The sequence below is a fragment of the Coffea arabica genome, chromosome 4c (genome assembly GCF_036785885.1).
Source record: "Coffea arabica cultivar ET-39 chromosome 4c, Coffea Arabica ET-39 HiFi, whole genome shotgun sequence".
Classification (NCBI taxonomy): Eukaryota; Viridiplantae; Streptophyta; class Magnoliopsida; order Gentianales; family Rubiaceae; genus Coffea; species Coffea arabica.
In genome coordinates this window covers 10842055-10914143 of record NC_092316.1, presented here as the reverse complement: position 1 = coordinate 10914143, position 72089 = coordinate 10842055, and the positions used below count along the sequence as shown (strand labels likewise).

General features: G+C 37.0%; 4 protein-coding genes across 4 annotated transcripts; 3 read left to right on the top strand and 1 right to left on the bottom strand.

Moving 5' to 3' along the window:
• The first annotated feature begins 15728 nt into the window (after positions 1-15728).
• Positions 15729-17766, top strand: LOC113738946 (arabinosyltransferase XEG113-like). The gene has a single exon (XM_027266209.2). The coding sequence runs from the start codon at positions 15729-15731 to the stop codon at positions 17667-17669; it is 1941 nt and encodes a 646-aa protein (XP_027122010.1). The 3' UTR covers positions 17670-17766.
• An 18958-nt stretch (positions 17767-36724) lies between these two features.
• Positions 36725-38593, top strand: LOC113738944 (arabinosyltransferase XEG113-like). The gene has a single exon (XM_072044803.1). The coding sequence runs from the start codon at positions 36725-36727 to the stop codon at positions 38591-38593; it is 1869 nt and encodes a 622-aa protein (XP_071900904.1).
• A 3847-nt stretch (positions 38594-42440) lies between these two features.
• On the top strand, positions 42441-47926 carry LOC113738943 (arabinosyltransferase XEG113-like). Its single transcript, XM_027266208.2, has 3 exons — positions 42441-42451; positions 42544-42636; positions 46063-47926. The coding sequence occupies exons 1-3, from the start codon at positions 42441-42443 to the stop codon at positions 47924-47926; spliced, it is 1968 nt and encodes a 655-aa protein (XP_027122009.1).
• A 20123-nt stretch (positions 47927-68049) lies between these two features.
• On the bottom strand, positions 68050-69679 carry LOC113738942 (F-box/LRR-repeat protein At3g48880-like). The gene is made up of 2 exons (XM_027266207.1): positions 69264-69679; positions 68050-68581 (listed from the first exon to the last, which is right to left on the bottom strand). The coding sequence occupies exons 1-2, from the start codon at positions 69677-69679 to the stop codon at positions 68050-68052; spliced, it is 948 nt and encodes a 315-aa protein (XP_027122008.1).
• Between the last annotated feature and the right edge of the window lie 2410 nt (positions 69680-72089).

Sequence of the window (72089 nt, the reverse complement as noted above, 5' to 3'; positions counted from 1 at the left end):
AACGATGTTAGAAAATTACATAATAGCCGAAGTTATAACTTGATTAAAAATTCAAGTATGATACAATTTGAGGTTCTCGGCGTGCCAAGACCTCGGCACTAATGAGCCATCTCGGTAACTCAATTTACAATACCCCTTAAGGTCAGATTCCACAACTCGGTAAGGGCCTTCCCATTTCGGGCATAGTTTCCCTTGTGGTTCAGCTCGGCTGACTGAGTTTTTTCTCAGAACCAAGTTTCCAGGTTGGAATCTACGGTGTCTGACGCGGGCATTGTAATAGTGTGCCAGTGTATTCTTGTAGGAAGCTATCCGGGCTGAGGCGAGGTCCCTTCGCTCATCGACAAGGTCAAGATTCAGCTGTCTCTCTTCGTCGTTAACCTCGGTTACATAGGCTGCTAGCCGAGGACTGGGTGTAAGGATTTCGGCAGGGATGACAGCCTCGGCTCCGCATGTCAACGAGAAGGGGGTCTCTTGCGTGGCTGACCTCGGCGTAGTCCGATAAGACCACAGGACACTGGGGAGTTCTTCGACCCAAGATGTTCCAGCTCGGTGTAGTCGGGTCTTGAGGCCATGCAAGAGAGTCCGGTTGAAGTTTTCTGCCTGGCCATTGGCCTGAGGGTGGCCTACCGAAGTGAAGTGTTGTTTGATGTCGAAATTCTTGCACCAAGTCTTGAATGGGTTCTCGGCAAACTGTCTCTCATTGTCCGAGATGATTGTCTGAGGTATGCCGAAGCGGCAGATAATGCATTTCCAAAAGAATTTTTGAATGGGCAGCCCTGAGATGGTCCGCAGAGGCTCGGCCTCGACCCATTTGGTGAAGTAGTCCACAGCAGTCACCAGGAAGGTATAGCTCCCGACCGCTTTAGGGAAAGGACCTATGATATCTGTCCCCCATTGCTCAAACGGCCAAGGTGAACTGATGGGGACCATGAAGTTTGAGGGCTGGTGATGCTCGGGTGCGTGGACTTGGCAGGAAGGACAGCCGAAAACGAGGTCCTGGGCGTCTTGCCTGACTGAGAGCCAGAAATATCCAAGAAGCAAAGCGTTCTTGGCTAGCATTCTGTGCCCGACGTGAGCTCCACACAAGCCTTCGTGGATCTCGTGGAGGACGTGGCGTCCTATCTCAGGAGTGACACACCTCAGCCATGGGCCGAGGTAGGAGCGTTTGTACAGCTCTCCATCGCGGAGAGCGTACCGAGCCGCCTTGCGTTGTATTTTCCTCGCCTCGGCTCGGTCTTCGGGAAGTGTTCCATGACCCAAGAAGAGGATGAACGGGGTCATCCACGTTTCCTCAGAGTGCACGGGGCAGGTCACCTTTTCCACGTATCCTGGTTCACTCAAGACCTCCACTAAGACTGTTTTGTTGAGGTCAGAGAATGATGTGGAAGCCAGCCGGGATAAGGCGTCGGCTCGCTTATTCTGGGACCGGGGTATTCTTTGGATTTCGAAAGACTCGAAGTACGCGGTGAGTTGGTGAACTTTGGAGAGGTACCGTTGCATGGTCTCATCCTTGGTCTCGTATTCACCAAGAACTTGGCGTACAACGAGTTGGGAGTCACTGCGGAAGTGGATTTGCTGGGCGCCGAGCTTGCGGGCCAGCTGGAGTCCAGCAATTAAGGCCTCGTACTCGGCTTCATTATTGGTGGCTGGGAAGCCAAAGCGGAGGGCGTAAGAGCACACTTCGCCCTGAGATCCTTCCAGTAGCAGTCCAACTCCGCTGCCATCCCCATTAGAGGACCCGTCTACGTACAGCGTCCACGAGGATGAGGTGGACACTTCGGCTACAGCGGAGGTGGACTCAGAACCTTCGGTAAAGGTGAGCTCGGCAAGAAAATCAGCTAGAGCTTGAGCTTTTATGGCGGTGCGTGGCTCATAGGACAGATCATACTCCCCCAATTCGACAGCCCACTTTGTGAGGCATCCGGAAGCCTCGGGACGCACCAATATCTGTCGAATAGGCTGGTCTGTCCTGACGGAGATGGGATGAGCTAGGAAATAGGGCTTCAGCCGCCGAGCTGCGTGGACAAGTCCCAATACCAGTTTTTCCACCTGAGTGTATCGAGTCTCCGGCCCGCGGAGAGCTCGACTGACGTAGTAGACTGGCACTTGGGTGTCCTCATCCCGGATGAGAACAGCACTGACAGCCTCGTCGGCTGCAGAGAGGTAGGGATAGAGCTTCTCCTCGGGCCGAGGTGAAGCGATAATTGGTAGGTGATGTAGGTACTGCTTTAACTTGTCGAATGCGGCCTGGCACTCTTCATTCCAGGTAAACTGATCAGCCTTTTTTAGCACCTTAAAGAAGGGCAGAGCTTTCTCGGCGGACTGGGACAAGAAGCGATTCAACGCGGCCAGGCGTCCATTCAGCCTTTGGACTTCTCGGACGTTCCGAGGTGGAGACATGTCCTGAATGGCCTTGACCTTGTCGGGGTTGGCCTCGATTCCCCGGTGGGAAACCAGATACCCCAAGAATTTTTTCGAGGTGACGCTGAAGACGCACTTCTTGGGATTCAGCTTCATCCTCGAGTCTCGCAGGACACTAAAGACCTCCCTCACGTCTGACAGAAAGGATGAAGTGGTGAGACTTTTGACGAGGATGTCATCCACATAGGCTTCCACATTGCGGCCGATCTGATCCTTGAAGAGTCGGTTGATTAGCCTTTGGTAGGTCGCCCCGGCGTTCTTTAGCCCAAAGGGCATGGTAGTGTAACAATATGTACCTCGGTCGGTGTAGAACGCCGTTTTCTCTTGGTCCTATTCACTCATTCCTATTTGATGATACCATTTGAAGGCATCTAGGAAGCAGAGGATTTCATACCCCATCGCCGAGTCGACGAGGGGGTCTATCCTCGGCAGAAGATAGCAATTTTTGGGGCAGGCCTTGTTGAGGTCGGTGAAATCTACACACATCCTCCATCCGCCGGTGTCCTTTTTGACCATGACTGGGTTGGACAGTCAGATGGGATATTGGATCTCGTGAATCATCTTGGCCGGCAAGAGCTTGTCGACCTCGTCCGATATGGCCTTGCTGCATTCGGGGCCGAAGTGCTTTCGTTTCTGCCGCACAGGTCGGGCCTGTGGGTTAACGTTGAGTTGGTGAGTCATGAGCTCAGGTGGCACTCCGACCACTTCATCGGCGGACCACGCGAAAATGTCTCGGTGGTCCTTGATCAGGGAAATCATTTCTTCTTTCAGGGGTGAGGGGAGTCCGGCCCCTACTTGGACCACTTGGTCAGGTTTGGATTCATGCAAGACCACTTGTTCCACCTCATCCCCCGGCTCAAGCCTGTTGGGCTCTCCTGCCTTCTTAGGGTCGATGCAGTCTATGGAGAGGACAGCCGGCCTCTTTTCTTCTGACCTCGGCGAGGGCCGATGTGCGACTGCTGCTTGAATGGTGGCGAGGTAGCACTCCCGGGCAGCGCCCACGTCGCTGCTCACCTCGGCCACCCCTGCGGGTGTTGGAAATTTGAAGCTCAGGTGGTAGGTGGAGTATACGGCTCTCAAGGCGTTGAGCGTGGGTCGGCCTATCAGCATGTTGTAAGGAGAGTCCGCTTTGACCACCGCAAAACTGGCTGGCACGGTTCGGCAGCGGGGATGGCGCCCGATAGTCACCATCAAGGACGTCATACCCTCCGGGTGGACGACGTGTCCCCCGAAACCGACGAGGGGAGTTCTGACCGGAGTGAGTTGCTCCCGGGTCAACTTCAAACTCTCGAAAGTTCGGTAGTACAGGACGTCTACCGAGCTTCCAGGATCAACATAGACTTTCTTGACTATATAATTATTTGTAAGGAGCTCGATCACGAGGGTCTCGTGATTACTGGAGGCGGCGGGTACAAGGTCGCCGAGACCGTAGGTGATCACTTCGGATAACCGGGAGCTCGGCTCGGCCACTTCCATGCCGGCCTGGCGGTATGTCCGTTTCCGCGAGTTCTGGCCATCTCCTCCCGTAGGGCCACCCGAGATGGTGTTGATCACCCCGGCAATATTCGGGCCGTAGCCTGGTGATCCGTCGCGCGGAGGCCTCCGATCGCCCTTTTGGTCGTCAGGACCTCGGCATTGAAGTTTGGTATCCCGCCTGTCTTCTCGGCGGGGTCCCCGGATCTCCCGGTGGGAGACGCTTCGGTTGAAGCCTCCATCTTTGCGGACAAATTGTTTCAAGTGTCCTTGTCGAATCAGGTTTTCTATTTCTCGCTTCAGATTGTTGCAATCTTCGATCTCGTGCCCAACATCTCGGTGGTAGGCACAATAGAGGTTGGAGTTCCTCCTATCCCTCTTCCCCGGAATCTCAGGAGGTGTTCGGCCGAGGTGGTTTTGCCTCATCACCGCCAAAACATGAGACCGGCTAGAATTGAGTGGGGTCAACTCGGCGTCCGAGGTGGACGACGTCCCTTTCACGATCCGATCTAAGACACTCCGGCGGTCTCGGAGTTGGGTTGAAGTGCCACTTGGACCTGGTTCACTTCGGCCGATATCTTTCCTCCGGGGATCTTGCCCCGTACGAGATACTTGGGCTTCTCGCTTCATGCGGTTTACATCCTCACTTCGGATTCCCTGGTCTACTCTTTCCCAAAGTTCCCGAAGTGTACGAGGGTAATCCCGATGGATTTCGGTGTTAAAGATCCCTGCCACTAACCCGTTGGTGAAAGCAGCAATAGTTACCTGCTCGTTCTGGTCGGGTATCTGCACATTCTTCTCGTTGAACCTCTGGGCATACGAGCGAAGTGACTCGCCCTGACCCTGTTGCAGGTTCAAAAGGTATGCTGAAGTCTTTGTTATTGGTCGAGACGACACAAAGCGGTGGATGAACCGGTCTATCAGCTCATCTAGGGAGGAAATGCTCCCCGATTCTAAACTCCAGAATCACTTTCGGGCAGTCACATGTAAGAAGATGGGGAAAGCCCGACAAATCACGGCGTCAGGGACGCAGTAGAGGCGGAAAGCGGAGATGAAGGCGCGGAGGTAATTTTCGGGGTCACCTCGGCCGTCATAAGTGTGCAAATTTGGAAGCTTGAAGTTCGGGGGCACCATCTCCCCATTAATGTCATCAGTGAAGGGCGGAGCCCTCATGTATTCAGAAGCTAGGCCCCCGGGGCACCGAGGTGGGTCCTCAGCACGTTTCCCTAGCAGTTCTCGGGAAAACGCCCGGGAGATGGAGGCAATTTTAGAGGTCGCCTTGGAGGAGGCACGCCTGGAGGTACTCCGAGAGAGACGCCCCTCATCAGAGTCCTCTCTTGAGGGCACTTCAGGAGACTTCATCGGCCTTCTCTTGGAAGATTCGGCCTTTACTTTCCCCTGCCTCTTGAGGTACCTTCCTAGCTCCTCAAAAATGTTAGGGTTGTCCGTCACGAACTCGGCCATCTTGGCGATGGCGTCCTCGTTGTTGGGCTGGGTCCTTTGGGACCCTTGTTCTTCAGGAATGCGGTCTTGCTGGGCTCCCGAGGTCTGCCCAGCCCCTGTTGAGGGAACTCTTCCGCTTCTAGAGCGCGTGGATCTCATTTTAGTAATAGTAATCTCGTTCCCACAGACGGCGCCAATTGAAGAAGTGATTTTTGGTTGGTAGCTGAGCCGACCTAAATCAGCCCTCTATGAGGTAGTAGGATAGGTCCGAAGTGAACCTTCTGAGCTGAGGTGAGTGGCGGGGCTTCTTCCATGGGATCACTCCGACGATCAAGTTAGTATGAGAACGAGAAATAGAGTGTAGTATAGGCAAATGAATAGTATGCTTACTTGTTGGAGGTATGCGAGGGGTATTTATAGGTGAAGAGGGAATGTTAGGACGGAGGACTCATGCTAGTGGGACCCGCATCCTGGCATTACGGCTCTGTTTCCTGTCAGGAGATCTGACTCTGACACTGTAGCCGCCTGAGTATGATGACGGAGAGTATTGCGTAGGTGCCATTAAGTGCCTCCAGTACTTTTCAGATAAACCACTGGTCCTGGGTGATGTCAGGAGGTTTGACATCATCAGCGTGCAGCTGAGGTGGGGGTGCCGAGGTCGCCTACACGGTAGGCTAGGGATCCGGCCGAACTCAGGGGTTATGCTCAAGACACGGATGAGCTCTGATGAGGGACGAGATGGGTTCACCTCGGACATGCGGGATGACGGCCGAGGTGAGCACCCTCATAGTACATAAGCATTTATATTCAAAGAAAGATACATCAAGCAAGCATTGAAGATAGAACTAATATATTTACCTGTAGATAATCTAGTCTAAAAGACTCGAAACTAAACTCATAATTGAGCATGCGCAGAAATTCTTGGATTTCTTGCAGTATGAGATTGTTCTTCCAAGATTTAGAGCAATCTTGAGTTTTTCAAATGCAATGCTACATTAATATAGAAATAAAACACAACTCAAAAAAAATCTTATTATTAAAATATATCAAAAACAACTCATAAATATATACAAAAAAATTAAAAAAAATTTATAACATTTTCCACATATCACCACCACTGCCACCCGCTACTGCCACCACCCTCTCCCTCCTCTTTTCTCCTCCCCTTCCCTCTTCATTCTCCTCCCTCTCTCTCTTCCTCCTCCCCTTCTCCCTCCCTCACCCACAACCACAATTGAGGTCAGATCGAGGCGGGGAGGAAGGGATAGGGAGTGGTGGGAAAGGGAAGGAGATGAGGAAAAAAGAGGGGAAGAAGGACAAAGAGGGAGGGGGAGGAGAAAGGAGGAGAAAGGAGGAGAGAGGGGTTGGTAATAGTGGTGGGTGAGAGTGTGGGTGGGGGTAGGGGTGTGGGTGGTCGTATTAAATGTTTTAAAAAATACTCTAAAAATATTTTAATTTTAAAAGGTACTCTAAAATATATTTCAAAAATATCACAAAAAATTTATAGTAAATATTTTTCATAAACACTAATACAGTAAAATATTTAAAAAATACCCCTCAAAAATAACTAATCCAAACAGAGCCTAACTTGTCACATACTTTGCAGGTTAAATTATTAATCCAAGATGATGAAGATGATGATGATGATAATAATAATAATAATAATAAACCAAAATATAAAATCATTGAGATACAATTTTTTTTTTTGGTGCAATCTTGATCGTCCGAAAGCATTATAACTCTTGTGCTTTTTAAGTTTCTTTAATCAATTCTTTTAGTTTAGAGAACCCAATACCTCAATTTTGTCGATTTTTAACCACTCAAGTATAACTCGTTGGCCTTATTCGCATGTACCTCAACGTGGAAAGTTGGCCTTAAATGTCGAGAAGATTTAGTAAGACATGTTCTTGCATTAAAACAAGGACTATTCTTTCTTCGGTTTGGATAACGGGGAGCATTCATTACGAAGCATTTGAGATGTTCATTTTTTTAAGGAGTGTTCAAATGCAATGGGGAACAAGAGGTGCAACAATTGTGATTGTATTTACTCACACAATAAATTACGTATAATTTAAGTATAGTAATGAGTATTCAATGTGTATCTATTCAAAAAATCCTTTCATTGTTCGTCTTGTTTCAACTTCATATTACTATGATTGTGATTATACGTACTCAGATGATACGTTAGGTGACGGGTATTTTACATACGTGCAAGCTAAAAAATACCGAATTACACCCGTTCACTGCAAGTATACAGATCAACTAGTAGTTTAGGGTATATATCGGGTCGATCCCACAGGGAAGAGTGAACAATTACCGGTCTTACTAAAGCTTCTCTATTATTTAGACTATCAATGAATGATAACAAATTTATTCTACTGAAATTATACAAAATAACAAATAAATGCTCCTTAGGTTGTGGTATCCCTAACTACTCATGCAAGTGCTATATTTGGATCATTGAATACTACATCTAGGCTAATTATGGTGTAATTTCCTTAACCATGTGAAACCTACTTTCGTAGTGAATCAATTATACTTATAACTAATCCATACCTATTCTCATGGTTATGAAATTAGCTACAAGTTCATTTTTTCAGTGAAATTACATGAAATGAATCACTAAAAACCACATAGGTGCACCTCTACTTTCGTGATTGTACTCCCTATGTTTAGCACTTCTTGAACTAATGTTAAATCTCAATTTTCATTGTAGAAATAACACCTTAGATAATCACAATTAATGGTACCAGATTAATCATGATTTAAAGAGCTAAAGTGCTAAATAACTTGCTCAAATCATAGCAGTTAAATAGCCAAATGATAAACACTAACAATCATAGAAAGTTCAATCAAACCCAAGGCATAAACTTTAGAAACACATAATAGACATAAATTCCAGAACTTGCATAATAACCATAGTTAAGAATCCAATACAAAAGATAAAGAATTGGAGTAGAGATAACCCATGTCACTTGAGCTTCAACTTCTCCTTCTTCATCTCCATCTTCATCCTAATCTAGCTATTATACAAGAATGGATTAACTACACTTACTACACTATCCTACACTAAGGAAATGAAAGAACTACATTTCTGCACTTCAAGTTCTCTCCCCCGTATCCTCTTTGAATTATCTTTCCATAGTATCAAGAATCATCCCATTTGGACTTTTGTAGGCTGAGATATGGTCAAAATACCATCCTCTGGTCAAACCCCTGTTTCAATTTCCGACCACAGAATGCAACTTCTGTATTTCGACTTTTTGTCTATGAAAACAGCAGAATTGGATTTCGATGTCTTCATACCAATTGTAGACCTCTTTCTTACCTTTAAAATGGTATAAAGATCACCTCAATCCGATAAGTATAACTCTAGATATAGCCAAAATACCGAAGAATGTCAAAACTGTCTTGACTTGCATTTTCTCACTTGAACATTTTTCACTTCATTTCTCTTTTCTACCACTTGAATTCATCACCAATTATCTACTTTTCGCCTCATTTGACATCTTTTGGTGATTGGATCATTAACCTGCAAGAAAATGAAGTTTTTACCATTAAAATAAATAGAAATGCAATATTATCCACTTTTACCAAAAATATATAATTTTACCAAAAACTTCTTTATTTTAATTATAAAACTAAATAATCAACTGAAAATTAACTAATAAAATGCTCTTAAAAATACGTAAAATAAACTCTTATCATTAGGTATAATTTAAATGTGCGAACAAGTATTCAATGGGTATTTATTAAAAACATTCCTCTTTCATTGTTCGTCATTTCTCAACTTCATATTACTTTTTCAAAGTCGCCTCTCTAAGCTTATACATATCAAATTAAGCTACAATATTGGTTCCTTTGCTGTTTGACGATGGGTCTGATTCAAATTTTCTTTATTTCTATCCTCTTTTTTGTGCTGAAGATGTACTAACTTATGGAAACTTAGCTTATGTTTTAGTGGTCATTCTTCCATGAAAACTGCCATGTTTGAAACTTAAAAGTACTCTATTATATAGCTTTGATCATATTCCTCTTCAAAACCCTTGCACATGAGTAGGCAAAATTTACACATTTTACTTCTATTGTTGTGAAAATTTAACTTTTTGTCAACCACAGATATATAACAATCTCAATTTGTTAGTGATAAGAGTTTATTTTACGTATTTTTAGTGTGTTTTATTAGTTAATTTTGGTTTGATTATTTAGTTTTATAACTAAAATAACTAAGGTTTTGGTAAAAAAACTACATTTTATGTTAAAATGGCTAAACATTGCATTTTATGGATTTTTATGGTAAAAAACTTCATATTTTGTAGGTTTAATAATTCAATCATCAAATGAAGTGCATTGGGAAGATATTTGGATGATTGAAGATGGATTAAAGTGGTGAAATTAAAATATGAAGTGTAAAAGGAAGAAATGCAATTTGAGGACAAAAAAAATCAAGAAAAGTCAACTTTGACAACTCAGACACATTTTCGTATTTTGACTATATCAGGAGCTACAATGATCGGATCAAGGTAATCTTGGTACCATTTTGAAGCTAAGAGATATATCTACATTTGGTATGAAGACATCAAAATCCAATTCAGCCGTTTTCTTGGTCAAAAGGTCGAAACACAGAAACTTATCTGGATGGTCGAAAGCTGAAGCCCAGAATTGACCAGTCTATGGTATTTTGACCATATCTCCGTCCACCGACCTCCAAATTAGATGATTCTTGAAGCATTGGAACGCTAATTCAAAGGGATACAACTTTTGTGTTTTACACAAAAGCCAGTTCGGCCTTCATCATGGAGACAAATGCAGTTGAAGTGAGGTCAAAAGTGAAAACGTGTATGGCAGCCGAATTTCTGTAATTTGCTCAGCCATTTTTCTCATCTTCACACTACTTTCCAGCTAGAGTTGGAGAGAAAACGTAGGCTGCACATGCTTCAGAAGACATAAGGAAGAGATATAGCCAAGGTTCCAAGTCAAAAGCCATTATTTTTGACTCCCTTAACAAATTCAGATTTGGAGAATCATAGCAGGAATTTTGGACCAGTGGAAAGGCACCTCATATCAGTTTTATATAGAGAGCAATCAGAAAGAGAGGATACGGGAGAGAGCTTGAAGTGCAGAAATGTAGTTCTTCCACTGACAGGTATCGTGCCTGTGCAATAATAAATACCTGCTTAAGAAAAATAAATTTTCTGTGTATAATAGTAAGCATGGTCGAATCCACAGGGACTGGAAAAAAAATTTGATTCTTTTTAAATTCGAGACACGGGGGATTTTTATCAGATAAAACTAAAAATAAATAATTAAACAATTTAACTAAAAATAATTAACAAAAAATAATTAATTAATTAATACAATTGTAAATAGCAATTAAATAAATGATAAATAAATTCTAGCCAAGGATACAACTACGCAGACACAGTCCATTCATCCGATCATTGATACAAAGAAGGTTCACTTAATTTTATTAACAGGTTAGTTATAGTCGCCGATAAGCTCTAACGACCAGCTTTTCCTTAATTTATTGATAACCAAGGTACGACCGTTGATTACCCCTAACCAGGAAATACTCCTAGGTACGACCGCAGGAATTAATTTCCTAATTGCATTAAAAACTAGAAAAACCTAACCCAAATTAATAACACGCTACGAGGGTTATTTAAATCAGATTGCATGTCCCCCTAGTATGTGAAAATACTAGTTGTCACTAATATTAACCAACTAAACAATTACGGATTTAATTGATTAATTTGACAAGAGATTAATAAGTCAAATTGCACATCGGGCCCTTGATATCCAATTAACAAAATAATCCCATGGAAATTAAAATAGAAAACATGCAAATATTAACAAATTAAGGAACACGTAAAATTAATTAGATCTCACAGATATTTGGGACTGCGTCTTCGCGTTGATCCTTGACTAGAGGAGAAGATTAGCCACGCCTCATAAGAAAATTCCCACGCAATTTAATTGAATTCAAAGACATAAATAACTCTTGCTAGTAACTGAAAATGAAAATTTGATTCTCCGTAATCTAATGCAACAAAACTAGTTTCCTGGAAGAAACTAGTTGAATGAAAGAGACCGAAGAAACATAAAACAAACTTCTGAAGAAAACTTCACACCCAAAATCCAACAAACCAATCAACTACCTATTCTACCTCCGGAGCTTCTTTAGAGAGAAAACTCCAAAACTAGTCTAATATCTTGTGAAGCTCGTCCGATTTCTTCATACATAAAAAACCAGCCAAAATGGAGACATCACCCCACGTCCTTCAAAGAGGTCATCATTTCTCTACACAATCATTTCCATTCCACTCAAAACAAAAGCAATTGTCGGTTTTCTTTTTGACCAAGTGCACACGTTCACCAACAAGAAAGCAAAACCACAAATGTGCAAAGAAAGCACACTTTAGACAATACAACTTATTTGCGGTCCCCACCAACTTTGACATGTTGTCTAGCCAAATTGAATTCCCAAATGCAATTCCATTCTTCTACGTTGGTTTGCACCAAAATTGTGCAAAGTTCCACAATAATCTTCTCAAGAGGTTTCTGCTCCCATTTCTGAAATTATATCCAAATACCAAATATAAATATATATTGACAATTAAAACAAATTAAAGCAATATTTGGCAAGGATAAAAAGGAAAATTAACAATAAAATTACTAACAATTAACACCCTATCATCCACTTCCTTTGTGTAGGATAGTTAGCTAGTGTAGTTCTTCCATTCTTGTATAATAGCTATATTAGGATGAAGATGGAGATGAAGAAGGAGGAGTTGAAGCTCAAGTGACATGGGTTATCTCTACTCCAATTCTTTATCTTTTGTATTGGATTCTTAACTATGGTTATTATGCAAGTTCTGGAATTTATTTTTATTATGTTTAGTTAAAGTTTATGCCTAAGAGTTATGGTTGAACTTGCTATATTTTGTTTGTGAGATTTACTTGGCTATTTGATGATATTATTTTGAGTACATTATTTATCACTTTTGGTTATCTAATCATGATTAACTGGCCATTAATTATGATAATCATAAGGTGTTAAGTTTGCAATGAAAATTGGAATTTAACACTAGTTCAAAGAAGTGATAAGCCTAGGGAGTACACTCACGAAAGTAGAGGTGCACCTATGTGGCTTAAGTGACTTGTTTCATGTAATTTCATAGAAGAAATGAACTTGTAGTTAATTTCATAACCACGAGAGTAGGTATGGCTTAATTACAAGTATAGTTGATTCACTACGAAAGTTGGTTTCACATACATTAGGAAATTACGCCATAACTAATCAAGATAATAGCATTCACTCAACCGGTAATCTCATTTGCAAGAGTAGTAAGGAATTCCATATCTCTAGGAGTTTTCTAGTGTTATTTTCATAAATTTTATATTTGTGGTAGTCTAAATAATAAAGAAGTTTGAAAACATCGGTAATTGCATTCTTCCCTGTGGGATCGACCCTTAATACCCTATACTCGCTCACGATTCGTATACTTGCGATAAATCGCGTGTGGGGTATTTAGGAATTTATAAATGTAAAACTTGACTGGGATGAGTTTAATATTATATGTATACCCCGCGCACGTCAGTTAGGATCCAAACGCGGAATAAATAACATTGAGATATCAAATGCATAACAATTTAATAACAAATAAGCCACAAGCATGAAAGATAAACGACACACAATATTTAACGTGGTTCGACTCCACCATTGAGCCTACGTCCACGGAGAGAAACCTGTTCTTTATTATAAGAGGAAAACCCTATACAAGAATACAATTTGAACCCAAACCCAACCCTTGTATACCATCTCTCATCTCTCAAGAACATTCTCTCACACCCCATGTATACGGCTACATGATGCCCCTTATGTCTCCTTGTGTGTCTATTGTGCAGTATGCTAATCCACCTATTTATAGAGAACATTACTGCCAAAAAATCAAATAACAATTGGAAACCAATACTATTTCCTAAACTCATATGGAGTAGAAAATAGTATCTAATTCTAACTAAATAGGGCTTTACTTAACTACTACTTCAAGTAACTAAATCTAATTAGAAAACTAGTTACTTCCCACGCTAAATAGGAATCTTGACTAAAAGAAATTGAGCCAATTTCCTAACACAATTAAACGCTTAGGCAAATAATGATTGGTCCAGCCCCAATCCCTTGGAAAACGTAGAGCAAGGCAAACAATTTCTTTGTGGCCCTGAAGCTAATGCAGTACGAGGCGCAGTTTTGCAGCAATATTCTTTACCATGTTTCAACTTCAAATAAATGCATGCTTTTGTTGGCTATCACCATCATAATTCCAAACTTCCTTTCCCTAAACCATTGCCTAAAGACCATAAATTGTAAAAATTTAGTTGATATGGGTAGACCAATGAGCTTAGTAAAATGTTCGATGGGGCTGAAAAAGAACTTCAAAAGTAGGGTAGCGAAAAAGCTATCCTGATAGTGATAGATGCTTTCCTCCCATTTTCATCGTGAATAGAATAGCATATTTTGTACAAGTTTAATGGGTAAATTGATACAGTAAGAAAGTTCAGTGGGCAAACTAAAATTTTATTTACCCGTTCTAGTATTATTATCGGAAATGTTTATTTTTTTAAATTGTATGCTGGATATTGGATAGCTTCGGCAATGCTGGATTTGTGGCATAGAGGACTTCAAAGCTTGGACAAAAATTAGCATAGTTTGTCTTTCAATATTCTTAAGGAAACAAGACTAAATCCAACTAAATTAATTACGAATTTTTTTTTTTATGTTTAACTTATATCTTATTAGGAGAATTGAGTTAGGTGGTAAGATACCAGGAATTGTAAGAAGGCTTGTGCACATATTGATGTACGTATTCAGAGATCCCATTTTGTATTATGGCTTGGGCAGGGATTGATGTATTCAGAGATCCCATTTTGTATTATCCCATTTTATATAACTCATTGCTTTAAGATTTAATTGCTGATATGCTAAAGTGCAAATCTTTCATGGCAAGATGAATATATGTAGTATTTCTTCAGTAAGCATAAACATCAAAACCTTAATATTATGCTGTATCGTACTATTGGTTCGTAATCCATGGGGTTAGATCCATAATCTTAGTTCAAATTTTCTTATGCAAAGCTCTAATTATGTCTTATCATAAGAAAAAAAAAATAGCATCGTCTAATTTATTCCATTGAATGACCTTCTCACATGGTTAGACAAAATTTACACATTTTATTTTTCTGGCTGGATCCATGTAAGTTTCTATCAAGCACGAATAAATAACAAACTCAATTAATTTATTACGCGCATAATTGGTCCAGCCCCAACTTGTGAGAAAATGTAGAGCATGGCAAAGCTTATGTTGTGGCCCTGAAACTACTTCAGCACGAGGCGCAGTAAAATTTTAGAATTGTAGCATAGCACAATCTATATATAGAACGAAAACAATAGCCATGATGAATCTTTTAAGTGTACGCTTACATTTCCAAAGGTGACTGTTCCATCAATCTATAAAATTGAGTTTCATTCAACTAAATTCAAATTCTTTATGGGTTTTCTCGGGGATGTATCAAAATTTGGAGATGGCTTGGAATAGCCAATTGAAATATGCAGCAAGTTGCAAGTCAATTTCTTTGCAAATCTATGTCAACTGTGTTGTGTCAATCTAAGGCCCTTAGACCATAGCCCAAGCCTCATGAAGAGTTAAATGCAATACTAAATAGCACAATCTAGAAAAGAAAAATCTCATATAGCCATAATAACTTATGACTCTTTCAAATGTACTTGTTCTTTTCTGTTTTTTTTTTTGAAAATTTGTTCTAACATCTCTTGCATTTCACTAAATAAATATTTGCATCCTTAATTTGTAAAATGTTAACTTTACGTCTCTTAAAAATTCAAGTTAACAAACTTTAGTCCCTATTTAAAGTTTTCAACTATTTTTTTCATTTGAAATCACCACATGATTGATATGCAGACATTCTTTATTTTAAAAAAAAAGTCAAATCTCACTTTTTTAGTAATAAAAATAATATGAATTAGGTCAGATCCAACTTTTTTAGTAAAAAAAATGAATATAGCTCCGGCAAATCATAACCTTTTAGGGATAAAAATAAATATGGATCAAATCATTTGTTTAATTTCAAATGGGATCTAACCATTTTGCCTGTAAAAAAAAGACCATATGTGAGTCACGTAATACATTTAGTGTAAAAAGTGGTCAAAAACTTAAATTTGGAACAAATTTTACCGACTTTATTTTGTAAGGAACGTAAAGTTACTATTTTAAAAGTGAAGGATGCAAAAATTCATTTGTCACAATGTGAGAGATGTTTTGAATGATTTTACACTTTTTCTTGGTAACTTTCTATATAACTAGATGTTTGCTTAAATGGATATTTCGATTGCCATTCAATTAAGCTCAAATCCCCTTTTGGGTTTGCTTAGAAATCTATTCAAAGATATGGAAAATTGTAAGCCAACTTTCTGGCCGATCTATGCAATTGTGCTCATGGCAGCAGCCTTGTATTGCTTCTACATTTTCTCTGATGTATATAGATCCTCTTCCTCCTCTTTTTCCCTCTTGCCAAGTACTCCAGCCAAAATCATGGCATCCAATTCCTCTCATACAACTAATACTGGAAATTCTTCACTAGCTCCCATTTTCAGGCTACAGAACAAATTAGCCAAACATATTTGGGAGGTCCCTCCTGCTGGTTCCAAGATGCCACATCTTAAGGCTTTCAAACTGAGCAAGAAATTGGTGCAGCAAAGAGTGAAGGATAACATCATAATAGTTACTTATGCTAACTACGCTTTCATGGATTTCGTCCTAAATTGGGTAAAGCACTTGACAGAATTGGGCATTGACAACCTTCTTGTTGGTGCCCTGGACACAAAACTGCTGGAGGCTCTTTATTGGAAAGGAGTACCAGTTTTTTATATGGGTAGACAAATGAGCACAATAGATGTTGGCTGGGGCTCACCAGACTTTCAGAAGATGCAAAGGGAGAAAGCTATTTTGATAGATGCTTTCCTCCCTTTTGGTTTTGAGCTGTTATTATGTGATTCAGATACGGTTTGGTTGAAGAATCCCCTACCATATCTAGCACGTTTTCCTGATGCAGACATCCTGACATCCACTGATCAACTTATACCAACAGTCGTGGATGACAGTTTGGAGTTCTGTGAGCAAATTCATGTTCACTACAATATAGGTTTATTTCATTGGAGGCCATCAAATTCCTCAAAAAAATTGGCAAAAGAATGGAAAGAGCTGATTCTAGCCGATCAAAATATATGGGATCAAGTTGTTTTCAATGACATTATCCGCCGACAGTTAGGACCATTTGTTGATCAAGATAGTAAAGTCATTTATGCTTATGATGGAGAGCTCAAGTTGGGTTGTCTCCCATCAAGTATTTTTTGTACCGGGCATACATTTTTTGTCCAAAACATGTATCAACATCTTGGACTCGAGCCATATGCTGCGCATACAACACATCAATCTTGTGGTACCGAGGGAAAGTATCATAGGTTTCGAGAAGCAAAACTTTTATATGATCCACCAAGTTACTATGACGTCCCTGAAGGCTTCTTGACATTTAAACCTTCAATACCGAAGAATTTGCTACTAGATGGAGAGCATAACATTGAATCACACTTTGCCCTTGTTAATTACCAAATAAAACAAATTAGAACTGCATTTGCCATTGCGTCGTTGCTCAATCGTACATTGGTAATGCCTCGTATATGGTGCAGGATGGATACTATTTGGTTACATCGTCCTGGAGACATGGTAGGCAGTATTATGAGACAACCTTTTGTCTGTCCTCTGGATTCTGTATTTCTGGTTGATGTGATGGTTAGAGGATTACCAGAGGAGGAATTCGGACCATCGATAAGGATTAAAGAGTATTCTATACTTGACAATCCATCCATGCCCCGGAAGGTGAAAGATTCATGGCTTGATGTAGATCTCTGTCACGAGGGATCACAAGGTTGTCAAGTTTCATCATATGCTACAATAAATCAAACTGGAGTCCTCAAATTTCCAAAAAATAGCTCTCAAGAAACGTACTGGACTGTATTCTCACTATTCAAAGATGTCAAAGTCCTTCAATTTTCATCCATGGAAGATGCCTTCATTGGTTTCACTGACAAGCTCAGGGAAGAAAAGTTCAGGAAGCGTATGAAGGCATACATAGGTAGATGGTGTTGTGTGGAAGATCACTCTCCAGGCCACATATACTACGACATCTATTGGGATGAAAAACCTGGTTGGAAACCTGAACCGCCTCGAACTCCAGAAGACGACCATCCACCTGCGTGAAGCTTATTGTCAACCTAAAGTGGCAGAGATGATAATTTTGTTAGTTGCACTAATGAAGTGAAGTAATTTCGGCAGTCACTCTGTAATTGGAAACAGAAGTTCATAATGTTTTAGGCAAGCGCCACGGATATCTAAGTTCCAAAAGTAGTGAAACTTGGTTAAGAAGTGAACCCCACAAACTTCTGTTCCAACTCTATGTTATGCTAAATTTGAATCTTTCTTAGTTTGGATCAGGGCAGAGAACTAATCAACATTATCTTTTGGTAATTTGTTGAATTATTTTATTCAAACTCATTTATTCTTTCTGTTTTATTTCTTTGCCGGAAAAAAAAAACATCTAACATTCTTTCGGCTAAATTAATTAAAGTACCACCCATACAAATATTTTCTGATATACTAAGTAAATGGACTTTAAAGCAAGTCAAATGACTACCAAAATTATACATCTCATAAAAAAGTATTTATCTAGTAGATGGAGTAAAAGCAAATTTCCTTTTGTCTAATTTTCTCTATCGCCATGTGAACTAATAATGGTTATACTCAACAAGTTTTCAAAAAATGAGTTCATCAACAAAAAATGTACAATTTATAAATTGGATTAATTTTGTATATGTTGTTGGTTTTGGATGAGTGATAATTATGTAAAATTTAAATTTGAAATCCAACTTTTACATATGTATAGATCCAATAGTGAAAAAATATATACTATCAGTATATATAAGATTTATTCTTATAAATTTGTATCCATTTACACTATTTTCCGTGTACTAATAATTAGTGTGGACTATTTTATGATTTATATTAGTTAATAATGGTGACTTTTTGATCGTACATTTTTCATATCAAGGAATTTTGGTGTAACTATAGTACTACGATTAGTGAAAATTTTTTTGCAATTGTAAAAGATTGACTAAATTACAACTTCTATACTTAACTTTAATAAGTTGACTGTAAAAAAAAAAAAACCATTCTTTATTACAGTAACAAAATATGGTCAAAATTGGATTGCAAGTTTATCATTCTATTTTAAAAATAAACTAGTTTTGTACCCATTCGTTGAATGGAAATTGTCTAAAAATAATAAATTATTTAGTGTAGTTCATAAAAATATTTGCATAAAATACAAACTTATTGTATAATCTATTATAACCTTTCTTAAATACATTGTTATTCAAAAATAGTCTTATAATGTAAATTTAAACATCTAATTCAGTGATTAATAATTTGAAAATGCAAAAAAAAAAAAAATTGACAATATGATGACATTCAAAAACTTGAAAATAGGGAAAATCAAAACTTGGCTGATCTTCTGTAAACAAAAGAATGGCCAACCTGTTACCAAAACATCAATTTTGGTACTTAATATTAATGGCTTAAAGATTAATGTGAAAAGAAAAGAAGCCGAATGAAATATTAATAAAAAATAAGAATTCAAAATCAATCAAGTCATAGGAACACAGGAACCTTCTAAATCTGTTCATGGCTAATAGAAACCAAAATGAAAACATAAGATGTATTTTGCTATTAAGTCAAAAACATAAAAAATCAAGAATAGTCTGATGTATATTGCATGACGTGAACTGCTATATGACAATTAACTTGATGTCTTGCCATTTATGTAATCAGTGACACCTTCTTGTTCTTTAGAAGTTTTCTACCAAAGTCTAAAAAAAAAATATTGAAAACTGCACAAAATTTTTTAACCCCAGAAACCTAGAAAATAAAAAAATTAATACGTTGTTAAAGACAATTAATAAATTGTCAAAGGCAATTAAAAAATCGTGTAAAAACATATAGTTTAAAGGCCACTTTTAAATCACTAACCAAAAAAGCAATATGTGTTCTACTTGAATTGAAGAGTGAATCCATAAATTGAAATAACAAATTAATTACAAAAGTCTTGCCAGAAATAAAAACGAAACTGTAACTTTTGAAGACTTAGAAAATTCAAATTCAATGACCTTTTTTTTTGGCAATTAAATTTTTTTTATTAAAAATTTTGACAGAGTTTCCCCTTATAAATGGACGAAACTCTCTGCCAACAAACTCAATCTCATAAAAATATCCATATGACAGTTATTTAATACAAATTTTTAGCTAAGCTATAGAAATTTTCTAGGAAATTTGGGAAAACCTAAAGTGTCCATGATAATCTCCCCACGAACAGTAACCGGCAAAGAACGAAGTCATCAAAAACATCCTCTTGCTTTTAATTTGCGCCAAGGTTAGCTAGATAATCAGTGGGTTTGTTCGCCTCTTTATAACAATGGATTATCTCATGGAAATAATGCTTGAAACTGAACAATTCATCCACTTCCCGTTGCAGTCTCCAAGGGCAACCATGTGTCCCTTGGAGTATTTGCACCAAGACAAGTGAGTCAGATTAAACATGCAAGTCTTGTAAGTCTCGAGCAACACAAAGCCGCACCCCAAAGAGTATGGCCTTGAGCTCCACGTGTAAACTGGTCAATAACCCAAAAAAACAGGAATAACCGACGATAAATCTCCCTTCCCCATCTCGCACAACTCCTCCACCCCCACTAACTCCTGGGTTCCCCTTTGTACAGCCATTCGAATTCAACTTATACCCTGCCTTAGGAGCCAACCATTTAATCGGTAAAATAGAAACCCTTCTTTTCAGAGCTACCAACGAAGAGTGAAGAACATCCCAAGAGATGAAAGAACATGCTATTTCCGAAAAATTACAATGTAGTAAATCACATAACTGTTGAAATACCTGATCTGCCACCTCCGTCCACCCCACCTTCCTTCCATCAAACAACCCCCTGTTTCTCGCTTTCCATAACTCCTAGCAGACGAACATAGGTAATGTATGATAAACGAACCTGAGATACACGTTGTGCCCCTTACTCAGCCACCACCGTAACACCACATGTCTCAATATGAACACCATATCCAAATCTCCTAAGACACCCTCAAATCTATTCCAGACCGCCTTAGCTAAATCTCCTGTTAAAAATATGTGATTAACCTCGTCATCTGCTGGCTCAGAACAACAATAACACTTAGACGGACCCTATACCCCAAATCTACGTAGCAAATTCATTAGGGGAAGACGCAAACATAGCAACCGTAACATAAAGAAGGAGATTTTGATAAGAAACCCTTTCAGCCACACATGCGAAACCACCCAAGAATAATTAGAAGCCTGCAAAACAAGCATGTATGCCGAAGAAACCGAGAATGAACCATTCTGCGTTAAAACCTACACCATCCTATCAGAGCTACGAGCGGATGAAGGGGGAATCTTCACAACTTGCCTAACCAACTCAGGCTCTAGAACTTGATTAAGGAGTCACATATTCCATTGCGCTTGGAAGACAAAATCTGACACAACATGCTCATGAAAAATTTCCACCTAATGACATATAGCCCCAGTTCCCATCAAATTGTCATGCCAGAAATCCATCGATCCCTCACCTATGACCCAGCAAATATGCTCTTCTGCCAACTGTTGAATCGAACATAACCTTTTTCAAGTGTAAGAAAGCGAACAGCCCTCTTCTGCCAAACAAGGGTGCAACCCTCTACTATATTTTGTTGTTAAAAATTCAGCCCATAGGGATCTCCTTTGCCGAAAGTTCCACTAAAACTTAATGGAAAAAGCATCATATACTTTCGCCAAGCTACAAACTCCAATCCCACCCTCCTGATGTAGGCGACACAACTCCCCCTAACTTAACCAATGAAATTTTTGGCCCATATCCATCGAGCTCTACAAAAAATTTGCTATCACCCTTTCTAAGGAAGCAATGACTCCCTTCGGAGGCGATGCCGCTGCTAACAGGTGGATTGGCATTGAAAACAGAACACTTTTTAATAGCACAATCTTGCCCCCAAATAAGAGAACCCAATTCTTCAATGATAGGATTCTGATTGTTACCATGTCGCAGAGTTCGGCAAAATAATGCATCCGCCTCCTTCCAATATAAAGGGGGCAGCCAAGATATTTGATTGGAAAAGATTTGTAGGAGAAGCCGGTTACCATTCCAATCATCGCACGTCGTTGCAAAGACAAGGTGGGATGCACCAAATAACAACTTTTCTGACAATTAACACGCTGCCCAAAAAATGTATAGTATCCATCGACTACTCCTTTGACCAATATTATTGAAACCTTAAGGCCGCTAGTGAAAATGACCATGTCATCTGCATAGGCCAAATGTGTGACCATAGAACAGCTTCTAGGGACTTTGAATGGTTTGAATCTTCGATGCTCCGCTAGCATATTGAGTGAACGGGACAAGACCTCTGCACCAATAACGAACAAGGTTGGCAAATTTGGGTCATCTTGTCTCAAACCCCGTGAGGACTTAAAGAAACCGGGGGGCAACCATTGACAATGACAGAAAATCAAACATGCGATATTAGTTTCCATATCATATCGATCCAAACTTGGCTAAACCCAAACTGACGAAGTACTTGTATCAAAAACAACCAAGACAGTCTATCATATGCCTTCATCATATCCAGATTGAGCATCACATTCCCTCCCCTATTAGGATTTTTAATATCATTCAACAATTCTTGCGCTAATAGAAAATTATCCACCATCTGTCAGCCTTACACAAAACCACTCTGCTGTGGTGAGATAATGTGAGAAAGAACCTTTGCCAAACGGGAAGATATAATTGACGGGTATTTTACATACGTGCAAGCTAAAAAAATACCGAATTACACCCGTTCACTACAAGTATACAGATCAACTAGTAGTTTAGGGTATATATCGGGTCGATCCCACAGGGAAGAGTGAACAATTACCGGTGTTACTAAAACTTCTCTATTATTTAGACGATCAATGAATTATAACAATTTTAACCTACTGAAATTATACAAAATAATGAATAAAAGCTTCTTAGGTTGTGGTATCCCTAACTACTCATGCAAGTGCTATATTTGGATCATTGAATACTACATCTAGACTAGTTATGGTGTAATTTCCTTAAACATGTGAAACCTACTTTCGTAGTGAATCAACTATACGTATAACTAATCCATACCTATTCTCATGGTTGTGAAATTAGTTACAAGTCAATTTCTTCAATGAAATTACATGAAATGAATCATTAAAAACCACATAGATGCACCTCTACTTTCGTGAGTGTACTCCCTATGTTTAACACTTCTTGAACTAGTGTTAAATCTCAATTTTCATTACAGAAATAACACCTTAAATAATCATAATTAATGGTACCAGATTAATCATGATTTCAAGAGCCAAAGTGCTAAATAACTTGCTCAAATACTAGCAATCAAATAGCCAAATAATAAACACTCACAATCATAGGAAGTTCAACCAAACCCGAGGCATAAACCTTAGAAACAAATAATAAATATAAATTCCAGAACTTGCATAATAACCATAGTTAAGAATCCAATACAAAAGATAAAGAATTGGAGTAGAGATAACCCATGTCACTTGAGCTTCAACTCCTCCTTCTTCATCTCCATCTTCATTCTAATCTAGCTATTATACAAGAATGGATTAACTACACTTACTACACTATCCTATACTAAGGAAATGAAAGAACTACATTTCTGCACTTCAAGTTCTCTCCCGTATGATTCTTTTTCTGATTGCTCTCTATATAAAACTGATATGAGGTGCCTTTCCACTGGTCCAAAATTTCTGATATGATTCTCCAAATCTGAATTTGTTAAGGGAGTAAAAAATAATGGCTTTTGACTTGGAACCTTGGCTATATCTCTTCCTTATGTCTTCTGAAGCATGTGCAGCCTACGTTTTCTCTCCAACTCTAGCTGGAAAGTAGTGTGAAGATGAGAAAAATGGCTGAGCAAATTACAGAAATTCGGCTACCATACACGTTTTCACTTTTGACCTCACTTCAATTGCATTTTTCTCCATGATGAAGGCCGAATTGGCTTTTGTGGAAAACACAAAAGTTGTAGCCCTTTGAATTAGCGTTCCAATGCTTCAAGAATCATCTAATTTAGAGATCGGTGGACGGAGATATGGTCAAAATACCATAGACTGGTCAATTCTGGGCTTCAGCTTTCGACCATCCAGATAAGTTTCTGTGTTTCGACATTTTGACCAAGAAAACGGCTGAATTGGACTTTGATGTCTCATACCAAATGTAGATATATCTCTTAGCTTCAAAATGGTACCAAGATCACCTTGATCCGATCATTGTAGCTCCTGATATAGTCAAAATACGAAAATGTGTCTGAGTTGTCAAAGCTGACTTTTCTTGATTTTTGTCCTCAAATTGCATTTCTTCTTTTTACACTTCATATTTTATTTTCACCACTTTAATCCATCATCAATCATCCAAATATCTTCTCAATGCACTTCATTTGATGATTGAATCATTAAACCTACAAAATATGAAGTTTTTTCCCATAAAAATCAATAGAAATGCAATGTTAGCCACTTTAACATAAAATGTAGATTTTTACCAAAACCTTAGTTATTTTAGTTATAAAGCTAAATAATCAAACCAAAATTAACTAATAAAACACACTAAAAATACGTAAAATAAACTCTTATCAATAATCTTGGAGATGACCTTATTGATAAAATTGCATAAACTTATTGGGCGATATTGAGTGAAATTTTGAGAGCATTGTATCTTGGGTAGTAAAACAATTGAAGTAGTTGAGATACTTCTTGGCAACATTGCGCCACAAAAGAAACTGACAATAGCTCTTTGAACATCTTTAGCGACCACCTCCCAAGCAGACGTGAAAAACTTCCTCGTGAAACCATCCAGACCCGCAACACTCTCCTCGTCCATTGAAAAAATTACTTCCTTTACTTCTTGCATGGATGGAACCTCAGTCAACATTTCATTATCCTACTCAGTGATCAACTTTGGAATAATGTCTAGCATATTATTTGAGGACTGTCCTCCCTTGTTTGTAAACAATTCTTGGAAGAACGAGAGAGCCTCATTACAAATACTTGACTCATCAATTACCCAGTCACCATTTGTTTTCCTAATTCTATGAATCACTGACTTGCTTCTTTTCTCTGTCATCACAGCGTGAAAAAATTTCGTATTCTTGTCCCCATCTGGTAGCCATTTAACACGAGACTTCTGCCTCCAGAATTCTTCCTTAATCACCAAAGTATGCTTCAATCTTGCACGTGCCTCTTGTACAGCCACCAACGAACATTCTGACGGATGGTTATCATGATCTATTTCAACTTCCAGTACCCTCTGTTCTGCTGTCCGAATCGCCAAAATGATGTCACCAACAGATTCCCTTGACCATAGTCTCAGTGCCTGTTTAACCCGTCGCAGTTTAGTCGACAAAACCTGAAAGGAGGAACCAAGGGAGGAAATAGACCAACTCTCCTTAATCACATCCATAAAACCTGATTTTATGGTCCAAATATTTAGGAATCTGAATGGCCGTGGTTTGTCATCTAATCTCGTTGATGCCGATATCAAAAGAGGAGCATGATCAGAAGGGTCTCTTCCCAAGTGCTGCACTAACATATTACTCTCCATAAGCATAGCAGCTAAATTGAGCAAAAGCCTGTCTAGCTGCTTCCAAACTCTTAAAATACCTTGCCGATTGTTACACCATGTGTACCTAGACCTAGAGAACCCAGCATCCCCAACTTCCGCCAATGACATAAACTGTGATAATTCTATCCCCTGAGCATGTCTAAAAGGTAGGCCACCCCTTTTTTCCTCTGCATTTAAGATAATATTAAAGTCCCCCACAAGAAACCATGGTTTTACCTCCGGCTTGTCATTCAACAACTCAATCCATAAACCTTCCCTCTCCTGGACGGTGCACTTCGAATGAATAAATGAAAAGTAGATCTCCTCAGCCAATAATTGGGATCGGAGGCTTAAAGTGAGATATTGATCCTACTCACCTATCGTTTGGCAATCAAAGAAAGATTTATAAAGCACACAAATGCTACCCCACACGTTTGCAATAGAAAAATCCATCCCCACCTTCATCCGAATCATATCCATGTTTGCAATCGAGGTCTTAGGTTCACAAATCGCTACCAAAGAGATAAAGTGCATTTTAACTAATTTACGGAGTCTCTTAAGATTAGGAGCACGTGAGACACCCTGAATGATCCAAAAGAGAAAGTTAATCATTCGATAACATTGCAAAAGAATTTTGTAAAGAAATCACCTTAGAGCGTAACGTGCAGTCTGACGGAAAAAGCAGCCGAGTACCTCTTTTCTTTCGTTGAGATAATGCCAGCGACCCAGCTTGTCGCAACGTGGAGGTCGATATGAAAACAGGGTCCAGATTGAACGCAGCAAAGGATAAACCATCACCACTCATCCTTGCTTTATTAGATTCTCCCCTTGGAGACAAATTGCCCACCCACCCCTGCAACTCATTAAGCTCTTCGTCCTCTGATGCCACAGCAGCAAGCCTACTCATTTCCCCCGCTGCACATTGATCTGCTTGTTCCTTTCCAAAATCAGGCTGCGATACATCCTTAACCCCTTCCACTGACAAAGAAATGCCTGTGACCACCATCCTTGGTGACAAATTGCCTACCATCAGAGGGAGTTCCACCTCTCTCCCTTCCTCACTTGCATCGCTCTCTTCCATGTCCACTACTGCTGCTCTCGCGCCCTGCAATTCTATGGTCAGCTCACCTTGCATTTCCTCTAGTTGCAATTTGCTGCTGGGTTGCGATTTCTCTGCACACCCACGCAAGCTATCAGGTTGCCCCTCTACCAGACACTGCCGTGGTTAATCCTCCTGCGCAAATGCCATCGCTATTGTCCCATGCGTTGTCGTACGAAGCTCTCCTTCAAATGCCCCCTCTTCTGCCTGCGTAGTCACACACTCACGTTCCTCCCTCTCCCTACCCAAACTCTCGCTACCTCTACCTGCCTTTCCCCCTACCAGGTCTACCTCTCCTACCTGTGATACCCACGGCACTATCTCCCCCTCCGCCTGTGCACCAGCCACAAACTGGGTGATCACTACCGTAGTGGAAGGCTCCTCCACCGAAGCTGCGGTCACGGGCAGCGGTGCTACCATTGCGGCCAAATGCCCACCCATTTCATCCTGGTCAGTCTCATTGCATTAGCGCACCTCCTTTGGCTGTAGGCGAAACTTTCCAGCTTTCTCACCCTCCGTTTTAGATACTCGGAGGTCTGGGTGCAAGACATGGCACCCCTCCACTCCATGTCCCTGCCGAAAACAATGAGAGCAGTATTGAGGGAGATTTTCAGGAATGAAGTTCTGCCAAAACCCATCGTTTTCGCCATTCCCAATCCATATACGTGATGGCCGAGGCTTGTGCAGGTCAACCTCCACACAGACTCTCGCACAACTTGGACGAGTCATCTCCGACATTGCCGCATCCACCAATAGCGGATTACCTAGCGTTGAGACGATTTGAAAAAGAACCTTATTGAAGATATGTGATCTGATATTATGGAAAGATTTGATAATATAAATATTAGAAAAAATTTGATTATAGTATCATATATTAATTAGGTATCATATGATTATAGTATCATATATTAATTAGGTAATAGTATGATTATAGTATCATATGATTATAGTATCCACTTGTGTATATATATATTTGTATATTATGTAGTCCAAAGTGAAATAGAAGAAAAGTATTTTTTCTCTCCATTTTTCTTAGTTTACATGGTATCAGAGCCCGTCTAGGATTCTGGGAAAAATACCACCTTTGCTTCTTGTCAATTCCAGCCTTAATTGCTGGTTCCTTTCTTATTTTCTCCAGCCTTCATTGTTGTTCCTGTTACTCTACATTTTTCCCCCCTCCTATTCAATCATGGCGGATGCTACATTCTCAACGCGGCAATTGTCTTCAACTATGGAAGAAGAACAAAGTACACGGAACACAACAGACCTTCAAAACATCCAGGCAGCATATAGACTAAATGGAAAAAATTATTTGAAGTGGTCTCAATTGGTTCGAACATTCCTGAAAGGAAAAGAAAAGTTGAGTCATCTATTGGAAATAGCACCGGATAGTGAAACGGCGGGGTTTGAAGCATGGGAACAAGAGGATTCAATGATCATGTCTTGGTTATGGAATTCCATGATTCCTGAAATCAGCGATACATGTACGTTTCTTCCTACAGCAAAGGCAATTTGGGATGCCCTTCATCAGACATATTCCAAGGTTAATGATGCAGCTCTTATCTATGACATCAAGACAAAGACAACTGGAGCAAAACAAGGGACAAAAACAGTGACGGAGTATGCCAATTTTCTGCAAAACCAGTGGCAGGAACTGGATTATTACAGGGCACTTGATTTGAACTGTAGCAAATGTGCAGTGTTTATCAAGAAGTTCATAGAAAGGGGTCGAGTTTATGATTTTTTGGCTGGCCTAAACTCTGAATTCGATCTTATACGAATTCAAATTCTGGGCAGGCCAGAATTTCCTTCTTTAACAGAAGCAATATCCCAAGTACGTGGAGAAGAAAGTCGCAGGGGTATTATGTTAGAGCTACCTTCAATAGAAAATTCAGCCCTTTTAAGTTCCAAATCTCAGCGGTTGGTACTGAACAAGGTTGCTGCGGACAAGACCAATCAAACAAGTGGGCAAAAGAATCGCGAGGAGTTGTGGTGCACATACTGCAAGAAACCACGACACACCATAGATCAATGCTGGAAACTACATGGGAAACCACCCACTCGTGAATGGGGACAAAAAGGTGGCCAGCAAAGGCAGGCTCATATGTCGGTTCAAGATCCAACTCAAGTGATTGGAGGGTTTAGTATGGAGGAAATTGAGAAGCTTAAAAGTATGTTAGAGACAGTTGACAAACCAGCAACTAACAATTCTCAATCAAGGAATCCGGGTATGTGTTCATTGACACTTTCAGGTAAGGCTCTAGTCTCTTTTGCATTTAGTGTTTTAGGCAATGAGCTTAGGAATGTCTGGATTCTTGACTCTGGTGCTACGGACCATATGACTCATACTTCAAATAAATTCAAAACCTATAATTCCTGTCCTAGCAATAGAAAGATTGTTGTTGCAGATGGTACTACAACCACTGTGGCAGGTATTGGAGATGTCCAAGTTACTCCAAATTTGATTCTTAAAAATGTTCTTCATGTTCCTCGATTATCTACAAATTTGGTTTCTGTAAAAAAACTTGCCAAGGATCTAGCTGGCTCTGTTATATTTGATGAATCCTGTTGTGACTTTCAGGACCGGGGCTCGGGGAAGAAGATTGGACTAGCTAAGGAGCATAATGGACTCTATTACTTGGATACATCAAGTCAACCAGAATTTAGTAAATCTGCCCTGTCCACATTGTCTTCACCCTCCAATAAGGATGTCATCTGGTTACATCATAGACGTCTAGGTCATGTGTCTTTTTCTGCATTAAAAATAATGTTTCCTTCCTTGTTCAAGGGATTTGATGTTCAGTCTTTTCATTGTGATATTTGCGAGTATGCTAAACACACTCGTGTCCCATTTCCTATCAGTAATAAACGATCGTCTTCTTCTTTCTTTTTAATCCATAGTGATATTTGGGGGCCATCAACTATTCCAAACATCTCAGGGTCTAAGTGGTTTGTCACATTTATCGATGACTGCACAAGAGTCTCTTGGATCTATTTACTCAAAAATAAGTCTGATTTGAGTTATATTTTCCCTGTTTTTCATGCAATGATTCAAAATCAATTTGGCACCAAGATAAAACACTTTCGTTCAGATAATGCTTGTGATTATTTCAATCAAACCTTGAGTCAGTTTTTCCAAAAAGAAGGAATCATACATGAATCATCCTGTATTGCCACTCCACAACAAAATGGAGTGACAGAACGGAAAAACCGACATCTTCTTGAGTGCACTAGAGCCTTACTGTTTGAACAAAATGTGCCAAAAGCATATTGGGGAGAAGCTGTACTCACATCAGCTTATGTCATAAATAGAATTCCTTCCAAGGTCTTGGGGTTTCAAAGTCCACTAGAGAACCTATCCAAATTTTATCCCGATATTCGATCTTCCTTTAATCTCACTCCTCGAGTTTTTGGATGTACTTCCTTTGTTCATGTCCATAGTCATAACCGTGGGAAGTTAGATCCTCGTGCTCTTAAGTGTGTCTTCGTGGGGTACTCATCTACTCAAAAGGGTTACAAATGTTATCATCCACCTACTAGAAAACTCTATGTCTCGGCAGATGTTACATTTGTTGAAAATAAGCCCTATTTCATCACTCCTTATCTTCAGGGGGAGTTAGATACACTTGAAGATAAGGAGTTAAAATTTCCCTCCTTAGAGTTGACCACATCTGAGTCATCCAAATCTGAATTCCAAGAGTCAATTCTTCAATCTGACGTGGTAGAAGGAAAAAAGGAAGACCGTAAAATCTATGACTGGTTCCGGTTTGACCAAGTGTATACAAGGAAAGGAGATCCCATCGTGGTTACAAGGCAAGAACAATCCTCTAAACCAAGCTCCAGGAATGAGGTAACAATGAGTGAATCAAATCTGAATTCTACACCACCGACCGACCATTCTTCCATCTCTAAATCACCTTGTCCTGAGCCTCTTAGCCTTGACCAGGACCTACATCTACCTATTGCTGTAAGGAAAAAACCCCGAGAATGCACCAAAAGACCCCTATATCCATTGTCTCACTTTGTGTCTTTTGAGAAGTTTTCCCCGAGCCATCAAAGCTTCCTTTCCACCTTAAATACAGTCTCTATTCCTAGCTCATTGTCTGAAGCATTATCAAAGAAAGAATGGAGACTTGCTATGGAAGTAGAAATGGATGCATTAGAGACGAATGGGACCTGGGAATTAGTTGATTTACCAAAGAACAAGAAAGTAGTGGGCTGTAAATGGGTGTATGCAGTAAAGTTTAAAGCAGATGGGTCCCTAGAACGCTACAAGGCAAGGTTAGTCACGAAAGGATACACACAGACATATGGAGTAGATTATCGGGAAACATTTGCTCCAATAGCAAAGATGAATACAGTGAGAATTCTGCTATCCTTGGCTGTTAATTTTGATTGGGAATTACAGCAATACGATGTGAAGAATGCTTTTCTTCATGGAGAGTTAGAGGAGGACATTTATATGAGCATTCCACCGGGATTCAGTGGGGTTGACAAGAACAAGGTTTGTCGGTTAAAAAAGGCATTATATGGGCTGAAACAATCCCCACGTGCTTGGTTTGGACGATTTGCCAAGGTAATGATAGCTAATGGTTACAAGCAAAGTCAAGGAGATCATACCCTGTTCATCAAGCATTCAACCTTGGGGGGAGTTACTGTTTTGATTGTATACGTAGATGACATCATAGTGACAGGAAACGATGAAGTAGAGAAGAAAACTTTGAAGTGGTGCCTAGCCAAGGAATTTGAAATAAAGGATTTAGGAAAATTGAAGTATTTTCTGATAATTGAAGTGGCTCGATCAAGGCAGGGAATTTTTATTTCTCAACAGAAGTATGTTATGGACCTGCTCAAGGAAACAGGCATGACAGCAAGCAAACCAGTTGGAACTCCCATTGAGCAGAATCACAAATTAAGTGAGGCTCAAGGAGATACAGCTGTGGACAGAGAGATGTACCAAAGATTTGTTGGGAAACTCATTTATCTCGCACATACTAGGCCAGATATAGCTTACTCAGTCAGTGTTATTAGTCAGTTTATGCATGATCCTAGAGCAGTTCATCTACAAGCAGTTTATCGAGTGCTTCATTACTTAAAGGCACATCCAGGGAAGGGAATTTTATTCAAAAAGGGTCCTGAAATTGATCTGGCAGTTTACACAGATGCAGACTTTGCAGGGTCTCCAGTTGACAGGCGATCAACTTCAGGATATTGTACATTTCTTGGAGGAAACTTAATATCCTGGAGAAGCAAGAAACAAAGTGTGGTAGCAAGGTCAAGTGCTGAAGCTGAGTTCAGGGCTATGGTAGCAGGGGTATGTGAATTATTGTGGGTTAAAATTATCCTAGAAGACTTGAGGATTCAATGGAGCAAACCGATGAAGCTATATTGTGATAACAAATCTGCTATAAGTATAGCTCACAACCCAGTGCAACATGATCGGACGAAGCACATAGAGATAGACAGGCACTTTATTAAAGAGAAGCTAGAAAGTGGACTGATTTGTACTTCATATGTTCCGACAGGACTTCAACTTGCAGATGTGATGACAAAGGGACTGTGTAGCAACATGTTTCATGAAAGTGTTGTCAAGCCTCTGAAAAAGATTACCTAGCGTTGAGACGATCTGAAAAAGAACCTTCTTATTGAAGTAGTGCACCGGCAGTTTTAGGAGTTAGAACCAAAAGGGACGATAAACAGTTCCTTATCCACATGAAACGCCGTCGACCACTTGAAGACTCTCATCGGATAGCCATAGACATACCAGATGCTTCTGGCCCATAGTCTATGAAATTCAACTTCATTCCCCAACTTTATGAACACATGCCATGAGTCAAGCAAACCCACCGAAGCAACTTCTAGTAAATCTAATGAGAGGAAGAACCTGCGTATCTCCTCCATTTTTGGTCTTCCCCTAGAGAATTTTCTCACTAGGGCATACTTGGAAGGAGTGGTCAGCCGATTGAAATCCTCCTGTGAAAACATGAGAGCTGGTTCCCCCTTATGGGTCGTACACGATGCATGAACGGTTAAAGCCGGCTGTGAAGAACCGGCTGAAAATAAAGCAGCAAATGATTTGCATTGGAAGGCTTGAGAAGGAGAGGGACGCCCCCCAGCAGGCGACTGGAGGGCAAACATGACCGTGGAAGACAACCTACTAGCAGCGCACAAGACACAAACGTTGCTGTTCCTATTTTCTCAAACTATAAGAAAACATTTTTCAAATCAGATTTAACTTGGACATTTTCTCAAACATGTGGAAGGCATTGTAAGTGCTTTTGATACTCGAGAAAATTCAGTAGAAGATCAGTATAGCAGCACCTTCATAAGTGATGGAAAGTCAGCTGTCCAAACCTTGAGAAGGAAAGAGGTCGTGATTCCTATCCAATTACAAACAGAGGTAGAAGTGGACCAATTGATTGGAAGGATGTTTTGGGGGTAGGGAATTACAGACCACATACAGACCTAGATATGAAGAAGGTGTAGGGAATTACAGACCACATACAGCGAGCATAAGCAAAGTCCAAATGCGGTCCTTGCATTGAAGTAAAAAAAAAATTCCAAAAAGATTTTGGAAAAGTGTAAACATCTGCTCTGCTTGATAAAGTGATGAGCAATAGATCGAAAACCATATATATGAGTAAAAATGTAGAACATCTTCAATAGCGATAATCTGATAAGATAATCTAATATTTGAATTGATGTTTCGAACTTTTGAGTTGAAGATGAGAAAGAGTTAAAAACATAATTCAAAATTATTTATACTAATCCCCAGGAAATTTAGGCTTGACGATTAGGGTTAAGGAAAAAAAAAGGTGAGAGAATGGAAGAGATAATTATGGAAGGATTATCTAGAATTGTAAAGTCAAGAGAAAAAAGAGGGATATAATAGCGTAGGTTATTAGGGCTTAGGGGGTTAACTCATAGAACGCGTTGCACCTACTTACTATGTCGATAAGCCACGTAGGAAAGAGATAAACTAAAAGAATAAGGATGAGAATACGACTTTATTATATATATATATATATATATATATATATATATATATATATATATATATATATATATATATGATTAATTGTGACACAGTTTCTTTTACGGTTCAACAAAATTGCATATTTCCAAAAAAGATTTGTAAATTTGGCTATATTAATTTATCAGTCTTAGTTTCTTTTTCTTTCTATATTTTTGGAGTTAAAAGGAAGAAATCAGAGAAATCTAAATTTTATAAAACACAAATACGAAAAAACTGTTCCGTTATTAAATGGGCTAGTGATCCAAATTTTAGGCAATATATATCGGTCGATGATGTAGTAACGACTAATGAATGTGGGATTTCGAGTAGATAAGACAGTAAGTTTCAGTTAGTATATTGTAATTATTTAATGATGTCAAACTTTATCTCCTATCATGGTTAAGTAAATATAGTTTTAAAAAATTAATCTCAGCCATTGAATGATACCTGGTACCTGTGTCTTTGATCCAAAGAAGTATTGAGGGAAATTGGAGAGAAGGGGTAATTAATGGAGAGGAGCCTGCTCCAGGAAAGAGCATTCATACTATTTGTCCAAGAACAGGAGTTTCATATGGATTTTTCTGATGAGTGTACAGCGAACACGTAAATTCACATCTTTGCTGGAAAATGGTAGACCTGGATCTGTCAAGATTACTTCAGTTCTTCATAAAGTTTTCAAGGAAGGAAAGGTTTATTGAGGATTAACCAATTTGGCTTTTATGTTGAAAGAGAAGTCGTCAGATAGTGGCCCCAACATCAGGAGAAAAGACCTATTATCAATGAATCAGTTATCAGTCCAGCCAGATGCATCTTGAGTTATAATTACAAAGACAGAATACCAAACTATGCAGCCAACAGACACCACTTTAAAGAAACTTTCAGCAGTGATTTGATTCTTCATTTGAGCCTCGGTTTCAGTGTTTAGATCATCTTCAATTTCATCAGAAAATTCATTACTGGTAAATCCCCATCCAGCTTAATGTCTGGCCTTACTTTTATTCCAGTGTTAGCAATCACTGCAACGGAACTGTACCCATTTCTCTTTGTTGTGCAAACTGAAATAGATATCGAGTTCAGCATTTCCTTTGACCATTCTGAAGAAACTGAAATTCAAGTCCAATCAAGGAATCATTTTTGCCATGTGGATGTTATATATCGTCCTTATCGTTCTCTTGCACAGCAATTTTAAATCCTTGAGGTCCCAAGTCAAACAAACATCAACGATCGTCTGATTAGGCTGTCATTTCAGGTTAAATCCAAGAAAAAATCAGTAGAAGAAAATTGTCAGCCCTGAGAGGATCTTTCAGTTTAGTTTCAATTTTAGTCTCCTGTTCATCTTTGGTTTCGTCTGCATTCTCATCAAAGTAAATTTCCATCGACTTTGATATGTAGTTAATTTTATCCAGTTTTATCGGTCATTGCATCTGAACTGTATCCGTTTCTAGCTGTTGTGAATATGTTGGAATTGAAATCGAGTTTGCCGATTGAAATTCACATGCAATTAAAAGTTTTCAATCCATCTCCTGCAATTTGCGAAGTAATTTTGACTCCTTGAGGCCAATAGAGAGCAATAGTTTTTTTTAATTTTAAATTAAATTCAGTAAATTTTGTTTACTTTTAATATCAGCAAGATCACACATAATTGCAATTTAGACACACACAATCACTATTTTAAAATTTTTCCCCCTCCCCACTTTTTAAATTCCACTCTTCTCCTACTAAAAATGCTTTTTTTTTAATAAAAAGAAGTCACTATTTAAACACACACACACATTTTGTGTGTGTGTGTATATATCCCAACTTTAGTTAAGTAATTTTCAAACAAAAAAAGTAATTTTCAAATTTAGCTTTAGTTTTATTTAAAAATTCACACTTTGCAATTAATTACTAACTATTGTGGAGACACTTGTTAGACAACCTCTAATTTTGTCCAAGTTTTAATACTCCACACTCTTGCCGACTGTAGAGTAACTAATTATGCTACTTATCCCCTACTTTCTGCTTCACCACAAACGAAACTACGAACATAACGATCACTATATATAGCTATCAGTCAAATTTATGGTAATTCCCGATGCTACAATATTGATGTGTTGGATTAACTATTTTTTGGAGTGTTTTTGATATATTTTATTGTAATAGTATATATGAAAAATTTTTACTATAAATATTTTTTGAAATATTTGATATATTGTATGGATGAAATATTTTGTGAGATATTTTTATTTGTGTATTATTGTAGCATTATATTTGAAATTTTATTTTTGAAAAATAGGCCAATCCAAACGAAGAACAGCACTAAAAACTAGTGCGAATTTGGATTACGAGTAGAGTGAAGCTGAAGATAATGAAATATACTATAGGAAAAGCAAGTATATTTATTTTGATAACGATAAGATAAATACAGCAATTTTCCTAAAGCTGGCAAGCCATTGGTCATTATGTAATATATTCATGTGACAGTTAATAACCGTATACAACGTGAAATTATAGCAATGGAAAAAGTGTTCTGCTGTCATGTTGCAGTGTCCGAGTTTTAATTCCTTTGTTCGACAGTGGCAATGTTTATCTGATATGTTTTGTTGAAAATGAAAACTACAGTTTTAAGCCCTTACCACTAATCGCTTTAATTTCAGAATTTAGCAAACACATTTGGATGTAAATGACAAGGAGGCCTTAGTCCGTTGATTAAAGGTGAGATATGATATTTAAAAGTTCTGAATTTAAATCTCCCCTTTTCTCTTAACGCACTCTTAATCAATTAAATCCATGCCCAATTAAACCCAGGCACGAAGGTGTTTAAAATTTAAATCTCCCTTTTCTTTATAACGTAATTTTAATCAATTAAACTCAAGCCCGGAGGTGGTGGCTTAACTCGCCGCAAATTTCAAGTTTGATTTGATTAGATAGATTAAGTTGTGCTCAATTGGCCAATATATTTTTTTTAAACATACTCTAAACTGCTTTTGGCTTTTTATTGACCCTATCCCTTTCCAGAAAAAGAAAACATTGGAAAAAAATTCATGCATTCAATTTTGTTACGCGCGCCGTTCAATAATCAGCGTAAGAAAAAGGGCAAAGATGGAGTAGAAAATGTAGGGCATAGGCATAGCCCTCAACTTTGATGTTGATCAAGAAACTATTTCACAATTTTTAGCACCTTGCAGGATTTAATAAACTTGTCTTCTGCCAACTTTCATCTTTCAAGTAGAAATTGAATTGCTTCACTTGTACGTACATAAGGGCACGAGGCTTTTAGGCCCAGGCGATAGCCCACAACTCATAACACTTGGGTAAATCTATAGCACAATCTACTTAAAATAGCTTGACCATAGTCCCTTTAGCAATTTCTTGAGATAATTTTCTTGTTGAATGATAAAAATCTTGTTGAAAAATTGGAGTGTCATTACCTTAAACTCAAAATTCTTTCGTGTGTGCGCCAATGGAAATCCACTTCCAGTTGCAGAAAGTAATGGCAAATTTGAAAGTAATATTTGTGCTGATCTATGTGATTGTGCTGGTAGGCATGTTTAAGTATTCTTCCTATTTTTTATCTGCTCTTTATACTTCCTCTTCTTCCTCATCTTCTTTTGTATTTTCCAGTACTCCAGGCCTAAATAAGGCATTGAATTCTTCTCATATGACTACTGAAAATGTAATGTTGGCTACCAAACCCAGGCTACACAACAAATTAGTAAAACCCGTTTGGGAGATCCCCTCTACTGGTTCCAAGATGCCACCTCTGAAGACCTTCAGATTGAGCAAGAAACTGGTTCAGCAAAGAGTGAAGGATAACATTGTAATAGTCACTTATGCTAACTATGCTTTCATGGATTTTGTCATAACATGGGTTAAGCACTTGACTGATCTTGGCGTCGAAAACCTTCTTGTTGGTGCTTTGGATACAAAATTGCTGGAGGCTCTTTATTGGAAAGGTATACCTGTTTTTGATATGGGAAGTAAAATGAGCATAGATGATTTCGGGTGGGGATCGGAAAACTTTCATAAAATGGGAAGAGAGAAGGCAATCTTGATAGATACCATCCTCGCTTTTGGCTTTGAACTGTTGATGTGTGACGTGGATGCGATCTGGTTGAAAAATCCCCTACCATACCTAGCACGGTTCCCTGAAGCAGATATCTTGACCTCCACTGATCAACTCGTACCAACAGTTGTTGATGACAGATTGGAGATCTGGAAAGAAGTTGGTGCAGATTATAACATAGGTATGTTTCTCTGGCGACCATCAAGTTCTTCAAAGAAATTGGCTAAAGAATGGAAAGAAATGCTAGAAGCTAATGAGACGATATGGGATCAAGATGGCTTCAATATTCTTGTTCGCCAACAATTGGGCCCATCTGTTGATGGAGAGAGTGGACTTGTTTATGCTTATGATGGAAACCTCAAGCTCGGCTTTCTCCCCGCGAGTATTTTTTGCAGTGGACATACATATTTTATCCAGGCAATGTATCAACAACTAAGACTAGAGCCTTATGCTGTCCATACCACATTTCAATTTTCTGGTACTGAAGGAAAACGTCATAGGCTTCGAGAGGCAACAGTTTTCTATGATCCGCCAAGTTATTTTGACGTGCCAGGAGGGTTCTTGACATTTAAGCTTTCCATCCCCAAGAGCTTGTTACTAGATGGAAAGCATAGTATTGAGTCACATTTTGCTCTTATAAATTACCAAATAAAACAGATAAGGACTGCACTTGCTATTGCTTTGTTGCTGAATCGTACATTGGTCATGCCTCCAATATGGTGCAGGATTGATAGCGGTTGGTTAATGAATCCTCAGGATTGGACAGGTAATGTGATGAGACAACCATATGTATGTCCTTTGGATTATGTATTTGAAGTTAATGTCATGCTCATGGAATTGCAAGAAGATGAATATGGACAACCGATCAGAATTAGGGAGCATTCTTTCTTTGAGAATCCATTAATGCCTCAGAAGGTGAAAGAATCAAGACTCGTTGTAAGCCTTTGTCAAGAGGGATCAGAAGATTGTCAAGTTTCAAATGCTACAAGTCAAACAGGAGTGCTCAAAGTTCCCAAGAACAGTTCAGAAGAAACATACAAGACTGTCTTCTCTTCATTCAAAGATGTTAAAGTCGTTCAATTTTCATCCATGCAAGATGCCTTTAGAGGCTTCACTGACAAATCAATGGAAGAAAATTTCAGGAAACGTGTGACTGCGTATACAAGTATATGGTGTTGTGTGAATTATACTCAAGTAATTTCTTATGACATCTATTGGGATGAAAAACCTGATTGGAAACCAAAACCATCTCGAATTCCAGAATAGGATAATTTACCTTCTTGAGGCCTCATGCAGTAGTTTATCAGAATGTTTCTCTACAGAAGAGGATTGAATGTTTGTGCTGTTCTCATACACAAGGATACATTCCTGACACTAGTACATGCATGTCCATTCATGTACTCTGCAATACCAAAATTGTACTATGCATTTTGGTAGAAAAAGAAGAAAGGAAAGGATTAGCTTTTAGCCATCATTGTTTAATTCCAGCTCGAAACATGTAATGTAGAGAGAACCTACAGAAACCAACTCTGCTTCATATATGATAATGATCCACAAGCAGAAAATATTGTATACTAATATATCACAAGCTGGAATGGATAAATAGTTCTAGCAGTGTTGTACATGGCACAAGTTCACAGAAATATACTTTCAGCTGAGACATAAAAAAGATATACGAATGAGTGTATCTTTTTCTTTTTTCTTTTTTTATGAAAACAGAGGAATTGTATTGATATCAAAACAAGCTATACAACTTGAGCAATGGCCCATAAGGAGCTTTACAATAATGCCATTTGACACTGAGGACTTAGATATTCCTTATCTTGCACTAATACTAATGAGTGTTTCACAACCTATCAATGAGACACAATCCTGTTCAGTCAAAAAGTTAATTTTTAATTTCTAATATGCCAATCATAAAATTCCATCATGATACACCTAAATAATTTTTAGAAATTTTTTTATTTATAAATGTGAAGAAGATAATTAGCTACCAAGAAATCAAAAACTCTGAATTAAATATAGAAGGGTGTTAAAACAAATTAACCCATTTTACTATCCCATTTTACCATCCATTATTACAACATTTACTATCCCATTTTACTATCCATTTTACAAATTAAATAGAAGGCTAATAAGGTTATGGCTTGCACACAACAATTACTATCCCATTTTACTATCCATTTTTTCTACAATTAACATTTACTATCCATTTTTAAGTACTTTGCTTTGCACACATTTTGTAAACTATGTCAATGTAAACAAAAAAAAAAAATTTTTTTTGGTCGACAAGTTTAAATTAAAGATTTTTTTAAAATCATTTCTAAAGTATCAAACTAATATTTGAGATTAAGCTTATTTTACCTGTTTACAAAAAATTAGTGCTTCTATATTGTCAACATATTCTTCCAATGTTTATTTCTTCCCCATTTAACCATTCACATACAACCCACATGCTTATACACATATGATGCACATATGTTATAATATACATATATACTCACTTAGCCCAAATTAGTCAGGGTATCATTCCATTAAGTTCGTTATTATGTATCAACGAACTCCATTTTTTCTTTCAAAGTTTTCGTGCAAAGACTCTTCCAAACACTTATTTAAAGTTTTGCAAATCTTATATAATATAATCCTAATATACATAGCACGAAGTATATGGGCAGAGAAAGATGGAAATCCTGCAGGGATGTTGGTTCCACGGTTATAGCAGTACAAGGCATACAATATCCTACACGGAAATGGAACACTCGAAACTTGGAAACTTTCTGAGCCATTGTTTCATCATCGAGTGGTAGAAGAAATCTAAGTTCTACGAAAGGTGATATAAATCCAGTTTGAACTGAGGGATAAGTAGAGCTTCTCAAGGTTTACCAATTTGCCTAGAAAAGTCTCTACAGCTTGCTTCTCTATGTATCTTGGTACATCGGATGGTTAACATCTTCAATCTTGGCACGGAACTGGCCAGGATAGCAGCAACTTCACAGTGAAAAACAAAAGATCAAAGCCCGAATGCATTCTAGTTCTTGCAATTTGCACCAATAACTTGAAAGATGGTGAGTGGATAGGTACAATAATAAAATGATGGGAATGGCAGAGGCAGGAGTGACCAGCAGGGCCAGTCGCCACCCTAACTTCTAGGAAATTTCATTTTAATCTATGTAATATTAAAGAATTTTTTTTAGTTCCTTACTTTACCTCCCCCAAAAATTTTGTTAAACTTTTGTGATTCCACTATCCTGACTTTTCCCTCAAAATATTTGAGTACTTTTTCCTCTTTAAATGTACTTTTGATTATGTTCGTATATTTATCGTGTTATTATTCTTTTTTTGAGTATACAGAGTCCAACTGTTGGTGCAATTTTTGTACTTTTTATTTCTTTGTGCCTATAATAGAAATTCTCTGTTTAGATTAGTTAATTTTTATTTACAACCGTCAAATTCTAAGGTAACTCATGTATAACGTGCCTATCTTTGATTCGCTTCCCCTATTCCAAAATCCTAACTCTCCTAAGAGAGATTTTTTTTTGGCATAATTTCACAAATCTCCTCTGAAGGTTTTAACAATTATAAAGAGCTCCTATCAAATTTTAAAATTACATATACCTCCTCTACTTTTACTGTTTAGTAACAATAAAAATCCAACAAGTTAAATTTTCTCTCAAAAATCTTAAATTGCCCTTTTGTACAAAACTAAGAAAGAAAATATAGTATACTCAAATCATTTTCTTCCACACTTTATACAAATCAACAAACATAATCCATAACAATGATTCAAGCATAAGTTCTAAATCCAAATAGCCATCCAAAAGATTCCAAATTTCATATACAGCATTAATATTTGTCATGCAAAAAACAAATGAAAAAAAAACACACACAAACCCAATTGACAACCAATTTTATACCCCAAAATTAAATATCAATACTTAAATACATTTTCAATACAACTTAATTTGGTCTAGAATCGTCATTACAACCCTTCTATGGCATTGAAAATATTAATATCTAAAAAGTACAGAATAAATTCTACCTCCACAATAAAATCATAATAAAAAATTTCTTATCCAATGAATGAAATCCTTATATAATTATTAACATTTTATAAAAGTTTTTCTTGACAACAAACAAAATATGACAAATTCCACATCTTTAGTTTTTCTTCTTATTTCAATCATCAATTTCATTATTTATTTAGCTATCATTGCGAGTCTCTTCATTTCCTTATAGTTTTACACATAATCTACTCCCTCTATTGATTTTCTAATTTTAATTTGCTAATATTTACAAAACTGAAAATAATAAAAAGACGTTATATTAACTAGAAAAGAGAGGAGCAAAAATAGACAAGAGACAAAAAAATTTTTGAGAGGAGCTGAGTGAAATTGTTAGAAACCTCAAGGGAGGTTTTTGAAATTAACCCTTTTTTTTGGGAATCGTAAGAGAGATTCAAGTCTTTCCCAAATTTCTAAAACTCTTCTTAGTTTTTTTTTTTTTTAATCTCAATCAAGCCAAAACATTTTTATAAACTTCTGTCAAAGCAAATTGATCTCCAAGATGTGCCATATGGCTATTTCCACCACAAAGTAAAGCAGATGCCTTCAAAACCATCAAATTCCATTTTATCCTTGTTAGCGGTTTGGGAGGGGTCCTTTATTTATTTATTTATTTATTTATTTTTGGGTAATTAATTATATTCCATTGATAATTCATCAATCAAAATTTTGCACAAACTGACCTTTACTTTATGGAAACATAATTTAGCTTTCAAACCTCTAACGATAAAACACATAATTTAACTACACGAATTTACCCAATATAAAATAAGAATACTAAAAATAATAACGGTGTGAGAAAAGCACCAGATAAATAAAAAGATAATTATTGGTAGAGAAAGTTTCAATTTACCTATTCGACTTTTTGTTTATATCGATATTTTACACATTAAACTTCTAAAAATGTACTATTTCGAAATTATTGATAGAGAAAGTTTTAGTTTACCTATTGGACTTTTTTGTGTGTATCGATCTTTTACACGTTAAACTTCTAAAAATGTAATATTTCGATCACTCAATTAGTCTGAAAAGACAAAAAGAAACCTAACGGAATGGCCCAAAGGTGCACATTCAAAATTTTAATGGACAAATTGACACAAAAAATTTAGTGGGTGAATTGACATTTTTGAATTGTTTCGTCAATTCTGTTGCTAGAGCTGGTACCATTGATATTAGGCTTCGTACTGTTGTTGTTCATGGCTTCTTGATGATCATCATGCTCAGGATCTTCTTCATCGTCCTCAAGACGTTGGTTAGTTGTCCGGCTGGTCTTGGAATCTTCCGTGCTACAGCTACTTTCTTTCATTTCTTTTATAACTAGTTAATGATCTTGTAATAACCAGTTCTAGGGATTTATAAGATCCTCAAGGAATTGAAAGGCAAGTGATTAAAAGCAGTCTCTGCCTTTCTCTTCTCGGACCAGAAGTAGATGGAAATCTTTCTCTTTGAGAACATGGCAGATAACTTGAGGCAGCAAAAGTTACTAGAATTGGGAATGAAAATCCTTAAATAGGCAGATAAAGAACAATTCTCTGAGTTTAAACTCTGCAGATAAAAGTCCAAAATACACACTGCCAACAAAAACCACTTAAAAAAAAAATTTCTTTCAGCAATGACATAATTTGCTGTCCATCTTCGTTTTCATGTGTAAATTCATCAGTTGTAAATTCACATCCATCTTAATGTCTGGTCGTAGTTTTTTTTTTTCCAGTCTTATCTACCAGTGCATCTCAATTATATCAATTTCTGTTTGTTACTCCTTTGAGCTTTTTGAAAAAAAAAAAAATACTACTAACATATCAGCTATCACGTACTTTGCACGTAATCATAATAAAGCAACCAACAGTTTTAGAGTGTAGCATCTCTATATGGAATCTCATCAAATGAACTTATTGCTTTAAGATTTAATTGTTGATACTAAAGTGCAAATCTTTCATGTTAAGATGAATATGTGTAGAGCTTCTTGAGTAAGCATAAACATCAAAACCTTGACATTATGCTACATCGTACTACTGGTACGTCATCCATGGGGTTAGATCTGATAAGTGACTAATTTACGTAATAATTGTATGACATTTTATATTATTTTTAGTCACTTTGGTTATATTATTGGAAGAATATGAATCATTTTGGCTATAATTGGTGAAAAATGCTTTTAAGTGATTAAATGAGGTTTTTATCACTTTTTACTTGGATTTTGTGTATTTTGACAGTTTTGACACATTTTAGTATTTCGGCTATAACTTGAGTTACAATGATCGGATTGGGATGATTCTTGAACCCATTTGAAGATAAGAGATAGATCTACAACTTTGGTGAAGACATCCGAATCCAGTTTGAAGGTTTTCAAAATCAAAAAGCCGAATTACATTAGCTAATTTCTGTTGGTCGAAGCTGAAACAGGGCAATGAGCAGACAAGGGTATTTCAGTCATATCTCAGCCTACACAGATCCAAATGAGGTGATTCTTGATGCATTGGAAAGATAACTCAAAAGGCTACAACTTTCGTGTTTTACACATGAGCTGGTTCAGCCTCTAACATCAAGAAAAGATCGGTTGAAGTTGAGCCAAAAACAGAGCAAGTGATCCACACTCGGATCCACTATTCATCCGAACCCTCGGCTGTTTCTGGGTTAGTGGATCCGAGCTCGGATCCGTATGGATCCGAGGCACTGTAGCAGCCCAGATTTACTGTAGCAATCCGGCCGAAATTTGGCCGGATTTGTGGCCGGATTCCTGGCCGGATTGTGGTCAGAGAAGGCTGCTTTTTACGCGGAAAACTCAATTTCACCTCCACCAACTCACATGTGATGCTATACATGTGAGAAACATTCCCAGCTGTAAAAGGGAGATGTAATCCTCATTTCTTGACCATATTTCATCATAAAATAGCCAAGATTGCAAGATTGAAGGGAATCCAAGAATAGAGAGCAAGACATAGAAGAGACATACGGGAGAAACTTGGTCTGCAACAATGTAGTTCTTTCGTCTTCTTAGTAGTAGGTTAGTTTAGTTTAGCTAGTAGTTCATCCTTTCTTGTTATTAGCTAGATTAAGAAGAAGATGGAGGATGAAGAAGGCAAGGAAGAAAGCTCATGTGACAAGGGTTGTATTCCTTCCAAAATCTTTATCTTTTGTACTTGATTCTAAGTTTAGTTAATATACAAGTTCTGGATTTTGTGTTCAATATGTGTGTTTAAAGTTTAAGCCTTGGGTTTGGTTGAACTTTCTATGATTGTTAGTGTTTATTATTTGGTTATTTGACTGCTATGATTTGAGCAAGTTATTTAGCACTTTGGCTTCTTAAATCATGATTAATCTGGTACCATTGATTGTGATTATCTAAGGTGTTGTTTCTGCAATGAAAATTGAGATTTAACACTAGTTCAAGAGGTGCTAAACATAGGGAGTACACTCACGAAAGTAGAGGTGCACTTATGTGGTTTTTAGTGATTCATTTCATGTAATTTCATTGAAGAAATAAACTTGTAGCTAATTTCATAACCATGAAAATAGGTATGGATTAGTTATGAGTATAGTTGATTCACTACGAAAGTAGGTTTCACATGTTTAAGGAAATTACACCATAACTAGCTTAGATGTAGTACTCAAGGATCCAAAAATAGCACTTGCATGAGTAGTTAGGGATACCACAACCTAAGGAGCTTTCATTTGTTATTTTCTTGCATAAGTTCAGTAAGTTTTACTTGTTATAATTCATTGATAGTCTAGATAATAGAGAAGCTTTAGTAAGACCGGTAATTGTTCACTCTTCCCTGTGGGATCGACCCGATATATACCCTAAACTATTAGTTGATCTGTATACTTGCAGTGAACGGGTGTAATTCGGTTTTTTAACTTGTACGTATGTAAAAAATACCCGTCAAGATCCATAGTTCAAATTTTCTTACGCAGAATTCTATCTATGCCATTTCATAAGAAAACTAAAAAATAGTATCGTCTAATTACAAACAGAACTTTACAATGAAAAGGCGAAAAAAAATTATGGCAGTAATCCGCTTTAATTTATTCTATTTAATGTCCTTCGCACATGATTAGACAGATTTTACACATTTTACTTTTCTGGCCGTACCCATGCCATGTAAATTTTTGTGAAGCACAAATAAATAACATACTCACTTTACAATTATATGAATGACTGGTCCAAGGCCCAATTTGTGGGAGTGTAGAGCATGGCAAACGTTAGGATTGTGGACCTGAAAAGTACAGTTATAGTGTAGCACAATTTATAGCTGAAAACCATATTCATAATAAATCCTTTAAATGTACATGTGCATTTCCCAAAGGTGAATGTATCAATTTATGAAATTGAGTTTCATTAAATTAAACTCAAATTTCTTTATGGATTTTCTTAGGGATCTATCAAATTTTACACATGGCTTGGAATAGCCAATTGAATTCTGTAGCAAGTCAATTTTTGTGCAGTCTGTGCCCACTGTGTTGATTAGACCATAGCCCGAACCTCATGAATAGTGCAACGTAGTATTGAATAGCACAATCTAGAAAAGAAAAAACTCATGTAGCCATAATTATTTGTAACTCCTTCAAATGTACTGGTACATTTTTTTTTTGTGATGATTTTCTATATAAGTAGAATGGTTAATTTGTGTGTCATTCAATTAAAGCTCAAATTCCTTTTTCGGGTTTCTTTAGGAATCTATGCAAAGATATGGAAAATTGTAAGCCAGCTTTTTGGCCGATCTATGCAATTGTGCTCATGGGAGCAGCCCTGTATTGTTTCTACATTTTCTCTGATGTTTACAGATTGCCTTCCTCATCTTTTTCCCTTTTGCCAATTACTCCAGCCAAAATGCAGGAATCCAATTCTTCTCTGCCATTAGCTCCCATTTCTAGGCTACAAAACAAATTGGTCAAACCAATTTGGCAGGTCCCTCCAGCTGGTTCTAAGATGCCACCTCTTAAGGCTTTCAAACTGAGCAAGAAATTGGTGCAGCAAAGAGTGAAGGATAACATCATAATAATTACCTTTGGTAATTATGGTTTCATGGATTTCATCTTAAACTGGGTAAAGCACTTGACAGAACTGAGCATCGAAAACCTTCTTGTTGGTGCCATGGACTCAAAACTGCTGGAGGCTCTTTACTGGAAAGGTGTACCAGTTTTTGATATGGGTAGCCAAATGAGCACAATAGATGCTGGCTGGGGCTCGCCAGATTGGAACAAGATGCAAAGGGAGAGAATTATCCTGATAGATGCTCTCCTCCCTTTTGGTTTCGAACTCCTGGTGTGTGATACAGATACAGTTTGGTTGAAAAATCCCTTGCCATATCTAGCACGTTTCCCTGATGCAGACATCCTGACATCAACTGATCAACTTGTACCGACTGTTGTGGATGACAATTTGGACTTCTGCGACCAAATTCACGTTCATTACAATGTAGGTATTTTTCACTGGAGGCCAACAAATTCCTCAAAAAAGTTTGTAAAAGAATGGAAAGAGTTGATTCTAGCGGATCAAAATATATGGGATCAACAAGTTTTCAATGACATTATCCGCAGGAAATTAGGACCATATGTTGATCAAGACAGTAAACTTATTTATGCTTATGATGGAGAGCTCAAGTTCGGTTGCCTCCCATCAAATATTTTTTGCAGTGGGCATACTTTTTTTGTCCAGAAGATGTATCAACATCTCGAACTCGAGCCTTATGCAGCGCATACAACCTTCCAACCTTGTGGTACTGAAGGAAAGCATCATAGGTTTCGAGAGGCAAAACTGTTATACGATCCACCAAGTTACTATGATGCCCCTGAAGGGTTCTTGACATTTAAACCTTCCATACCAAAGAATTTGTTACTAGATGGAGAGCATAACATTGAATCACACTTCGTTCTTGTTAATTACCAAATAAAACAAATTAGAACTGCATTTGCTATTGCTTCATTGCTCAATCGGACGTTGATAATGCCTCGTATATGGTGCAGGATGGATACTCTTTGGTTATTCCGTCCTGGAGACATGGTAGGCAGTATTATGAGACAACCTTTTGTCTGTCCTTTGGATTATGTCTTTCAGGTTGATGTCATTATGAAAGGCTTGCCTGAGGATGAATTCGGACCATCGATAAGGATTAAAGAGTATTCTATACTTGACAATCCATCCATGCCCCAGAAAGTGAAAGATTCGTGGCTTGATGTATTTCTTTGTCAAGAGGGTTCGCATGGTTGTCAAGTTTCGTCATCTGCTACTACAAATCGAACAGGAGTCGTTAAATTTCCCAAAAATAGCTCCGAAGAAACGTACAGGACTGTATTCTCACTATTCAAAGATGTCAAAGTCCTTCAGTTTTCATCCATGCAAGATGCCTTCATAGGTTTCACTGACAAGCTGAGAGAAGAAAAGTTCAGGAAACGTATGAAGGCATACATAGGTAGATGGTGTTGTGTGGAAGATCACTTTCCAGGCCATATAAACTACGACATCTACTGGGATGAAAAACCTGGTTGGAAACCTGTACCACCTCAAACTCCAGAAGACGACCATCCACCTGAGTGAAGCTTCTTGTCCTAGTCTCTGATGATGTTTCTCCAATACCTAAACTGCTAGAGATGTTAATTTTGTTAATTGTACTAGTGAAATGAAGTACTTTTAGTAATCGCTCTATAATTGGCTACATATGTTCATTTTCCTTTCTTTGGAGCAAATGGACCTATTTTACTAAAGAATGATCAAGTAAGCTGGATAGCCTCTAAGTACATTAATTACAATCAGATCCTTAGTGCCACTTAACCAGTGACAACTTGGCATCACTCCTTCATTCGATACATTAATTAACAATTACGGTAGCCTATATGACACTATACATTCTATCTTCAAAACAAAGAGAAAATATCCTGAGAGATCCCTTTTCAACCATAGATTAATCCTTGTCACATGAGCTCTCTCCTTACCTTCTTCATCCTCCAACTTCATCTTCATCTAACTAATACACAAGAAATGATGAACTAGCTAAAATTAAACTATCCTACACTATCTAAACCAAAAAGCTAAAAAACCACATTTTTGTGGTGTTCCTTGCCCCTCTCCAAGCCCTTCTTCGATTCTTGAAGCTAATGTGTTTATATAGAAAAAAATGGTTCAAAAGATGGTTGTAGATCCACACCTTTACAGCTAAAAAGTCACCAAATTCGTCCCCCAAAAGAAGTGAAATAATGGAGATGAAACCAACTTGTGCAAGTTGAAGCCGCAAAGTTTGATCAAAATCCCTTCAAGCAATCCCTCTAGAAATTGGTCGGATTCTCCCCCTGTTTTTCTTCGAAATTTGATTTTTCAATTTAACTCTCTGTCACGAATCCCTCTAAGCAATTCCTCCAAAAACTGGCAGAATTGTTCAGAGGGATTTGAATCGACTTTCTGTTAGGTTTATGAGTAAAGAATTATGTTCCACATTAATTCAAAAAATGAAAAAAGAGCGATTAATATGTAAGTAAGAATCCGAAACCTAACAGCTTAATTTTTTGGATCAGAGTTGGGTTCTTGACTTACATATTGGCCTCTTTGATGGGCTTTCTAGAGATATTTCTCCCCTAACATTTTTGTTTTCGACAAGTTTCTTCATTTTCTTCTTCTAGTGATTCTAATCACTCTTGAAACTCATCATCCTTGAGAATTTTAAGAATTCAATTATTATAATATAAGCTTATTTGTTGTCTAAAATGAAATCCATTTCCAACTCCTACAAAAAAATATAAAAAATGTACAAGTAAAAGGGGCAAATTTCTCAATTGAGCATTGGATTGCACTTAGAATTAATTCCAACAAAAATTGACCATTTTCTTCGTATAATATTGCAAAAGTATTATAAAATATCATCCAAAAATACTATAAAATAGTCACTTATCATATAATAAAGTGTGATAGATAATACAAGAGATTCATTTATTTCTTTATTTTTGTGGGCAAATTAAACTTTACCTCCCATGGTTTAGTGTTTTTTTATATAACCCCCCTAGGATTTAAAAAACTATGCATAACCCTCTCATGGTTTGAATTAAAGTTGCAAAGAGACGGAAATAATCATTCGTAACGGAATCTTTAAAAATGTCAAAATTATCCTTATAAATACATGACATACTAACCCCATATGGCTTTATGTTTTACCATATAACCCCCTTATGGTTTAATACTTTACCATATAATCTCATTATGGTTTTCAAAATATACATATAACCCTCCTTGGTTAATAAATAATTTTCAACTTTACATAAGGGTATTTTTGACATTTTAGATTACTCCATTACAAATGATCATTTTTGTCACTTTGACACTTTAATCCAAATCATGAGGGGGTTATGTACAACTTTTGAGACCATAGTGAAGTTATATAGAAAAACACTAAACCACTGGGGGGTAAAGTGTAATTTGCCCTATTTTTGCTTTTCTTTAAAATGAAGTTGAAACAATGCATGAAGAATTTATTAATATTATGGTATTCATTATATATTTTTTTGATTAAGCTCTCCATTTTCTCAAAAGGAAACATTACCTTGAAAACTTTGCTGTGATTAAGTCCTTATCCTCTAAACATATGTATTCTACTTCCCCCGCCCAAAAGATTGCAAATTATTGTTCCCAAAGTTCATGTACATATTATAAATCATGTTTGTTAGGAAATTAGTTTAATTTCTTTTAGTCAAGATCCTTATTTTATGTTAGAAGTAACTAATTTTTTAATTGGTTTTAGTTACTTGAATTATTAATGAAGGAATTTCTTATTTGGTTTAAGATTTAGATGTTATTTCCTATTCTATATAAGTCTTAGGAATTAGTATTGATTTCCAATTGTTATTTGATTTTTTGGCCAAGTAATATCCTCTATAAATAGGTAGATTAGCATACTACAAAGACACACAAGAAAGGAATAAGAGAGTTCTTAGTAGGTGAGAGGATTATACAAGAGTTGGGGTTTGAAAATCAAGTTGTAATCTTGTAATGTTTTTCTTTCAAAGTAAGAACATGTTTTTCTCTCCGTGGACGTAGATTTGCTGATTAAGTCGAACCACGTTAATTCTTGTGCGTTGCTCATCATTCGTACTAGATATTATTTTCTATTAAATTGTTAATTTTTTCTTTTTCTATTTTAAACAGTTAGTCTGATATCCTAACAAATGGTATCAGAGTTCCGTTGGGATTTTGGTTAATTATTTGAAACTGAGTGGATAGTAGTATACCATGGGGTTTGGAACTATATAGTTTCCAATTCAGCCATTTAATGAAACTACAAGCTTCACTCTTTGGCAGAGAAAAGTGAAGGATGCTCTAGTTCAACAAAGTTTGGCAAAAACATTGAATGGAAAGAACAAGAAGTCAGAGAGCATGAAGATTGATGAGTTTGAAGAGTTGGACACAAGATGTGCAAGCACGATTTGACCCTACGTGGCGGACAACATTATAAATGATGTAATAGGTGAGAAAAATTCTGCAGCAGACCTTTGGAAAAAATTGGAAAAACTTTATCTGGCCAAAAGCTTATCCAAGAAATTGCATCTGAAACGGCAATTTTATACACTAAAGATGGAAGAGGAGTGGCAGTCTCATGTATCACATGAATACATTCAACAGAATTTTGAATCAACTCCAAAAGGTTGGCGTAGAAATTAAAAAAGAAGATAAGGTCTTTTTACTTCTTACCTCAGTCTTTGATTCTTAGAAAAGTGTCATAACGACCCTATTGTATAGGAAGGACATTTTAGAGTTCGAAAATATGCAGTCATCTTTGTTGGATCATGAAAAACAAAGAAAGCAAACCAGGATGTGACACAAGAAACTATGTTAATTGCTCGATGTGAGAATAAAAGAGAAAAACAACTTGGCGGTGAATCTAAGGCGAGTGGTTCAAAGGTCAAGAGAAAGGGTGGAATCCAGTACTTTGGTTGTCATGAGTTTCGTCATATCAAAAGATATTGCCCTTGTAAAAAAAATGATGAGAATAAGTATGATGGTGTTGCTGGATATATATCGGGTGGGGATATTCTCACAATTTCCAAAGGTAATAATACTTCTTCTCGTGATGCTTGGATTTTAGATTTTAGATGTGTTTCACATGTTTGCTCCGGGTTAGACTATTTTGATACTCTCCAAAGAAAGAAGGCAGGTTTTGTGTCCTTAGGTGATGGATCTACTTGTAAAGTCAAAGGTGTTGGAGTGGTGAAAATCAAAATATTGAATAGAGAGATTTATTCTTTGGGTGGTGTGGCTTATGTCCTAAAATTACGAAGGAATTTAATTTCTTTAAACTAGTTAGACTTCGAGAGTTACCATTTTTCGGCTGCAGGTGGAGTTTTGAAAATCACATATGATGAGACGGTCTTGTTGATGGAAAAGAAGTATGGTAATTTGTACCATTTGAATACCTCAATGGATTGGGAGCGTAGCGTAAGGATGGGGATCCAAGAATGCTCTAAAATTGCAAATGGTGGTGAGAAAATAAGTCCTGCTATGGGAAAGGGTGAATTGAAACCCCTCTCACGAGTCAACTAGATGTTGGACTCGGTTAGGTATACACATTCATTTGCTGATTGAAATCAATTGAAAACAAGACCTTTTTGATTCAGGTGTGTAGTTAGGCACCAGGGTATTTGGTGGTAAAAAGGCAAATGGAGTTTCTTTTGAATGGTTTGCTATGTCTGCCAACAGAAATATTCGCCAAGATGGAGATTGGTTAGGAAATTGGCTTAATTTATTTTAGTCAAGATCCTTATTTTGTGTGAAAAGTAACTAGTTTCCTACTTGGTTTTAGTTACTTGAAGTAGTAATCAAGCAATTTCCTACTTGGTTTAAGATTTAGATGTTATTTCTTATTATGTATAAGTTTAGAAATTAATATTGGTTTCCAATTGTTATTTAGTTTTTTGACTAAATAATGTCCTCTATAAATAGGTAGATTAGCATATTACAAAGACACACAAAAAAAGGAGTGAGAGAGTTCTTAGTAGGTGAGAGAATTATATAAGAGTTGGGGTTTGGGAATCAAGTTGTTATCTTGTGATGTTTTTCTCTCATAATAAGAACAAGTTTTTCTCTCCATGGACATAGATTTGGTGATTAAGCCGAACTACATTAATTCTTGTGCGTTGCTCATCGTTCGTGATAGATATCGTTTTTATTAAATTATTGATTTTTTTTTCTATTTCAAATAGTTGGCCTGATATCCTAACAATGTCAACATACTTTTGACCCTTCAATAATTAAAAATAAACTTTTGACCCTCAATTTATCAAAAGTACTAAATGTTAGGCATTCTGTCAATTCCAGTGGTTAAGGATGACAGAAATCAACATCACATGCACTCCACGAGTATTAGTAAGGGCATTCTTGTCCGCCCATGAGAATTCCTCGAGTGAAAGGCAGCAAAAAAAACCTAATTGAAGGAACATTTTACACCCCCTTTTCTTTACTCCTGTGTCATTTTCAATAACAATCAAGAAGACTTCATCTTTCTCTACTGCTACCACTACTATAAGCCTCAAGGAAGACTTCATCGATAGAGAACCCCTCTCTGTCTCTCTCTCTCAAATACAAAAGGTAGGAAAAGGGGAAAGCCAATATATAAAACGAAGGAATTTAATTCAGCTACTGTATGCCACAAGGAAGACTTCATCTCCCTGCTAACTCCCCCCCCTCTCTCTCTCAAATACTAAAAGAAGGAAAAGGAAAAAAACCAAAATACAAAAGCAAGGAATTTAAATGAGGAAAGATAGTCATGTCAGTGGAAGGATTGTTAATTACTGTCCCGAGATAGTTAAAGCCCATGGGTCTTGAATTTAGTTAGTGAGATTTTTTTTTATTTGAAAATGGAAGAATTAGTGTCATCATATTTTCTTAAAACTCTATATGTATCTACAATCCTCCATAGCAAAAACTTTCGGATCTTCTTGGAAATGCTTTTCTATGTAAATTAAATTATACGACTATTTATTATTTAAAAATAACAGGGATTGTAAAGTGTGGCGAGCTCAGCACTTTGGAGGAGGAATTCAAAAAGGTATGTTTGGATCTTTGTATTCGATTGCTTCATCTTTGTATTTGATTCCTTCTTCCCTTCTTTTTCTCTATGTGTATGTGTATTTTTTTTTCTGATTTGTGTCCTTAATTAAAAATTCTGATTTTATACCCGATATTGTTGACTGTTGCATTTTTTTAAAGCTAATTTTAGATGGATTTGAGTTGTTCAACTACTTTATTGGCTACTTTATTACCTGATTCTAGCAGCGCCGCTCTCGTGGATAGAGCTACAGCCGTCATGGCGGAGAAGATAGAGGTCAACATGGTCATTGAGGACGTGTAGACAAGAATACCCTTGCTAATTCCTTGTAGATAGGATATGATGTTGTTTTCTGTCATTCTTAATTGCTGGAATTGACGAAAGGCCTAACATTTAGTACTTTTAATAGATTGGGGTCAAAAGTTTACTTTTAATTGTTGAAGCGCCAAAAGTTCACCCGATTATTAATTGAAGGGGCATTGGGCCTTGTTTCCATATATATACACAAATAATGCACTCTTTTTGTACACATATACTGTATACAAATCCAAATTAATTACAATATATGTCCTACAATTGAGTTCCTTATATGTTAATCCATTTTTCCTAAAGTTTACATGCAAAGACTCTGACAACACTTTATTCAAACTGATATTATTTTTTTTATCGAAATGATAGGAGATTTTCATTATAGTAAGGAAAGCTACATGTACGAGCAACGGCTCGAGAGAACTGTATAAAAAGTGTTCAAAGACACTGAGGAAGATTCCTTTTCTCATCCACAATAATGCCTAAGGCATCAGCACTTAGTTTTCTGTTGTTTATCATATTTTCTTCCCTACTCAAACAAAAGGAGCACATGCAAAACAGTCTCTACATGTTAGCAATATCCTCCAGCAATGTAGCCATTCTACTATCCTGGGGTTGTGCTTGTGCTATTTGTTTCAACAGCTCCTTGTTATCTAAGTTGAGCCTGATTCTACTCCACTGATATTGCAGAGCTTTGCATAAAACTAGTTTTACTGCTTGCGCAGCATCTAGTACTTTGTTCCCCAGGCTTCTTTCTTTCAACTTCCATTCTACTATTTTCGTGCTTGAACTTGTCCTAACTGTGACTCCAATGCCCAGGTTGTTCTGTCCTTTCATTGTAGCTGTTGCCAAGTCCATGACTATTGTTCCTTCAGCTTCATTGCCCTGGTTGTGTTGGTCATGCATGTGGACTGTTTCTTCTGTACTCTTTCTACCTTTTGATTTCTCCACTTCCACTTGCTCCATCCATTCTTTATGTGCTCTTTCTACTGTTCTCAATGGTGTGGATCTAGTTAAGCTCTCAAATTCCTTTTTGTTCCTATCTTTCCACACCTACCACAAAATATTTGCTGTCAGACCAACATGTTCCCTTCCTTCTGGTCTTCCCCTTGCTTCTGAGATTCTAAGCCACCACCTTTTGAAGTCTCCCTGCTGGTCCTTAGCCCCATCCCATTGAATAGGAGTTGCCTTCCATATGTCCACCGTGTGAGGGCATGTTAGCAATAAATGTTCAATTGTTTCCTGTGCCTCTCCACAGGTTCAGCACATAGGATCACCCATTCCTGTTCTTTCACACACTGCTTCTCTAACTGGCAAGGCTCCTTGTATACATTTCCAGATAAAGAGCTTAATCTTGTGTTTTATGTTGAGCCTCCAGAATGTGTTCAACATCTGTGTCACATCTGTGTCACTTGTTGGCTCCCATCTGTATAACTTGAGCCAGCTTCCTCTGAGTTACATTTCCTTGCATTATTATTTTTCTCCCTCTGGATTTTGTAACCTGAGCTGACCGTATACATTCCTCCAGCCTGTGGTTGCCAAAAATAGCTGTCTTCCCTCCCTAACAGGATTAATACTTAGAATCCTCTCAGCATCATATCTGTTGAACAATCTAAAGATGGTGCTCCTGTTCCATCTGTTGTGACAGATAAGCTCGTCCATCCTTTCCAGCTCACAGTTACTTGGTCTACTTGTAGTGGGCTTACCTGTGATTGTCTCTGGTATCCATTTATGTTCCCAGATTCGTGTACTCCTTCCATTCCCAATTCTTCTGATCAGACCCTTGTCCAGTAGACTTCTTGCTCCCATTAATCCTTGCCATATCTAGGAAGCATTTTTGGGAGGGATACAGTGTAGAATGGACTCTTTAAGGAAGTATTTAGCTTTCAACACCTTACTAACAAGAAGGTTTGGCTTGGTAAGGATCCTCCATATCTGCTTCCCTAACAATGCTTTATTGAAGGCTTTAAGGTCCTTGAAACCAAGACCTCCTTCATTTCTCTTCCGTGTCATTCTTTCCCAAGAAATCCAGTGCATTTTGTTCCTGCCATTTGTTTCTCCTCACCAGAAGTTAGCCATCAAAGCACTTATATCTTTGCAGAGTTTTCTAGGCAGCTTAAAACATGACATGACGTACGTTGGCATGGCCAGAGCAACTGCCTTCAGCATTACCTCTTTCTCTGCAAAGCTGAGGAATTTGATTTTCCAGTTTTGAAGTCTTCTTTTGATGTTTTCTCTTACAAAGCCAAATATCTGATCTTTAGTTATGGAAATCACCATTGGAAGTCCCAAGTATTTTCCTTGCTTTGCCTCAACCATCCCTCCCAGTGCTTAGCAAATTTCTTCCTTTTGCTCACTGTGCATGTTTCTGCTAAAAAAGACTGCAGATTGACCAGTTGTCTTGAAGTAGCTTCATAGATTTTAAGGACTTTCATTATTTCAGCAGCCTGTTGCTTGTCAGCTTTGCAGAAGATGAGGGAATCATCTGTAAAGAAAAAATGAGTAAGAACAGGTCATGCCTGCTGATCTTCAGTCCTTTGATCCTTTGACTATCTTCAGCTTTCCTCAGCAGACTGGAGAGTCCTTCAGAGCATATTAAAAATAAATAAGGAGACAAAGGGTCTCCCTGTCGTATTCCAATTTCTGGAGTCACAAAGCCTTTGATTTCTCCATTGCAGTTGAATGAATAAGTGACAGTCTTCAAGCAGTTTGTGATCGAGTTTGTGATACAGTCTTCAAACTGATATAGCTTTGCCATACAATGACATTGTGTTAGAATCCATTGCATGAAAATGATATCGTGTTAGAATCCATAGCATGAGCTACATATATGGAGGAAGATTAAAAGCTTGCAGGGATGTTGATTCATGGTTACAGCAATATAGGGCACACAATATCCTATGCAAAAATGGAATATTCGAAGCTTGGAAACTTTCTGGACCATTGCTTCATAATGAATATGGTGGAAGAAATATACATTCTCTAAAAGGTGTTACAAATCCAGTTGAACTGAGGGATAAGTAGAGGTCCTCAAGGTTTACCAATTGGTCTAGCAAAATCTCCGCAACTTTTTCTCTATCTCAATAGCTCAAAGGGTTTACACTTTCAATCCTACCAAATATTCAACTAGGATAGAAGCAACTTCACAAAGACAAATACAACAAAGAAGCTTGAGCATGGGTCAAGTTCTTGCCATTTACACTACTAATTTGAAAGAAGGCATGAGAACAGACAAAAAAAAAATAGAATGAGAAGAAAAAAGATTTAAGGATACCCAAAATTCTAAACCTCTTGTTTGTCCTTGGATTGCAAAGAAATATCAAGATGGCAGTACCTATTCCAAATCTCAACAACTAAGAAATTTAAGTTATTATTTTCTTCTATGTCAAAGTTCAAAAATGCCAACGGGAACTAATGGTCATTTCTTAGAGAAAAATTTTCAAGCATTCTTATAGTGGCAAATCATCTTGAGAAGTTATTCAGTGCAATTTACATTGCAAATACTAATTAAAAGAACCACATCAACATGCTTTGGGAAACAACTTTTGATTATGCAAAATTTTGAGAATTAAGAGCACACATTCAAATTTAATACAATTATTTAATAATCGTTTAGGCCTAAATAGATTTGTTCTATATCTGAATTTTTTTTATGCTTTTAACTTCTGATTTAAATGTTATTAGGTATAATCATAAATCATGTGAAATGCTTTGATGTGCAAACAAAATAATTCGATAATTTTTTACCAAAAGATACATACTCTCGATCTTTTGAAATATGTCCTTTTAAATGTTACTCTTTTATACACTAATAATATATACATTTATAGGTTTAGATGCATGCCACATATGCAAAGCTTAGTATTCAAATTCAAATTAAGATAACAAGGCATATATTCAGACCCGTTAGTGTATACATACTAATAGTGTAGAAAGATTAATCATTCTTTAATCAATTTATTTTAAGGCAAATTATATTTTATCCCCCCGTGATTTAGTATTTTTTTACATAACCCCCATATAATTTCAAAAACTATACATAACCCCCTCATAATTTGGATTAAAGTGTCAAAGTGACGGAAATAGTCACTCGTAATGGAACTTCTAAAAATATCGAAATTACCCTTATAAATATATGACACATTAACCCCGTATGATTTTTTTATTTTACTATATAACCCCCTTATGATTTAATATTTTATCATATAACCCCCTTATGGTTTTCAAAATGTACACATAACCCCCTTGGTTAATAAATAATTTTCAACTTTACATAAGGGTATTTTTGACATTTTAGATGAATCCGTTACGAATGGTCATTCCCGTCACTTTGACACTTTAATCCAAATCATAAGGGAGTTATGTATAACTTTTGAAACTATAGGAGGATTATGTAAAAAAGCGTTAAATCACAAGGGGGGTATGACAGGTTGTTAGCCTGTGCAATAATTAAAACCTGCTCAACTAAAGTTAACTTTTGTAAATAGCGGTAAGCAGGGTCAAATCCACAGGGATTGGGAGTAATTGTTTCTTTTCAAATTCACAGTAACCAGGGGGTGTTTTTGTGCAGAAGATGACAAACAAAAAAATTCAAATAAAATCTAAGAAGCTACTAAAAACTAAATAATAATTTACTAAAATCAAATTAATGATAACTAAGGATCTAGCCAAGAAATAATTTCAGCAATGGTCCACCTAATTGATCATTGAAACAAAGGCAATTCCAATTATTTACTAATAAATAGGTTATAACTGTCAAACAAGCGATGACAATCAACCCCTCCTTACTGTGTCGGTGATTAAGGTACGTCTGTTAACCACTACTCTAATTGAAAAACAATCCTAGGTACGCCCGTAAGATTTAATTCCCCAATTGTCTTACGTATTAAAGGAGCTCTATTCTAACCAAATAACGTACTACCAGGGTTATTTCAGATTACCCCGCGTATCCTCCTGACACAAATCTAATCATGCCAGTTGTCACTAATTCAAGACAATTAAATAATTACGGATTTAATCCTCTAATTGACAATAGATTATCAAATTAATCAATTATCCAGATCCAAAATAATCAATTAATTAAATAATCATAAATACTACAATCAAGGGATATGCGAATACCAATAAATAAAAGAAGAAGACAAAATTAAATCGATTTCACAATTTTTAGACGAACCAAAGCCTCCGTTGTTCCTTGACTAGAGTGAAGGAATTAGTTCATGTTTGATGCGAAAGACCCATAGGAAATCGAAGCAACAGTAGCGGCCATTGACATCCGAAATTGAGAAAGTTCAATTCACTTCGGCAATGAAGGAAAAGTCAAGATTACAAAGAATGCCCAATTGCTTTTCTTTGCCTTCACATCCGATGGCAGCAAGAACACAACAAGACGAAAAGAGAAAAAGTCAAAACTAAAAGCTAAGCTAAAAATGTAGTGCTAGTCCTCTGCCCACCTTGTTTTTATCTAAAGCCTACTGCTATTTCCTATTCTCCTTGACTCTCATCTGTCCGGCGGCTCCCCTTGCGGAGAGGACCCCCCGAGAGGAAAAAGACTCCAGCCCTTCGTTCCTTTTCTTCTTTTATGCTGTCTTCCGTAAATTACCAAAAAGGGTCGCATCTTGATATTCCAAAAATGGCTTTGGATGCTTGCTACTTGAACTCTTTCCTGATAACTGTCAAATTGGCACTTGTTATAGTATTTTCGTTCTACTCCCTGAAATATATGCCAAATACTAAAAGTGAGTAGAATCCAATAATTAATCCACATCGGGTCAGGTAATATGAGAGATTAATAATAAAATAAATGATAAAATTGCACCCTATCAATTCCCTCCACACCTAAACCATACTTGTCCTCAAGCATAAGAATAGCAAACAAACACCAAAATTTGATAATGGCTATCATTCCATCTACCAAATTGCCAAGATACCAGGAAAAACATATATCAAGTATCAGTGATCAAGATCCAAGAAACATCACTCTGGTTAGCTTCTAAACCACAAACTCCTCCAATTTCAGGTTAACTAATTTAAGAAGAAGGAATGACGCACAACATTTATCAGCAAATGGTCCAACTACTAACCAAAATCTCAACATTAATCTATAAATCGGCAAGCTGACTATTATTATACACTAACACAACCTTTACTTTTTTATCACATTTTTCCACTTTTCTTCTTTTTTTTATTTTTTTAATTTTTTTTTGCTTTTCTCAATAGTAACAAAAGATTTAGTCACTAGCTATTGGAGCATTTTGACGCGAATTCTAATATTTGTTAGATGAAAAAACCCGGTTACTCAGCTTCTATCGCCACGTGACCACGTACTCATAACAATTACTACTTTTTGAAGCGAGAATCGACACTTTTGATGAAAATCCCCGGTTACTCGATAGTAAAGACTGGCGGAGTACAATCAACTCTTATTTAGAGCCAAATAACACAAAACTCAAAATAACACAAAAATCAAAAGAGAATTTACATCAGCTAGCCTCATTTTCAAACATGGAGAACTGAGGTTAATAACTGGACCAATTCACATAAAAATCCCAACAATCATTCCCTATGCCTAAGAAAGTTAACCAAAAATTATAAGAATAAAACAATCACCGATATTCACCAAAGAGATGTTCTTGGATTCAACCACATTAACTTGATACATTCTTATTATTAAAACTTGGCAAAAGTAAAAATAGAGGTAACAATCTAACATCAAATCTTGGCATACACATGTGAGCTAATCACTAAAAAGAAAGAAAGAAAATGCACGAAAGATGGCCAAATAACAAACTAAATAATAATAATAATAATAATAAAGGAAAAACATCTAAAAACTAGAAATGCTAGCACCCCCATTTGTTCCCCCCCACACCTAAATCCTACATTGTCCTCAATAGAGGAAATAAAGCAATTAAAATGAAGAAGGCAACGAAACTTCCCTCACGAGTGGTGAAAGGGTAGACGGGAAAGGTGCACGGAAATCGATGTGATGGAAGTACGCGACCAAGTTTTGTGACATCCCAACTCAATTCAACCAGCAAATGCAAGACTCTTCACCATTGGAAGCTGCCAAATAATCGCTGTGACAGAGAATGATGTCGGCGGCCAAAGGACAACTAGTGGTGGCAGCGTGTGAGCGATGGTGGTATCGACGACGGCGACTTGACTAGATGGCCACGTGGGTGCCGCACGGCGAGGTTGAGCGCACGAGGGAGAGAGCCGTGAGGGGGAAAGAATAGGCGGCGCACGCGCAGGCTAGGTGGGCAAAGAGAGAGAGAGAAAGAGATGTGGTGATGTGGATCGAAGAAGCGGTGGTCAAACGGAGAGTGGCGGCGCACGGCAGCAGAGGAGATGGCAGCGGATCAATGGGTGCGGCGGACAGAGGTTTTGCGTAGAGAAAGAGGAAGAAACAAGGGAGAAGAGAGAAAGACAAGAAAAAGGAAGAAAAAGGAAGAAAGAAAGAAAAGGAAAAAGAAAAAGAAATAGGTTTTTGTTTAACATTTTTTAGTTTTTTTAATAAAAAATTTTTATTTTTTTGTTATTATTATTAATAAAATTTATTTTTGAAATTCAAAATTAGAAATTAACAGGAAATTGAAAATTTTTCTCGAGTCTTGAATACTTACCTTTCCCGCGAACGTGACGCGGGCACGTCAAGAAGGCACGGAATGAGGAGTTTTCCAGGTTACTTGACGCGAGCACGTTATGAGGACAAGAATCCATTCTGACGAATCTGACCATGAGCTCTTCATGAGACTTGACACGGGCAGGTCAAGGGAATCGAAACCCTTTTTACTAAGCACCAGGAAATCGCACTGTGCCACGCGGCCAATTGACGCGGGCGCGTCATGTCAGAGAGATGCCTATGAATCATCAAAAAACAAAAATTGAAACAAAAAATCGGTCAAATCCATGGAAAACATATTTAAACTATCAAACAAAACCGAACAAACAACTAAAAGAAATTGGGTTGCCTCCCAATGAGCGCATTTCTTTAATGTCTTTGGCTAGACATTGTCATATTTGTTTAGGAAGAATAAAATCTTGTGGCTCTTTTTAGTGCTTCATTCTCTATGTAATCCTAATAGCTCTCGTAAGTAGAGTAATTCTTGAACACACGAGTTACGGTCTTCTCTGGACTAGTAAATGGCGCCAAACAAGTCAACGATAATTTGAATTCTCCATTCACTCCTCCCTCACTTGCATTTATTGGTTCAAGATATCTTGTCATCGCCACTCTTAATTTATTCCTGTCATGAAATTCAAAATTTTTTGGTATAATAAAATCAATTTCATTAACAAGAATTGAAGAATAAGAGTCAGGAGAATATTGATGAAGGAATGGAGGACATGTCACCGCATTTGGAGATTGTTCACTGGATTCATTCACTTGAACGAGTTGATCCTGGAGTCTCATTTCTTGCACTTCAACTTCCTTTTCAACTGCAGCTTTAGATCTATTTTCTTGAAACTCTTGCAGTTCCATGTCATTTGGCCGGACAATTGCATTCTCATCTTCCTCAAGGTTGATATTGGTTTGTGCGGCAATTCTTCAAGGTGAGAAGTTAATCGCGTTATCCTGGATGTCAATAGATGTACTTGATCTGCCATCGCTTGTATCTCCTGTTGAAATCGATATGAATTAGCAGTTAGTAATTCCATCATTTTTTCAAGAGACATACCTGACACGCAGGATGATTGCTGAGACTCTTACTGTTGAAAATCCATTGGCTCGGTCGCATAATTAAAATTGAAATTATCCCACCATCCTTGATCATACCTGTTTGGATAAGGGTCATACCACGTTTGAAATCGAGGTGAAAAATCTCCAAAAGTATTAATTGGAATACTTAAATTATCTTGAAATGCGGAGCATGTGTCGGTTGAATAACTTGAGACAAAATAAGTTCCACAATTTGCAACAACCCATTGATCATTAGGAAAAACACGAGTCTCATAACCCCATTCAGGAATAAAGTCCAGTCTATCATCAAAATATGGAATGTTAGCAGCCATAAACTATATAAAAAATAGAAAAATAAATAAAAAAATAAAAACAAGATGAACTCAAAAAGAAACAAATAACTAGCGTCAGTCCCCGGCAACGGCGCTAAAAATTGACAGGTTGTCAGCCTGTGCAATAATAAAAACCTGCTCAACTAAAGTTAATTTTTGTATAATGGTAAGCATGGTCGAATCCACAGGGATTGGGAGTAATTGTTTCTTTTCAAATTCACAGTAATCAGGGGGTGTTTTTGTGCAAAAGATGACAAACAGAGAAATTCAAATAAAATCTAAGAAGCTGCTAAAAATTAAATAACAATTTACTAAAATCAAATAAATGATAACTAATAGCTAGTTTGGGAGGATGGAAATGAAAAGAAAAGAAAGGTTTTGAAGGGATAAAAAAGTTTTTCCATTGTTTGGGAGTTAAAATGAGAAAGAAAAGAAAAGAATAGGAAAGATTCCACTGCACTTCATCTTTTGGAAAACTTTCAGCCCAGTGTTGGGCGGAAAGGGAAGGAACGGACAGAAGTTTAAGTAAATTTTTCAATATGACCAAATTATCCTTAAAATCCGGATACAAAACATTTTAATACCCGATGAATCCCTCTCACATTTGTTTATAGAAAGGGCATATTTGTAAAATAATTTGTTTAAGTATCTTTTCCTTTCCTTTGCATTCAACTCCCAAACAAAAGAAAACTACTCACTTTCTTTTCTTTTTTAAAACTTCCAAACAATTTAGATAGAAACTTTGATCCTTTCTTTTCTTTTCTAACTTATCATTTCTCTTCTCTTCTTTTCATTTCCATCCTCCCAAACTAGCTATAAGGATCTAGTCAAGAAATAACTTCAACAATGGTTCACCTAATTAATCATTGAAACAAAGGTAATTCCAATTATATACTAATAAATATGTTATAAGTGTCAAACAAGCGATGACAGTCAACCTCTCCTTACTGTGTCGGTGATTAAGGTACGCCCGTTAACCACTACTCTAATTGAAAAACAATTCTAGGTACGCTCGTAAGATTTAATTCCCTAATTGCCTTACGTATTAGAGGAGCGCTATTCTAACCAAATAACGCACTACCAGGGTTATCTCAGATTAGCCCGCGTATCCCCCTGACACAAATCTAATCATGCCAGTTGTCACTAATTCAAGACAATTAAACAATTACGGATTTAATGCCCTAATTGATAATAGATTATCAAGTTAACCAATTATCCGGATTCAAATCAATCAATTAATTAAATAATTATAAATACTGCAATCAAAGGATATGCGAATACCAATAAATAAAAGAAGAAGATAAAATTAAATCAATCTCATAATTTTTAGGCGAACCAAAGTCTCCGTTATTCCTTGACTAGAGTGAAGGAATTAGTTCATGTTTGATGCGAAAGACCCATAGGAAATCGAAGCAACAGTAGCGGCCATTGACATCCGAAATTGGGAAAGTTCAATTCACTTCGGCAATGAAGGAAAAGTCAAGATTACAAAGAATGCCCAATTGCTTTTCTTTGCCTTCACATCCAATGGCAGCAAGAACACAATAAGTCGAAAAGAGAAAAAGTCAAAACTAAAAGCTAAGCTAAAAACGTACTGCTAGTCCTCTGCCCACCTTGTTTCTATCTAAAGCCTATTGCTATTTCCTATTCTCCTTGACTCTCATCTGTCCGGCAGCTCCCCTTGAGGAGAGGACCCCCCGAGAGAAAAAAGACTCCAGCCCTTCGTTCCTTTTCTTCTTTTATGCTATCTTCCGTAAATTATCAAAAAGGGTCACGTCTTGATATTCCAAAAATGGCACTGGATGCTTGTTACTTGAATTCTTTCCTGATAACTGTCAAATTGGCACTTGTTATGGTATTTTCGTTCTACTCCCTGAAATATATGTCAAATACTAAAAGTGAGTAGAATCCAACAATTAATCCACATCGGGTCAGGTAATAGGGGAGATTAATAATAAAATAAATGATAAAATTGCACCCTATCAGGGTAAAATGGAATTTGCCCTTTATTTTAAGCATTTCTAAAATTGAAAAGTAGAAAAAAAAATGATAAATGACTAAAAACAGTCAGCAGGATAACTTGGAGTTGCAAATTAACAACTCATCTGTTACATCAGGAATGCTATTAAAGATAAACCTTTGAGCATAGAAAGAGATTGGGGAGAGCATTCAACCTTTGAGCTGCAAAGATCAACAACTCATCTATTACATTAGATGAATGATAAAAAAATAAGTTTCTCTATGTGTCGGCTTCCAAGATTCAAAGCCAGACATTAAACTGCATTCATTTGCTCTATCTTAGTACTTCTTGGAATTAAAGTAACTTATTGAACTTTTCTTGTTCTAAAGTTTTCCAAAGATCAACTGGCTCCGAGCAAAGTGATCTTTAAGAGCTGCAAACCCCAAAAATGAGGACAACTAGATGTATTACACTCAGTTAAGCAAAAATCTGTAAGAGCATATTGGAATCCAAATCATCCATCATTCCTAATTCTTGTACTGGATTCTCAGCCTTACCCTTGCCTTTGCGCAAACGAGCTTGTCTCTTAGCCATCTTTTTGTCTGCTACTTCTTCTTCAGTCAACGAAAACTTTGTTATCAAACACATATGAGAACATAAAAGAAAAATGCCAATTAGATAAAAGTGAAATAAAAAAATCTGCAATGCAAAAAATTATTTTAGTGATGTAAGGGATTTTTTAAGGCATTTGGCTCCCATTGTAAAATTTTAATCAAAATTCAATTGTTGGCGCACCAAGAAGATAACTTAATATTGCAATGTTCCTAAAACAACAAGCATATATTTTGTCAACCTTTTGAATGATTGTCTTTTAGTCAATCTACTATAAACAATGGTTTGATTAACGGATATCCAATGAATACTCAATAAGAGAGGTCTCCAGTGTTCGTTTTTTCAAAAAGTGCAATTAATTTGAGAAAGCATCTAAATATAAGAGGTGCAATATTTGTGATTGAATATATTAATATGAAACTTTACGTGCAATTTAGGTACACTAACAAGTATCCATCGATAGAAAATTTCTATCAATAATTCTAAATTTGAAAAGCAGAAAGAGATTAGGTGGAACGTAAAACCTTTGAGCTGCAAAGATCAACAACTCATCTGTTACCTCAGGTTGGTGATTAAAATATGTTTCTCTATGTGTCGACCTTCAAGATTCAAAGCCACCTTGAAGGACATTAAACTCAACTCATTTGCTCTATCTAAGTACTTCTTGGAATTGAAGTAGCTTTGAACTTTTCTAGTTCTAAAGTTTTCCATAGATCACTTGGCTCAAAGCAGAGTGATCTCCAAGAGTTGCAAACCCCAGAAACGCGAACAACTAGACCCATTGCACTCAATTTAGCAAAGATCTGAAAGAGGATATTTGAATCCAAATCACCCATCGTTTCTAATCCTTGTATTGGCTCCTCGGCCGTGCCGTTGTGCCTAACCTTGCCTTTGGATATACGTGCTTGTCTCTTAGCCATCTTTTTGTCTGCTTACTTCTTCTTCTTCAGTCAATCAAAACTTTATTATCAAACGCATATGGGAACGTAAAAGAAAAATGCTAATCAGACAAAGTGAAATAAAAAAGAAAAATCTACAATGCAGAAATTATTTTAGTGATGTAAGGAATTTTTTAAGGCATCTGACTCTCATTGTAAAGTTTTAATCAAAATTCAGAATCTTGTTCTTCTGTTAACGTTCAATCTAGCAACTTTTAAACATAGCAAGATCTATAGTTTCTCATAGACATGGATCAGAATAAAGCAACCTTCAAGAGTTGCAAATCCGAGAAATGTAGGCAACTAGGTCCATCACCCTCAGAAGCGCAAAAATTTGAAAGAGCATAATGCAATCTCAATCATCCGTACTTCCTGATCCTACTACTAGTTCTTCCACCTTACTCTTGCCTTTGCCCCTTCCTTGCACGAGTCCAAACCTTTGAGCATACGAGCTTGTTTCTTGGCCATTGTTTTGCTTGCTTTCTTCTTTGGGTAAATTCCACTTTACCCCCTTGTGGTTTAGCATTTTTTCACATAACTCCCCAGTGGTTTCAAAAGCTATACATAACCCCCTTATGGTTTGAATTAAAGTGTCAAAGTGACGGAAATGACCATTCGTAACGGCGTCACCTAAAATGTCAAAATTACTCTTATGTAAAGTTGAAAATTATTTATTAACCAAGAGGGGTTATGTGTATATTTTGAAAATTATATGGTAAAGTACTAAACCATAAGGGGGTTATATGGTAAAGTACTAAACCATAAGGGGGTTATATGGTAAAATATAAAAAGCATACGGGGTTAATGTGTCATGTATTTATAAGGGTAATTTCGACATTTTTAGAAGTTCCGTTATACGTGACAATTTCCGTCACTTTGACACTTTAATCCAAACCATGAGGGGGTTATGTATAGCTTTTGAAACCATAGGGGGGTTATGTAAAAAAAGAGTAAACCACAGGAGGGTAAAATGTAATTTGTCCTTCTTCTTTTTGAATTGATCAAAATGCTTTGATCACAACATACTTGGAGACATAAAATAAAACTGCCAATCAAATGAAAGAAAAATTCTGCTCAAAAATGTTAATAATCTAATAATCTTTTGAGGCATTCCAATCTCATTGTAAAATTTCAATCATAATTCAAAATTTGGTTCTTCTATTTTTACTCGGGCAATTGCATTAGAATTCAAAATTGAAATTCCCGTGGATTTCATTAAAAAAATTGTTATTAATCTTATATGGATTCCTTTCTAAATTTTCCATAAGCATCATGACTATTAAATTTATTTTGATTTCTATATAGCATTGTTCCCAACAAGTCCAAACTCATGTGCTAGGCCAAGAGACTGTATCCAAAACATTGAGGACCATTCTTGTTAAGTGTCAGTATGTTACACTTGTTCCTCTATTTTGAATATATGAACAGAAGAGTACAATTGGAGGGTACAATTTCTGGAAAGATTCCATTTTTCCCTACTAAAACTAAATAACCAAGTAACAAAATGTTATCTGTGTGTATACGTACATACGCATGTGTGTGTATCTATTTATGTACGTTTATATATGTTTTATATGTATACATAGGCCGTTAAACATGCACATATAGTGCACATTCTTTTATACATAGGTACTGCACATTAATTCAAATTAATCACAATATTCTGCATTTAAGTTGATTATATATTAACCATTGAACCACATTTTCAAATTTGTCATACAAATACTCTCACGACAATTTATTCAAACTGATGAAGCATAACCATACATATATGATATTGTCTTGGAATCCATCACACGAACTAAATAGGTGGAGGAAGATTTAAAGCTTGCAGGTATGATTCTCCCATGGTTACAGCAATACAAGGCATACAATATCCTATACAAAAATGGAATTCTCGAAGCTTGGTAATTTTCTGGATCATTGCTTCATCTTTGAGCGGTGGAAGAAATCTAGGTTCAGCAAAAGGTGTTTTACTTGATGTTGGACTCAGAGATAAGTAGAGCTCCTCAAGGTTTTCCAATTTGTCTAGCAAAACTTCCGCAGCTTGCTTCTCTATGTCAGCACATCGAAGGGTTAGCACCTTTAATCCTGGCACGGATTCAGCCAAGCTAGCAGCAACTTCATGATAGAAAACACAAGAGCGAAGCCTGAGTGTAGTCAAGTTCTTACAATTTGCACCGATTACTTGGAAGATGTTATAACGACAGTCGCAAAAATAGAATTCTAGGGTAAGAGATTCAAGGCTTCTCCAGAACTCTAAAGCTCTTGTTAGTCCTTGACTTGTACAAAAATATGAAGACGGCAGCATAATCTCTTTCAATCCTTGGCATCTACAGAAAAAATTTGTTCGTGAGTTTCTTCTATGTCTGGCTTCAAAGTTTAAAAATGTAAAAAAGGCCTGAAGTCATTGCATAGAGAACTATTTCATAACAAAGTATCACATTCCATAGAATAAAACAAGCACTAAAAAAAAAAAGAATACTATTAACATGTTTTTTAAAGCAACTTTCGACTCTCCAAATTTTTTAGAACAAAAGCACATTTTCCAATTTTGTTACAATTTGTTAGTTACCAATCAGACTATACAGATTTAGATAGTACTACTATATCTTGAAACATTCTGCTATGCATTTGACATGCTAAGAAAATTTAAAAAAAAAAAATTTGTTGACATGCTAAGAAAATAACTTAATATTACAATGTTCCTAGAACAAACAACATATATTTTGTCAACTTTTTGAATGATTCTCTTTTAGTTAATCTACTGTAAACAACAGTTTGATTAACGGACGTCTAATGAGCAGTCATTAAGAGGATCCCCAAATGTTAGTTTTTTAAAAAGTGTAATTAAAAACATCTAAATACAATGGGTGCAATATTTGTGTTTGAACGTATTAACATGAAAAGTTACGTGCAAATTAGATGTGATAACAACCGTCACCATTGCAAAATTTCTATCAACAGTTGTAAACTTGAAAAAGTAGAGACAGATAATTAGGGAGAGCATTATACCTTTGAGCTGCAAAGATCAACAACTCATCCGTCACATCAGGTGAGTGATCAAAGATAAGTTTCTCTGCATGTCGGCCTCCAAGATTCAAAGCTTTCTTGAAGGACATTAAACCAAGCTCATTTTCTCCATCTGAGTACTTCTTGGAATTGAAGAATCTTTTGAACTTTTCTAGATCTAAAGATTTCCACAGATCACTTGACTCAGAGCAAACTGACCTCCAGGAGCTGCAAACCCCAGAAATACGAATAACTAGATCCATCAGACTTAGTTTAGCAAAGATCTGTAAGAGCATATTGCTGTCCAAATCATCCATCCTCCCTAATCCTTGTGTTGGCTCCTCAGCCTTACCCTTGTCCTTGCCCTTGCCCTTACCCTTACCCTTGCCTATACGTATACGAGCTTGTCTCTTGGCCATCTTTTTGTCTGCTTACTTCTTCTTCAATCAATCAAAACTTTGTCATCAAACGCATATGGGACATGAAAGAAAAATGTCAATCAGATAAAGTGAAATAAAAGGGAAAATCTGCAATGCAGAAATTATTTTAGTGATGTATGAAATTTTTTTAAGGCATTAGGCTCTCATTGTAAAATTTTTAATCAAAATTCAGAATCTTGCCCTTCTGTTACGTTCGGGCTAGCAACAAATTTAGCCAATTGGATCAAGATTCACAATCTTATCATAGGAGCCTACTAACATAGTATGTGATTTAGTTAAATGAGTGTTCCACATGTAGAGTTGAAGACAAACATGTGCTGTATGGCCATCAACTAGATTGGAAGCTACAAGCTAAATTGATATGTGTTAATAACACACAGGGGGAAGTAAAAGAAAACTGCCAATGAAATCAGTGAAAATGAAAACCTAAATAAAACTCTGCATTTCAAAAATTTTAGTAATCTAAGTAAGTTTTATGGCGTATGATTCTCACTGTAAAACTTCAATTCAAAAGCTTGATCTTCTGTTTATATATAGAAGATTAACAACAACTTCGCATACAGAGTTGAAGATCTAAACATGTACCTAGTCAAGGATCATAAAAAAAAATTAAAATCTAAAGGTTAGATTGATATGTCTTTAACATCCCATAAATCACAAAAACAAAAATAAAAACCATAATTAACACTCCGATTAGCAGCTACCCACAAGTTGATAAAAGAGACTTATAGATGTATTCTACTGTACATACAGTTTTCCTTCTTTGCAATTAATTAAATGACATTATTACTTCCCAGAAATTTTAATTTCCCGTAGTATGAACAAGCTAAAGATGGAGAGCTAACATCAATAGTTAGATTCATAATTTAGCGAGGAGAATTTGGCTCATGTAGAACCTACGCATGTTTCACGCTTTTCCTGAAAGGAGCTACCAACAAGGAAAATAATTGAATGAAATGAACCCATTAAATGTTGGAAAAATATGAGGAATGTATTCAATAAATACCAAAAAACAGGCTTTTAATTTTTCTTTGTGCGACCTGTATATCTGTGCCCTGTTTTTCCCCCCTTTTTTTTATTTGTTTGACCTGCACATATGGGTGTTTTTTATAAATCCAAAGAAAAACACATGTGATTAGGTCAGAGTAGAAGACAAATAATAATTACTACATTAGTCATTTATCAAATAAGTGTGAAATACACTTATTAGCGGGAAGCGATCCAATTAGTTCCCTACGTTGAATTTACATTTGATAAATTTTATCAACTGAAATATTGGTTGAAACTGACAACGTATGTATGGAAAATATTGGTTTCAAATATATATATATATATATATATATATATATATATATATATTGAGGCCAGAATAGTTAAAGTCACTATAAATTTTTTGTTTAGATTTAAAACCAACTATAATTAAACAAACAGTATATGTACCCTATTATGTTGGAAACCGGAACATGTCATGCAACCATGTTACAAATACTACCTAATTCTCATTCCCTAATGCTTAAACGTAATATCTCCAAGGAGAATATATAAATCATAAAAAAGAATAGAAAAATAGAAACCATAAATAATCATTTTTACATCATCATCTCAGGGGATACAACTGAAAAATTTTAGGTCTTGACTTCAAATTTTCCATTTTCCCATTTCACTTCCAAATCCTTCATAGCTTCTAAGTTCCTGATATAAATTTTGCACGAGGGTACTCAAGCAGCTAATTAAATCAAAAAATATCGAAGATATATGGGAATCAGGATACATACTGGTATAGAGTATTATGCTAATCTCACCTTTTCATGTCTTCTATCTTTTACATGGGTATCAAAACGTGCAAGACAACAACAAAAGTTTACCATTTGGATAATTAAATGGTTCCTAAACTCTAGCTACTCGAATGTGGTAATAAGTCCTTGATTTCCAAAGAAGTTGAATAAGCAAGACGCCAAGAAAATAGTAAAAGATAAAACAAGATTGGCTCAAAATAAACATGAACTCACAAGTTTTATTAAACAACATTTTTTTCTAACATAATGCAAATTATAGGTGCAACAAGGGGAAAAGAAAAACATGAGATGAATTATTAACAGAACGCCAGTAATTATTTGAAGAATACAAGCTAGTGTAGGATATGATGAAGTAAGTTCACTCCTTATCGCCGCTTGACTACAACCACATTTTTGTAGTACCTTGGTTTCATCCACATCAAGAACTGAAAAACTTTTCAAGCCTCGAGCACCTCACTTTTGCCAATGGTAGAATTGAGGTAACTTCATTAGCCTATCATGGCCCTGAATTGCCCTCCTTACCCATCTTTACAATAGAATTTTTCTCTTCTTTATTAGGCCCTTACTGTAGAATTTACCTTCAAAACGAAGTA

What these genes read in the sequence shown, in the direction of transcription:
- LOC113738946 (XM_027266209.2), top strand. Translation starts at nt 15,729, where the DNA reads ATGGATATTTCGATTGCCATTCAATTAAGCTCAAATCCCCTTTTGGGT.
- LOC113738944 (XM_072044803.1), top strand. Translation starts at nt 36,725, where the DNA reads ATGGAAATCCACTTCCAGTTGCAGAAAGTAATGGCAAATTTGAAAGTA.
- LOC113738943 (XM_027266208.2), top strand. An exon ending in TTCTTCATCGTCCTCAAGAC is followed by an intron (nt 42,637 to 46,062) that starts GTTGGTTAGTTG and finishes GGGTTTCTTTAG; the next exon opens with GAATCTATGCAAAGATATGG.
- LOC113738942 (XM_027266207.1), bottom strand. Translation starts at nt 69,679, where the DNA reads ATGGCCAAGAGACAAGCTCGTATACGTATAGGCAAGGGTAAGGGTAAG. An exon ending in TTGATCTTTGCAGCTCAAAG is followed by an intron (nt 68,582 to 69,263) that starts GTATAATGCTCT and finishes TTTTTTCTGTAG; the next exon opens with ATGCCAAGGATTGAAAGAGA.